At 37.7% G+C, this 72,089-nt stretch overlaps 2 protein-coding genes and 1 long non-coding RNA gene across 3 annotated transcripts; all 3 read left to right on the top strand.

Annotated features, from left to right (window-relative positions):
- Positions 1-14,575: 14,575 nt before the first annotated feature.
- On the top strand, positions 14,576-33,070 carry LOC139942768 (uncharacterized; the record flags this gene model as incomplete). Its single annotated transcript, XM_071939559.1, has 4 exons — positions 14,576-14,594; positions 26,872-26,979; positions 28,778-28,927; positions 32,926-33,070. Coding segments are annotated over exons 2-4 (399 nt in total), but the record flags the coding sequence as incomplete, so codon positions are not given.
- A 6-nt stretch (positions 33,071-33,076) lies between these two features.
- On the top strand, positions 33,077-53,532 carry LOC139943341 (uncharacterized). The gene is made up of 3 exons (XR_011786806.1): positions 33,077-33,123; positions 49,229-49,404; positions 53,424-53,532. It is a non-coding gene; the product is annotated as an uncharacterized lncRNA (long non-coding RNA).
- An 860-nt stretch (positions 53,533-54,392) lies between these two features.
- LOC139942767 (uncharacterized) lies at positions 54,393-62,839 on the top strand. Its single transcript, XM_071939558.1, has 10 exons — positions 54,393-54,723; positions 55,357-55,670; positions 55,975-56,113; positions 57,057-57,379; positions 57,796-57,937; positions 59,246-59,580; positions 60,193-60,331; positions 61,021-61,232; positions 61,628-61,763; positions 62,170-62,839. Exons 1-10 carry the CDS (start codon positions 54,393-54,395, stop codon positions 62,451-62,453), a joined length of 2,355 nt encoding a protein of 784 aa, XP_071795659.1. The 3' UTR covers positions 62,454-62,839.
- Positions 62,840-72,089: the final 9,250 nt, after the last annotated feature.

Below are 72,089 nucleotides of genomic sequence, written 5' to 3'. Positions count from 1 at the left end.
TGGCTGCCAAAACACAAAGGTTTTGCCCGGCGGTATGCGCGCGAATCATGTTGTGGTTTTCGTGTGACGTCAGAGGTCACATCGTCTATACATTCCACACTTGTATTTTACATGTTTTTATCAATGAATATAATCTTTCACTGCAAAAAAAAAACTCAGTTTGAGCAAAAAATATCGGCTCCTCTGTTCACAATAATGGCCAAAAACTTTTGACAAAAAGACATTGAGCCACTGGCCCAGTTTTGACTGGGAGCCATTCCTGGCTAAATGTGAGTTAAACAATAGTCATGGCTCATTTTGGTTTTTGTTGTTGTTGACAATTTTTTTTTTTATATTAGCCATTGCATTTGTGAACAGTAGATACACGGACAGAGTCGGCGTTGAACAAAGTGTTGGCTCCAAACCAGAAAGAAAATATTTCCTTCATGCTCCATCAGTACCGCCATGAACGAACTGAGGCATTCTTCTTCCCAGTGTTTTGTCCTGTACATTCTTATGTAAACAGTTATTAATAATATTCAAGAGTGAAGAATTTCAGAAATGACATGGTCCACATTTGTCACTGTATCGTTTAAACTTGTTCACAGTCGCCGACTGACTCAGCATGAGTTCGGTGAGTTCAGTCAGTATCATAACAAACTTTTCACATGCATACAACTTTAACGTACAAGATCCTGGGTGGAAGGTTAAACGATTTTATATCACTACCTGAATGGCAGAACATTGTTTCCCTGCTGATCTGCTCAAAACTAAAGAAGAATCTCTGTTTTTACTCGATACAAAACGATGGATTTTGTTCGTGTGCGCGAGTAGTCGGGACGTCGCATCCTACATGTGTAGTCTACGGTGTAGTCCACATTATAGTCTGGTCCCGCGCGTTTGTTTTGGACACAAAATGGCTTCTAATCGCAAGTTGTCGCAACTCTCCCAATATACGGCTCTGTGCAGGACAGTGAAACAGCGCCCTCAAGAGTCCGGAGGAGACGGCGAAGGCGACGGCGACGCGAAGTGTCGTCTTTGGAACACCATGCAGAACATCAACACCGGCTGTTGGAACCCTTAATTGATAATACTCCAAACATGAATAATTCACCAATACAAACTAAAGTGCAAATTTTAGCATGTGAACTGTTAGTGCAGCCCAGTTTAAATATAGAGACAAAGGCTTGCAATGTATGGATTGGTTGTTCAAACTATTTGGGGTTTCCCTAATATCAGGGTTGCCTACCATATTTTAAAGGCAGTAGACACTATTGGTAACTTCTCAAAATAATTATTAGCATAAAACCTTACCTGGTGACGAGTAATGGGGAGAGGTTGATATTATAGAACATTGTGAGAAACGGCTCCCCAGAAGTGACATAGTTTTCGAGAAAGAAGTCATTTTCCACGAATTTTATTTCGATACCTCAGATTTAGAATTTAAGGTCTCGAAATCAACCATCTCAAGGCACACAACATCGTGTGAAAAAGGTGTTTTTTCTTTCATTATTATTTCGCAGGTTCGACGACCAATTGAGCTTAAATTTTAAAAGGTTTGTGATTTTATGCATATGCTGAGATAAACCAGGTGAGAACACTTGTCTTGGACAATTACCAATAGTGTCCAGTGTGGACACTACGCTTGTCGGAACGATCTTTAAACAAGATGTCAGTCTCCTCTGACGATAAAAAGAGCAAGCTAGTCGAAACGTTGAGACCAGTTCAGAACTGACTCCGCGGCAGTACAGTTAATACGATCCTATAAGCTAAAGTCCAGGTCTATTTTCTATACCATCCGCCATGGTGATAGATAAAAAGCAGGACAGCTCTTTTCAGAACTGAGAAGTCTCACGAAACCGATTATCTACTCCGCGGCAGTAGAATAAATGCAAGACAGGTCTCCAAGAACAAACTGTACCTGGCAAGTATGATACACACGTACATGGTGTTACCGCAAACCAAATATGTCAGAAAACGTAAGGAATGTTAAAAGAAATAGGTTTGCTCTTGGCCCATAATATCGTATAGCAACTTGTTTTAACAGAAACAGCATTTTTTCACATCCAGGGGAAGCGTCCGATGAGATTTACAAAAGAAACAATGTTGCAACTCGATGACACGTGGTGCAGGAGGTATATTTTTGTTCACCTATAAACTATAAGCATTGAATTCGCGTGACCTGACATCTAATGATGTCATGATGAAAACAACGAACGAAAACTATAGTAATGTCTCCGTTCTACAAACTGGAGTTAAATCAAACTTCATCTTGCACTGCTGTTCAACATATCTAGCCAATTTAATGCAAGTACTGATTTGTACTTTTTAGGTTGATATTCTTGTTGTTTTCTCTTGACAAACTTGACCGACGCCTTTGAATGTTTCTCTTTTTCAGTAAATGAAAGTGCGCCTTATTAATGTTGTAGTTTATTATTTATTGTATATGCTTGCGAAGGTAACAATGTTTTTTGATGGCTTTTATATTTTAGAAAACAGATGCGGAAAGCTAACGTTGTTTGTAAAGTCAAAAGTTGCACTAATAGTTGCTAGCTCATAAATGACAATAACACAACATCCACACCGGCTGTTGGAACCCTTAATTGATAATACTCCAAACATGAATAATTCACCAATACAAACTAAAGTGCATATTTTAGCATGTGAACTGTTAGTGCAGCCCAGTTTAAATCTAGGGACGAAGCCTTGCAATGTGTGGATTGGTTGTTCAGACTCTATGTAATTGTTTGGGGTTTCCCTACTATCACATCAGGGTTGCCTACCACACCTTAAAGGCAGTGGACACTATTGGTAATTACTCAAAATAATTATTAGCATAAAACCTTACCTGGTGACGAATAATTCACCAATACAAACTAAAGTGCAAATTTTAGCATGTGAACTGTTAGTGCAGCCCAGTTTAAATCTAGGGACGAAGCCTCGCAAAGTGTGGATTGGTTTGTTTAGACTAACGTGATTGATTGAGGTTTCCTTACTATCAGGGTTGCCTACACCACATATTAAAGCCATTGGACCCTTTCGGTAAACAGTGTTGTCCAAGGCCCACACTTTGTGTACCACAACTTCTATATCAAATAACAAACCTGTGAAAATTTAGGCTCAATCAGTCATCGGAGTCGGGAGAAAACAACGAAAAAACCCACCCTTGTTTCCGCGCGTTTCGCCGTGTCATGACATGTGCTTAAAATAAATCCGTCATTCTCGTTAACGAGAATTTATATTGTTTTGCTGTTTTCTCAAAAAGTAAAGCATTTCATTGAATAATATTTCAAGAGAAGTCTTTCACCATTGCCTTCTGTAAACCCTGTAAGTTATTTGTAAATTTGGGAACCCTTAATTGATAATACACTAAACATGAATAATTCACCAATACAAACTAAAGTGCAAATTTTAGCATGTGAACTGTTAGTGCAGCCCAGTTTAAATCTAGGGACGAAGCCTTGCAATGTGTGGATTGGTTGTTCAGACTCTACGTAATTGTTTGGGGTTTCCCTACTATCACATCAGGGTTGCCTACCACATCTTGAAGGCAGTGGACACTATTGGTAATTACTCAAAATAATTATTAGCATAAAACCTTACCTGGTGACGAGTAATAGGGAGAGGTTGATAGTAGAGAACATTATATGAAACGGCTCTCTCAGACGTGACATAGGTTTTGAAAAAGAAGTCATTTTCCATGAATTTGATTTTGAGACCTCAGATTTAGAATTTGAGGTCTCGAAATCAACCATCTAAACGCACACAACTTCGTGTGACAAGGGTATTCGTTTCTTCTTCAATTATTATCTCGCAACTTCGACGACCAATTGAGCTTATTTTTACAGGTTTGTTATGTTATGCATATGTTGAGATAAACCAAGTGTAAACACTGATCTATGCCAATTACCAGTAGTGTCCAGTGAGGACAGTACGCCTGTCGGAATGATTTTTGAACAAGATGTCAGAAAACGTATGGAATATTACATTAAATGGGTTTGGTTTTTGCCCTTAATATCGTATAGCAACTTTTTGCTTTTACAGAAACTGCACATTTCGCACATCCAAGGGGAATTGTCCGATGAGCTACAATAAAAAAAATAACATGGCGACTCGATGACACGTGGTACATGAGGTATATTTTTGTTCACCTATAAACTATAAGCCTTGAATTCGCGTGACCTGACATCTAATGATGTCATAATGAAAACAACGAACGAAAACTATAATAATGTCTCCGTTCTACAAACTGGAGTTATATCAAACTTCATCTTGCACTGCTGTTCAACATAATTAGCCAATTTAATGCAAGTACTGATTTGTACTTTTTAGGTTGATATTCTTGTTGTTTTCTCTTGACAAACTTGACCGACGCCTTTGAATGTTTCTCTTTTTCAGTAATTGAAAGTGCGCCTTATTAATGTTGTAGTTTATTATTTATTGTATATGCTTGCGAAGGTAACAATGTTTTTGATGGCTTTGATATTTTAGAAAACAGATGCGGAAAGCTAACGTTGTTTGTAAAGTCAAAAGTTGCACCAATAGTTGCTAGCTCATAAATGACAATAACACATCAACACCGGCTGTTGGAACCCTTAATTGATAATACACTAAACATGAATAATTCACAAATACAAACTAAAGTGCAAATTTTAGCATGTGAACTGTTAGTGCAGCCCAGTTTAAATCTAGGGACGAAGCCTTGCAATGTGTGGATTGGTTGTTCAGACTCTACGTAATTGTTTGGGGTTTCCCTACTATCACATCAGGGTTGCCTACCACATCTTGAAGGCAGTGGACACTATTGGTAATTACTCAAAATAATTATTAGCATAAAACCTTACCTGGTGACGAGTAATAGGGAGAGGTTGATAGTAGAGAACATTATATGAAACGGCTCTCTCAGACGTGACATAGGTTTTGAAAAAGAAGTCATTTTCCATGAATTTGATTTCGAGACCTCAGATTTAGAATTTGAGGTCTCGAAATCAACCATCTAAACGCACACAACTTCGTGTGACAAGGGTATTCGTTTCTTCTTTAATTATTATCTCGCAACTTCGACGACCAATTGAGCTTATTTTTACAGGTTTGTTATGTTATGCATATGTTGAGATAAACCAAGTGTAAACACTGATCTATGCCAATTACCAGTAGTGTCCAGTGAGGACAGTACGCCTGTCGGAATGATTTTTGAACAAGATGTCAGAAAACGTATGGAATATTAAAATAAATGGGTTTGGTTTTGGCCCTTAATATCGTATAGCAACTTTTTGCTTTTACAGAAACTGCACATTTCGCACATCCAAGGGGAATTGTCCGATGAGCTACAATAAAGAAATAACATGGGGACTCGATGACACGTGGTACATGAGGTATATTTTTGTTCACCTATAAACTATAAGCCTTGAATTCGCGTGACCTGACATCTAATGATGTCATAATGAAAACAACGAACGAAAACTATAATAATGTCTCCGTTCTACAAACTGGAGTTAAATCAAACTTCATCTTGCACTGCTGTTCAACATAATTAGCCAATTTAATGCAAGTACTGATTGGTGTTTTTCAGGTTGATATTCTTGCTTGCTTCCCTCTTTACCGACGCCCTTGAAGGTTTCTCTTTTTCAGTAATTGAAAGTGCGCCTTGGTTGTAGTTTGTTATTTATTGTATAATGCTTGTGAAGATTGCAATGTTTTTTGATGGCCTTTATATTTATGAAAACAGATGTGGAAAGCTAACGTTGTTTGTAAAGTCAAAAGTTGCACCAATAGTTGCTAGCTCATAAATGACAATAACACATCAACACCGGCTGTTGGAACCCTTAATTGATAATACACTAAACATGAATAATTCACAAATACAAACTAAAGTGCAAATTTTAGCATGTGAACTGTTAGTGCAGCCCAGTTTAAATCTAGGGACGAAGCCTTGCAATGTGTGGATTGGTTGTTCAGACTCTACGTAATTGTTTGGGGTTTCCCTACTATCACATCAGGGTTGCCTACCACATCTTGAAGGCAGTGGACACTATTGGTAATTACTCAAAATAATTATTAGCATAAAACCTTACCTGGTGACGAGTAATAGGGAGAGGTTGATAGTAGAGAACATTGTATGAAACTGCTCTCTCAGACGTGACATAGGTTTTGAAAAAGAAGTCATTTTCCATGAATTTGATTTCGAGACCTCAGATTTAGAATTTGAGGTATCGAAATCAACCATCTAAACGCACACAACTTCGTGTGACAAGGGTATTCGTTTCTTCTTTAACTATTATCTCGCAACTTCGACGACCAATTGAGCTTATTTTTACAGGTTTGTTATGTTATGCATATGTTGAGATAAACCAAGTGTAAACACTGATCTATGCCTATTACCAGTAGTGTCCAGTGAGGACAGTACGCCTGTCGGAATGATTTTTGAACAAGATGTCAGAAAACGTATGGAATATTAAAATAAATGGGTTTGGTTTTGGCCCTTAATATCGTATAGCAACTTTTTGCTTTTACAGAAACTGCACATTTCGCACATCCAAGGGGAATTGTCCGATGAGCTACAAGAAAGAAAAAAACATGGCGACTCGATGACACGTGGTACATGAGGTATATTTTTGTTCACCTATAAACTATAAGCCTTGAATTCGCGTGACCTGACATCTAATCATGTAATGATGAAAACAACGAACGAAAACTATCCGTTCTACAAACTGGAGTTAAGTCAAACTTCAACATAATTAGCCAATTTAATGCAAGTACTGTTTCGTACTTTTTAGGTAGATATTCTTGCTTGTTTTCCACTTGACAAACTTGACCGACGCCTTTGAATGTTTCTCTTTTTTCAGTAATTGAAAGTGCGCCTTATTAATGTTGTAGTTTATTATTTATTGTATATGTTTGCGAAGGTAACAATGTTTTTTGATGGCTTTTATATTTAAGAAAACAGATGCGGAAAGCTAACGTTGTTTGTAAAGTCAAAAGTTGCACTAACACTTGCTAGCTCATCAATGACAATAACACAACATCAAGACCGGCCGTTGGAACCCTTAGTTGATAATACACTAAACATGAATAATTCACCAATACAAACTGGAGTGCAAATTTTAGCATGTGAACTGTTAGTGCAGCCCAGTTTAAATCTAGGGACGAAGCCTTGCAATGTGTGGATTGGTTGTTCAGACTCTACGTAATTGTTTGGGGTTTCCCTACTATCACATCAGGGTTCCTACCACATCTTAAAGGCAGTGGACACTATTGGTTATTACTCAAAATAATTATTAGCATAAAACCTTACCTGGTGACGAATATTTCACCAATACAAACTAAAGTGCAAATTTAGCATGTGAACTGTTAGTGCAGCCCAGTTTTAATCTAGGGACGAAGCCTCGCAAAGTGTGTATTGGTTTGTTCAGACTAACGTGGTTGTTTGGGGTTTACTTACTATCAGGGTTGCCTACACCACATATTAAAGCCATTGGACCCTTTCGGTGAACAGTGTTGTCCAAGGCCCTCACTTTGTGTACCACAACTTCTATATCAAATAACAAACCTGTGAAAATTTAGGCTTAATCGGTCATCGGAGTAGGGAGAAAACAACGGAAAAACCCATCCCTGTTTCCGCGCGTTTCGCCGTGTCATGACATGTGCTTAAAATAAATCCGTCATTCTCGTTAACGAGAATTTATATTGTTTTGCTGTTTTCTCAAAAAGTAAAGAATTTCATGGAATATTATTTCAAGAGAAGTCTTTCACCACTGCCTTCTGTAAATCTTGGAAGTTATTTGTAAATCTGTGATTTATTTATTTATTATTATTATTTTTTTCTGAACCGATAGTGTCCAATGGCTTTAAAGGCAGCGGACACTATTGGTAATTACTCAAAATAATTATTAGCATAAAACCTTACCTGGTGACGAGTAATAGGGAGAGTTTGATAGTCAAGAACTTTGTGAAAAAGAAGTCGAGAAAGAAGTCATTTTCCATGAATTTGATTTCGAGACATCAGATATTTGAATAAGATGTCAGTCTCCTGACGATAACTAGAGCAAGCTAGTCGAATTGTTGAGACCAGTTCAGAACTGACTCCTCGGCAGTCAGTTAATACGATCCTATAAGCTAAAGTCCAGGTCTATTTTCTACACCATCCGCCCTGGTTATAGTTAAAAAGCAGGACAGCTGTTTTCAGAACTGAGAAGTCTCACGAAACCGATTATCTACTCAGCGGCAGTAGAATAAATGCAAGACAGGGCTCTAAGAACAAACTCTACCTGGCAAGTATGATACACACGTACATGGTGTTACCGCAAACCAAATATGTCAGAAAACGTAAGGAATATTAAAAGAAATAGGTTTGCTCTTGGCCCATAATATCGTATAGTAACTTGTTTTAACAGAAACAGCATTTTTTGTTCACATCCAGGGGAAGCGTCCGATGAGCTTTAAGAAAGAAACAAGGTTGCAACTCGATGACACGTGGTGCAGGAGGTATATTTTTGTTCACCTATAAACTGTAAGCCTTGAATTCGCGTGACCTGACATCTAATGATGTCATGATGAAAACAACGAACGGAAACTATAATAATGTCTCCGTTCTACAAACTGGAGTTGAATCAAACTGTATCTTGCTCTGCTGTTCAACATAATTAGCCAATTTAATGCAAGTACTGATTTGTACTTTTCAAGTTTGTATTCTTGCTTGCTTTCCTCTTGACAACCTTGACCGACGCCTTTGAATGTTTCTCTTTTTCAGTAATTGAAAGTGCGCCTTGGTTGTAGTTTATTATTTATTGTATATGCTTGCGAAGATAGCAATGTTTTTTGTTGGCTTTTACATTTATGAAAACAGATGTGGAAAGCTAACGTTGTTTGTAAAGTCAAAAGTTGCACTAATAGTTGCTAGCTCATAAATGACAATAACACAACATCCACACCGGCTGTTGGAACCCTTAATTGATAATACTCCAAACATGAATAATTCACCAATACAGTTTAAATCTAGGGACGAAGCCTCGCAAAGTGTGGATTGGTTTGTTCAGACTAACGTGATTGTTTGGGGTTTCCTTACTATCAGGGTTGCCTACACCACATCTTAAAGTCATTGGACCCTTTCGGTAAACAGTGTTGTCCAGGGCCCACACTTTGTGTACCACACCTTTCATATCAAATAACAAACCTGTGAAAATTTAGGCTCAATCGGTCATCGGAGTCGGGAGAAAACAACGGAAAAAACCCACTCCTGCTTCCGCGCGTTTCGCCGTGTCATGACATGTGTTTAAAATAAATCCGTCATTCTCGTTAACGAGAATTTATATTGTTTTGCTGTTTTCTCATAAAGTAAAGCATTTCATGGAATACTATTTCAAGAGAAGTCTTTCACCATTGCCTTCTGTAAACCCTGTAAGTTATTTGTAAATCTGTGATTTTTATTTTTTTTTTTCTGAACCGAAAGGGTCCAATGGCTTTAAAGGCAGCGGACACTATTGGTAATTACTCAAAATATTTATAAGCATAAAACCTTACCTGGTGACGAGTTATAGGGAGAGGTTGATAGTAGAGAACTGTGTGAGAAACGGCTCCGTCAGAAATGACATAGTTTTCGAGAAAAAAGTCATTTTCCATGAATTTGATTTCGAGACCTCAGATTTAGAATTTGAGGTCTCGAAATCAACATCTAAACGCACACAACTTCGTGTGACAAGGGCGTTTTGTTTCTTTCAATATTATCTCGCAACTTTGACGACCAATTGAGCTTACATTTTTTACAGGTTTGTTATTTTATGCATATGTTGAGATAAACCAAGTGAAAACACTGATCTTTGACAATAACCAATAGTGTCAAGTGTGGACAATACGCTTGTCGGAACGATTTTTGAACAAGATAGAAAACGTATGGTATTCCATACGTTTTCTTACATCTTGTTCAAAAAAAGGGTTTGCTCTTGGTCCGTAAAATCGTATAGCAACTTTTTTTGCACATCTAGGGGAAGTGTCCGATGAGCTACAAGAAAGAAAACAAAACATGGCGACTCGATGACACGTGGAACAGGAGGTATATTTTTGTTTATCTGTACTAAGCATTGAATTCGCGTGACCTGACATCTAATGGTGTCATGGTGAAAAAAATGAACGAAAACTTAATAATAAGGTCTCCTTTCTACAAACTGGACTTAAATCCAACTTCATCTTGCACTGCTGTTCAACATAATTAGCTATCTTAATACAAGTACTGATTTGTACTTTTCAAGTTGATATGCTTGCGAAGCTAACAATGGTTTTTGGTGGCTTTTATATTCATGAAAACATATGTGGAAAGCTTACAGTGTTTGTAAAGTCAAAAGTTGCACTAATAGTTGTTAGCTCATAAATGACAATAACACAACATCCACACCGGCTGTTGGAACCCTTAATTGATAATACTCCAAACATGAATAATTCACCAATACAAACTAAAGTGCAAATTTTAGCATGTGAACTTTTAGTGCACCCCAGTTTAAACCTAGGGACGATGGCTTGAATCGTGTGGATTGATTGTTCAGACCCTATACGTCATTGTTTGGGGTTTTCTATATAATAGTTGCCTATACCAAATCTAAAACTGACATTTCTTAAGCACTACACGAGTATCTTCAGGTATATGGTTCTTTCGGAAAAACAAAAAACATTATAAAGAAAAACTTTACATGTAGTGGTTGTATTTGACAAACACTAATTGTTCGGTGTACAAACACATCAAATTTATTATAAAAACTTAACCTCTTTAATCCCAACCCAAGGTGTTTTATAAAATGGGTGGGATTCGAACCTACAAGGTTTGCAATGCTGTGCAGATCTCTCACCACTTCTAGAGCAGATATCTTACCATTAGACCACCGAACTCATGTGTCTTTGTTGTGCTCACCATACGAATATACTAACAAAGCCCCCTGCCAAATTAGGTCTTGAGGACTTTCTGGTCAATGAACCGTCGGCTGATCAATGGAGCGGAACAGCCAAATACAATGCTTTGTGCAATATACACAAAACTTGGGTCTGTTTATTGGTAGTTTTTAAATGTTATCAAAATGGGTATAAAAGGGGTATCTCTATAAGCAAACATTTGAGAACAAACATTTGAGTTTCAATTTCATATGAGCTTCGGAAGAGGCTTTTGTCAGGGGACAATGGACGCTGAGAAGAAGATTTGTTAAGCAAACAAACATAACACTACACTAGACTTAACAAAAACAAGGTGTTCAGAATGTCGTTAAATTTTTGGTCGTAACACATCCCAGGTGAATACATGTAAGCTTCATTTTACCTTTGTGAAGTACGTAAAGCCCTTTCATATGATGTATAGATTGTAAAAAAATAGCTTATTTTGTTGAATAATATGAACTTGTGAAATATTGACGACTGTGGAAGAGACTAATTAGCCGAAAGGGAAAGGTATGTTGAAAACGCCTCGAACACAGACTATACATGTACATACAACTACATTAAGAATGATTAATACATACCTTGGACGGTTTCAAGTCTCTGATTGGTAAAAACCCGGTCACGTGTGAGAGTGTTAACGGTGGTATAAAGACCGGCTTTGGAAAATAGCGAATAAGTGGCCCCTAACTCAGCATACATTGTGTAAACCTTGCGCGTTGCACTGTATCGCATGCTTATTTAAGTCCATGTTAGTTTAATTGCAACTTCGCGCACTTGCGCGTACGCGCGCTGAAAATGTATAAATTTTGAGTGCGCGCGTATTACATGTGCGCGCGTATAAACTGACGCTGAGCTCATGCATGCGCGCGTTTTAATGGACAATTTGGACAGTTTTAGCCGTTTAATTTAGCCGGTTGGTGGCTGGCGCTGTTAACGGACTCCCTCGCCTCCGGCTCGGTCCGTTAACAGCGCCAGCCACCAACTCGGTCATTACCACGCAGTGAAGACCGGGTTTTTGCACTGTTATACCCTAGTTTTTGACCTACACCCTGTTGTGGAGCGTGACTCGTCACCGCAGCACTACGTGTTGCACGTGTAAAACCGTTATGCACGACCAATGTGGAAAGTACGTCGTCCTTTAAACATTATTTTTTTAATTTAATTTTCAACTTCCGACTTGAACCGGAAGACAAAAGGTGCTTTTGCTAGCGGACGAAGAGAAGAACTAGCCTTAAGTTTTTGTCGTAACAAAAACTAGGTGTTCGAATAGGCGATACATTTCTGGTCGTAACACATCCCAGTTTAAATACATGTAAGCTTCATTTCACCTTGACCAAGCCTAAATTGTAATACTTAGTATATAGATCATGAACCTGCACCTTTATGGTGACGTCATGAGACGCTTGATGACGTCATCGTAACAAAAACAAGGTGTTCGAAATGTCGATAAGTTTCTGGTCGTAACACATCTCAGTTTAAATACATGTAAGCTTCATTTCACCTTGACCAAGCCTGAATTGTATTACTTAGCATATAGATCATATAGATCATGTATCTTTAAGGTGACGTCATGTGCCGCTTGATGACGTCATCGTGGTGTGAACTATTTTTTTTTCGGAAGTAACAAATCCCAGTTTGGATATATGCACAGCTTGATTACCAAAGTTGCATTTTATAGGCAATTCCGATTAAGACAGGTCAAAAGATCAAGAAAAGGTCACCAACATATCCGTTTGTGAAGTTAAGCTCTTTCATATTATGATGTATAAATTGTCAAAATATTATTATTATTTTTTTTTAAAGATGAAATTGATTGATATTGACATGAAATAAATGTATCTTAAAATGACCCCCCACAAATATGTACGACTGTAGAAGAGACTAACAAACCGAAAGGGAAATGTATGTCGAAAACGCCTTGATCACAGACAATACGAAGCCACATGTAAGTACCGACCGGGCCCGACTTTGCTTAACTTCAGTTATCGGACCAGAACCGGTACCTTCAACGTAGTATGGTCGTAGTTCCTGAGATATGAATTTTTTAAATTTCAACTTCCGATTTTAACCGGAAAGAAGAAAGGGTCAAAATGGGGTCAATACGAAGCGTGTGAAAGACGTCTTATATCAAAACAGAATATCAGGGAAATACGTCTTACCAAGATAGACTATCAGGGAAACACGTTTTCCCAGAATAAGATATCGGGGAAAGACGTCTTACCAAGATAGTATCAGGAAATGAGTCTTACCAAGAAAGAGTATCAGGGAAAGACGTTTTTCCAGAATAAAATATCGGGGAAAGAGGTCTTACCAAGAAAGAATATCAGGGAAAAAAGTTTTCCCAGAAAAAAATATCAGGAAAGACGTCTTACCCGGATACAATATTAGGGAAAGACGTTTTCCCAGAAATAAGATTTTGGGGAAAGACGTCTTACTTGGATATAATATCAGGGAAAGACATCCCAATATTTCACATTTCCGAGATTATTATCTCGGAAATTTGTTAGCGCGGATTGTCACTTTAAGCTTCCGTAAGTTACAACGTGTCAACACACAGCATTTTGGTTTTGTGCCAATATTAAAGTCACCTGGAAGCTTTTGTCACTAAAACATGTGTTTTGATGAGTGGAATATCAATAAACGATTAACTAAGGTTTACAAAACTTAGTTTCCATGTTATTTACAAATTTGAAGAAAACAAACCGACCGAGAGGACGCTGTTCGTCACGTCAATCGAGGCGCGATGAATCGCATGCAGTGCCAACACAAGATAGTGACGCTTGGCGCAAGCTAAAAACATGCCCTCAACGTTGAAACAATACCTGCTTTTGTTCACGTTAGGCAAATGCTATTTTAGGTTCGTTACGTCTTTCAGGTACCTTTTTCGACGTCCCCACTAGCTGGAAAACTGTTGGAATGGCGTCATGTTTTAAAACAGAACTTTTTTCTTCATGTGAAAATGTGTAGTCTATTCCGGATTCTCGAAGCAGGACGGCTCGAATGTTTGCTGCACAGCGCTGGAAATTACGTCGGACCGGACCACTTTGCAAACTGACCCCATCTTTAGTTGTTTTGCTTCATCCAGCAGCAATACACCTGGGGCGACACTGCCGGAAAAATGCAAGATAACAACTTTTTCGAAACGTACAAACTCACGACCAATACTTGAATGTACCGTTGCACGTACGTGTGTTCGATGTTCGATCGAGGCAAAGTCTGCCTCGATTGACGTCACCTAAATGGTAGGCGGAGTCACCCCCACCCAACTTTATTTGTTTGTTTAAACATATAAATCGTTAAAAACAACCACATAATGATACTCTTATGTTTGAAAAGAAAATATATTTCCAGGTGGCTTTAAGGTTCATGCTAAATACCATAAACAGCGGGGGGGGGGGGAGGGGAAACAAATTTATGAAATTAAATCAGAGTGGGAAGCGGCACTTATGGTAACAGAAAGTAGCCCTTTAACACAGTTTGCTAAAATGTCCGACCACTGGTTCCAAATAAAAAGCGCTCTGACGTCACTTTGTTTTTGACCAATCACGCTGAGAATCCGAAAGGACGGTGATGTCTTTTGGGCGTGGTCTGAGCCAGTACTGTACACACTTTTGCGGCGTGATTGTTATAAAAGGTGTACACGTACCACTAAAATCATCAAATTCAGCATTTATCTCGGAGAGCAAGACAGCTTACACAAGGTAAGTTATTATTATATGCATATGAAACACTGGTTGAATGATTGAACAGTTTAAAGTAGGCCATCATAAATATAGGTTTTCTCGGTCAAATTCGGCAAATGAGCAGCCAATTTCATTTTCAGGCGCTCGAATTAAAGCTATTTTGCCTCACCGGTTTTTACTGCGCTTCAAATTCAGAATTCGGTCATTCAATTTCGTTTTGAGACATTCAAGTTCCTAGCACACTCATTCTTTTTCATGACACACAATCATCATTCAATTTAGCAAAGCTGGTTCGACTAGAGATTTTGCTGATTTAATTATTTTCAATTTCGTAAAGAGGCATCAATTTCGCTCACCGAGAATTCAAACAAGTACGACTAAAGAAATACGAATAAATAGATAAACTGTATAAGGCAAACCGTTTCGTACCATCACATGTTCAAGATGGAATGCTTCCTTCAAAAAGGCGAAGTCGAGCTGAAGAATCGATCTTTCAATAAATGAAAATTTGTTTCCAGTAGACTTTACATTGGGCCCAATAAGGGTTGTTTTATTTTTTTATTTCTTTATTTTTGGGGGAGACCTTCAATGGTTAACTGACCAAGACCTGACATTTGAATGTGTGTGAATGTTGTTTTTTTTTTTTTTATTTTTTTTTTTTAAGTTTTTCCAGTTGTTGTTTTTTGTAAATATTCACCAACTATCTGTTGGCGTGCCAAACATCTTGGCATTTATGTTCAGGAGTGCCAAAACATTAACCGCATGCCTTTAACATTCGTATAAGGAAACAAAAAGTTAACCAAGCGTTTTTAAGACTGCACAACTATTAGAATTGACTGCCTCAAACTGAAATTGAATGACTAAACACACGCCTCAAAAACACTCCTGCTAATTTGAATGCAGCTTCGGTGAGTTGTTAAATTGAATGATTAATTTGTTAAATCGAATGACGTAAAAGTAGATTTTACTAGTTTTAAAATGAAATAGAATGACCCTTTTTTAGTAACATTCGATTTCGTGCGAAAAAGAATAGGCTGGTGGTTAAATTGGCTGCTCATTTTCCGAAATTTACCGAGAACACCTATACAAAAGACTTTAAATCAAAGACTCAGGCCGGTGTTTACTGTACCTGCACCCCCAATAAATACGTTAGGGTTTGGGTACTTTTTGTACGACACAAACACAAACATCCACAGAGATTTACATTCAACTTACGCTTTTATAAAACTGAACGTTTCCCTTGTATAGGTGTTCCCGGCCAATTTCAGCAAAAAGTCATGCAATTTCATTGACATGCATTCGAATTCACGAAGTTTCCCGTAATCCTCTCAAACTAGGGTTTCTTTTTAGCTCTTAATGCATTCAATTTCGTTTTCGTGCACACATGATCTGCAATTTTCTCGTTCAGATTCGCTTCAGTGATTCTATTTCATTTTTTAGGTATTCGAGACTACACTTTGACCATAATTAAGTTGAATTTCTACCACCTATTTACAATTGATGCATTCGAACTAAGACTCACCGAAGCAAACGTGATTTTGCTGCTAGTTTGAGTTTTCTTTTTTATTTATGTGCAACGAATTTCAACTTCTTTGCATTCAAATTAAAGATGACTTGTAATGGCTTTGTGACACGAGTAAACTGAAAATTAGAGCTCACTAACACAGATGTTTATCTATAGGTGTTTCCATGTACATTTGTCACACCATGGGGCTGTATTTCCCCTGGCTGACTATACAGTGGACCGCTAAACCGAGACGATGACACACAAAAATGATTCTTAGTGAAACATTGTCTGCATTAACCAAAAATTTACTTAATTTATTAACAACGAAAATATTAATCCCCTACAAAGTCAATGAAACCCTAGTCATACACAATACAAATCAATGAGCTAGTTCCGTTCTTTGTTCCACAAAATTCTTCCTCCACTGAGGTGCACTTTTGTCCTCGCTACACCACAAATCTGTCAATAAAGCAAAGTCACTCTAAGACAATGCAATCTTAATTACCCGCCACCAATTGTCTCTCAATGCATGATTGTTCAATGCAGGCAAATGTTCAATCTCGTAGTTTTCTCCGATTATATGGGGGGGGGGTGTGTGTTTACTTGCCCATCTCCTTTGAGTGGCGATACTGCAGTCTTCCCTATAGACGGCTGGAGCTCTTTATAGCTTCTCCTCAGCAGTTTTTACGTCTGCCCCATGAGTTGTTGGCCTTCGAGTTCTCATACATAGGTAGTTACAGCCAACTCAAACCGGTTGATATTTTGCTGGTTGAATTCGTTGGTCTCGTCTTCTCAGCCAAAACCCACTCAGGATTCTTTGGCAAGGGTCCACTCAGGACAGTTCTGACAAATCCACACAGGATTTGATGATAAAGTCCACACAGGACAAGCTCTGAGAAGTTTGTTTTCATCCACTCAGGATATTAAACTTCTGATGAATCCACACAGGATAAAGTCCACCCCGGACAGAGATGTTGCGAGCCTTGTGTCAGAACATTATTCATACGGACTGCTCTCATCCAAATTCAACTCAAGACTGGCTAGAAACTACTGCACAACCCACCAGAACAATACATAACAAAGGGAACCCATTCCCTAGGACAATACAAGTAAATACCAACATTCCTTAAAAGCCCCACCCCAAATACTGCCCTCTCTGACACCCTGAAGCCCTAATTTAAATATAATTGGCGCCCTCTTGGGACCCTCTTGGCCTGCCTCCAAACTTTTGACAGCCTTAAAGGAGCTAAATTAAAGAGGTAACCTCGCACATATAAAACACAGCACAACATATAAGTTAAACATACTCTAAACTAATTAACTGGGCATTGCATAAAATAAACATGGCACTTGTGACACACTATTTACATCATTTTGTTTTCTTAATTGTAATAATTGTTCCCATTGCTTGCCTTATTACCTTTAAAGTTAAAGCCTATGTCCGATAACATTGAAATGATTTTTTTTATTTTTTATTTGGCTTAAGCCTTAGGGTTCGTTCTCAAATTTACAAATAAGTTAAACTCAATGTTAACCTGTTATTTTTTTCACAGGTTCTTTCTTTGTTTGTTATACATTTGTTATATTTGTGTTATTGTTCTGGGTTATGTTTTGTCTCCATCTTCTTCTTCTTTAACCTTCAATGATCTGACGTGCAAGATACCTTGGCATGTAGGTCTGGCTATGGTTATACCATCTGACGCATTTTTCATGAGTTATCTGTCCAACATAGGCAGCAACGAATGAGTATAAGTACATAGGCATAACGAAAAATCTTAACTTGAATACAAAAATTTGGAAAATGTTTGCCCAGTAGTGAAAATGAATGGTTGACCAGCTCTAGCTGCCTGGCTTTAATGAAATTGAATGAGTCTTGCGGCCTGATAAAATTGAATGATGTTAGTTGACCAGTGAATGCTAACTAGGAGTTAAAATGACTGGATTTTTGCTGAAGTTGGCCGGGAAAACCTATAATAATTTTGTTGGACCCTCTTAATGTAAATAAGTGAAAAACCACTCTTATAATATCGAAGTCTTATACAGCGCACGTATCTACCAATTAACAAGGTACTCAATGCGCTGAGTATCTATATAGGGTGCGTTCGTTAAGCTTCCCCGGGTCGACCCCGGGGTGCGTATTTGTTTTCCTAGGACGAACGTGGGCAATTTACATAAATGGGCGTAGTTAGAAACTGTACATTTTTCCATGCACATGCGTACTTCGACGTAATAACTCACGCATATTAAACATGTACACATACACCCATACACGCACACATGTTACATGTACCATGTAAAACTGCGTATTTTGTACAACTCTACCTTTTGTTTATAAATGCGTCGCGCTTGCTTTCATTGCCAAGTCTTGATTGCCCGATAAAATATGTTTGGATATGGTTGGGAGGGGGTGGGGGGTGTGGGGGGAGGTCAATTATGAAAATAGGCTGACGGTCATAATGAACGGCTGTGGTCCCTAATGTTTTTTGATGAAATTTAATAGTACACTGCATTACAAACGTCACCAATATGCATCTGACCACATAAAATTATGCAACAAAAATAATGTGTTTTTTTTCTCCCAGAGGTTGGTTATCTAATGCATATTGGAAATCAACTGAAAATACTGGTCTTCGACAATAATTACCAAATGTGCCTAGTTTAAAAATAGACCATGGGTGGTATATCTCCATGGTTAGACCATGGAGGAAGAAATATAGGAGGTAGACTGGTTCATCACAACCTATATACACCATTGTGTGAAGCGATAGTAGAAGAAGTGCAGGTTGTGTTGTCCCCATTTATTTACCGCGACTATTTTCATTTCACATACCACCACCAGTGGCCCAAGGTCCCTTGCGGTCATCACTAACGCTCGTGCGTGCGCGAGAGGGTTTTTCGGACAAAAACACGCCCATTTTATGTTATATGCCCACGTTCGTCCTAGGAAAAAAAAAATACGCACCCGGGGTCGACCAAGGGAAGCCAAACGAAAGCACCCATTATTACAGTTGAGACAAACTTCCGACCCACGGCGCTGCGATATCTGCGATATCCAATTATCCGCTGGCGCACGGTATACCTCGCCCCCTCGAGGACGAGGTTGCGCCGGGCGCCGCCATGTTTTGTTTTAGGTGCCGCAATGTTGTTTTCACTTCAAGTGGTGCCCGCACCCTGCTAAAATGATGCGTCCTGGCCAGGGGTCAATTTCGGGGTACGCGTGGGTTGGGGATATGTGTTGTTTGTGACGTCACAATCAAAGTGCGAGCGTGTAGTAACTTCGGGGTTGGTTATCATGGGGTTGGTTATCCTAGGGTTGTCAGGGGGTCTGCGTTGTTTATACCCGTCAGGATGTCAGAGTCATAGCGCGAGCGTCCAGTAACCTCGCGCGTACAGTAAAAGCAAAGAACAGTGCACGGGATCACAACCAAAGCACGACGGAGTTGGGGGTTATTATATACTTGATTCAAGTCCCATTCTCGTGTGAGAGGTCCCTCAGTCATTACCTCAACTTATTATGAAACAACCCGTAGCATAAAGTACAGTGCGCGCTCGCCGTCAAAAATGTGGTCTCGGAAATGGGACTTGACGAGGTCGTTTCTTACTCTGCACGTTGCTATTGGAAAATCTCCCCAAAGTGGGAGATGTAGAAAACCAATGGGAGCGTAGAAGCGCTGCCCCCTGCCGGTAAAAATATTCATTATACTCTGTGACATCACAGTAGCAGACATTGTAATGCACGCGTCTATACGCGGCACGCGCGTGGGGGGGGGGGGGGGTAAACTCATTAGCAGGCAAAGGGGTGTCGGTGTCATAAGTAGTTTTATTGCACTTCCCAAAATTCAAATTTTGCAAACAAAACCGACCCCAATGTATGTAACAAGGTATTATTTATATTCAAATGAACATTAAGGGATTTTTTTTATAATTATTGGTTATTAGAAAATGTATTTCAGTCATCAACTAAGTACTTAACCCACAAGTGACAAGTGAACTAGTCTTCTTTTTGGGTGCGTTTGATTGGTCAAAACGTATCACGTAACAATATTACATATTCATAAGTGAATACATTTACATACTCGGCGACTGCGACATCGTCAAGTCCCTGTCCCGCATGCGGAACAGGTTTTGGAATGCAGGGCATCACAAAACAGTAGTGTCCTGGGGATGGCACGAGATTGGGACTTGAGTCAAGTCTGGGGTTATAAAAGCACGTGGGACAGGGAGAGTGAAGGGGCACACAGTGGTACGTCTGTGGGAAGGGGCCGGGGAACGGCCAGGACGGGAACAAATTAAAAGGGGGAAATAATACGGAAAAGGGCAAAGGAAAAGGGGACCAATGATGACATGGGTAACTGAAAAAAAAAATCAACAGGGAAAATTATACGAAACAGAGAAAGAACCACTAGCGCGGAACGGAACAACTTGAGTTTATGGGCCGGTAAACAGTGCATGCAAAGAACAAACACGCACGGAATCACGGGGAGGGGGGCACGAGTTAGACTGATGTGGGACGGTTCAGGAAGGGGAACACAGTGGTATTCCTGTGAAATGGGGGACGGGGGAACGGCCAAACAATGACGGAGAGAATGAGCAGGGCTGGGGTAAGGACATGAAAAAATAACAGGGACTATGACGATATGGGATATGGGAAACTGAACTGGGAAAAATCAAACCGTAAAAACAGGGATAGAGCCACTATAAGTGGGACCCGCGCAAAACTGGAAAACATGAGTTATGGGCAAACACTGACATGCAAAGAACAATGCCAACGCACCGGACCGCGGGGAAGGGAGGCAGGAGGCGCGGGATTATGGAACGGGGAAAGGGAAGGAACACACGATGGAACAGGGAGTGGAGGAAGGGCAAAATAATTTATGGGAAAATAAACGGGCTGGGAATATATATAGGGAAAGGGAAAACAAAGGGACTTGAAAACGGTACAGGACCGGAAAATAATAAACTGCTCGGGAACAATAGTAATCAAACGGTTCGTCGTTACTCAGAGTGTCCCTCCACTTACCCCTCCCCCTTTTCACCACGCTACTTGCAGAATTGAATACGCAATGATGTCTAGCGGTTGTCGCAACGGGGTATAACGGGACAAGTGGCAAGGGAAGCACAATGCAAACACACGGGATTGCGGGGGAACGAAGGCAAACGGAGCGCGGGTTCTATGGCCTGGGACGGGAGAGGGAAGGGGCTCAAGGGGACGGGGGACGGTGGAAGGGGCCGGGATACAATAGGCCTACGGAAAGGGAAAAAACACTTATGAGTCAGTTCAGGTAAATAATTGACATAGTTGCTCACGGTCAAAAAATGTTTTTTTTTTATACTTTGTTGGTGGAAGGGCCTTGGGGTGCAAGTAAACAAAATTGCATTTTCAATTCTATATATAGCCCGTTGCCATGGTTACGGCTCATTTTGTTTTTTGGCCATTTTAGGCCGATTTTGGGGTCTGAAAAACTGGTTTTTAGCTCATATTTACAACTCCACCCCACCAAAATGCAACATTATTTCAAAAAACCTTTTATATCACTACAAAGTATCATCCTTGGCCTTCCTTGAGAAAAAAAATTATTGCTTTAAATATCACTCTTGTGCTATTTTTGCATCATGCATTACAGTATGTTTTTAGAACTTGCAAAATCGACATTTTTACCCTATTTTTGGACCCCAAAATGTCGACTTGCCAGGGGTCTCAGAAAATTTTCCTTTCGGCTGTGATTAGGGCCAACATGGGTCTTTCCATATCTGGTGTCAAAAACTTGGGCAATTGTATCCTGTTGTGACAGTGCTGCCTCAAAACTAGACTTCAAAATCGGCCTAAAATGGCCAAAAAAACAAAATGAGCCGTAACCATGGCAACGGGCTATATATAAAATTGAAAATGCAATTTTGTTTACTTGCACCCCAAGGCCCTTCCACCCACAAAGTATAAAAAAAATTATTTATTGACCGTGAGCAACTATGTCAATTATTTACCTGAACTGATTCTTATAAACAATACGGGATATGAAAGTAATAAACTAAACGTGAAAAAAAAAATAAAAAAATCCGAAACGGGACTGGGAAAGAACCACTAGCAGGACCTGCGCGGCTGGATGGGAGGTCAACAAATAAGGAGAAACGGCAAAAAAAAAAAAAAAAAAAAAAAAAACATCAGCAAGTGTCCCGTGCACAACGCTACATTTGCGGCATTTTAAACATTATTGATTCAGAAATTCAAAATAGTTAACCAATAAACGAAAAGCCAAACAAATAACAACAACAAGGAATCAGCTGTAATCTTGCGTTTGGTTCATTGTGAAACAGTAACATTGTAGTAACTTAACTTCATAGTAATAATGTTACTCTCAAGTTAAGTTATTACAATAACAATCGACTTTTTTTACGAAATTGATTGAGCGAGATGTTTCAGAAAAAAAAAACAAGTTTGAACACAAATTCAGAAACTCATAAAATATAAAGTCTTCCGTCTGAACTACTAAATGAGTTGAACATAAATAACGGGTCATTCCATGTCAGACCAACGCACGTTTTTACCTTAATAGAAATTGCTTGTAGTTCCTAGTGAGCAATTATGCACACAATTTTTAGCCCGATCCGACTTTCCATGTTGTCAGGGCATAAACTGCTAAAATGTATAGATTTTAAAGTAAAGTAAAGTATTTTTAGTAAACATATGTCATAACATGTTAATTTTCATCACAAAGTAATGAGAATTGCATCATCAAACCAAATCTTTTATGATTTTTTTTTCGTTGAAAGTCGATAACCGTGATCTTTAATAATTATGTTATCGTAACCTTTGACCTATTGTTTTTGTATTAAAAAAAAAAGTAACTTCAAAATGTACAACTTCATGAATATTTCTGTACAGTTCGTAGGTTAAAAAATAGTCAATATATAAACTACCATTCTCAAATACCTCAGACAGTTTCGCTATTCCTATTGGTGGAGAGCACGTCACTTGGGTGTGTATAAACCTTTGTTTATGACCAGTAAAAAAGTGTTGAAACATGGGCGTAACACGTGAACTTGCACCTGTGCTCATAAGACAGTTTCTTCATTCATATTGGTCGAGAGCGACAGCTGGAACAGTTGTTCCAAATCACGCGATACGCGCGACGCGCACAGCATTCCCTTATAGGGAGTTGTTTACCCGAGGGCCTTACCATTTCATAGCTGGAGGGGTGTTGTGTTGAAAGAAACCATTGAACAATATTATATTTCTTGCATTATTTTACTTTTTGACCAAAAAGTGTGGATGTTTTTTTGACCGAAAATGTATTTATGAATGGAAATCAACGTGTGTTAAATCGGTTTTCAACTACAGTGGTTTAAACCCGCCGAGGCCTGGTTCTTGTTAATTTACCTTGACTTCGTCTCGGTAAAGTTATCAAGAACCAGGCCTCGTTGGGTTTAAACCACTAGTTGAAAACCTATTCACCACGCATTGATCCCCTTATTTAAAATCCACGAGCAAAACCCATTATTCTGTTTATAATATGACTGAAACTGTTCACGATTGTTTGTATTCATGTTGAGGGCTAATGTGGTCCCACCGAATCATTCTTCACATTATCAGCAGTGACGTACCCGTGTTGTTTTTTCGTTGTAACGAGAGCTCGGCGATTTGTCTTGTTTTTACCACGTGGATATAACCCAAGTATTGAACGTACGTTACACCTGCCTCATTTGTCTTTTGTTTATAACTTAAAGCCATTGACACTTTCGGTAAACAGTGTTGTTCAAAGGCCCACACTTCGTGTATCACAACTTATATAAAAAAATAGCAAACCTGTGAAAATTTAGGCTGAATCGGTCATCGGAGTCGGGAGAAAATAACGGGAAAACCCACCCTTGTTTCCGCTTGTTTCGCCGTGTCATGACACGTGTTTAAAATAAATCTGTAATTCTCACCATTACCTTTTTAGTCAGGTGGCTTAGCGAAATTACCGTTACACGGCGGACAAAAGCACCATTTTTGGCACAGGGCTTCCTAAGGGTCTATTAAATAAATTAGCCGAGGAGCCCTCCATAATTGTTGTTATTTTTATGTAAATCGCAAAATTTCAAAATGGCCGCCAAATATGACAAAATAGCATTTTTATTGAGTCCTGGGGGTCATACAAACCTAAGGGTGGATGCTAAATAAGTGACTTACAGGTAGTTTGACAACATATGAGTACAACATCTTTTTTTTTTTTTGCTTTTTAAACATCGCAGATACTCAACTAGGGGGCGGATCCAAATATTCTGAAGACAGGGGGTTTCTGGCAACAGTTTTTAGTTTCACATAATCATAATGCTCACCATACACATAGTAACCCCCATTTACAGAATATAATATAAATATTTGTTAAAAATAATAATAATAACAACAACTGTTTGTAAAGCGCCAAATTACAAACTATGTAGTTGTAACTATGTTTTGTTTTATTTATCTATTGTTTTCTTCTGGTTTTGTGGTGGAGTTGGAGGTCGATCATCCTCCGATCTGTGTCTCTGTTAAGGTTTCCGAAATACTACTGCTTAGAATTCCTTTGGGTCATGGACATTAGTGGTTGCGCATATCATGTATTTTTGACAAAGTTATCTTTCTCTGTATCCGAGCCCACAAGGTGCACGATTCGGTTACAATTGATTCATCTATGCACATGCGACCTGAAAAATAATCCAAGGAGAATTGCCCATTCATCTGATTGCATTTGAGAGGCTGACAATCTGTGGCTGGGAGATCTCCTTTGTTGGGAGGCCCTGATCATTCTGCTGGAAGTTCTCCAGGATATCTCTCACATTTTCGAGAAGTCATTCTTCTTGAAGTTGCTTCAGCAGGAAGTATCTGTTCCCGAGAGCATCCATAACTAATAAAAACAACAGGTTTTCTTTGAGCCAAAAAGCTCCACCTGAATCTTTCACACTGTTCTTATGCTCATGAGCTTGATTATAGCGATCACATAGAACTAACTGAAAGGACCAAGTGCACACAAAACTTCCCCAACTCATCATTAACAGGGCAAGGAGCTCATCACTGATGCGGACAGCAGGCATCCTCCATGAGTAGTTTACACGGTTCATGACAAAGAACAGCAGTGTAAGTTCCTGCAAGAAAATCAACATACAGAAAGAGGGGAGGATTCTCTCTGTGAGCCCGATGAAGATGAGAATGAGGTTTTTTGTCTAATGGGTCCAAGTATATGAAAGTAGGATTTCTCATCTGTTTCTTTTCTTCAAGCTGTGGCAGACTCTTTATCTTTGGGGCCCTCAATGAGCATGACACCCTAACTCATGGAGATGTGCACAGACAAGAGAGTGATCTTGTCGGCTTGCCTATCGAGTTTCTGTGTGGGATGCCTTCAGATACATGTCAGCCACACAAGATAATGCTTCCTCTTAGAAAAATGTCGTCCGGTCCGGCCAGAAACTTCAAGCAGAGACATCCCCAAGCTTATTCCAGAGTGCCTTTTGTGTTAGCATACCACCTACATGTAGCACATGCTTACTCTCGCAGTGAGAATCTGGTCATTTCTTCTGTACCGACTTTGCCAGGGTGAACACAGGTTGGTCGAAGTAATGTCTGGGATTATTCATTGACTAAGACATTTTACAGTGTCTCTCAACATCCATTGCATGCTTGATTATAGCAGGAGTGGGGACTTCTCAAAGAATAGGAGAGTTTGTTGTTAATGTTAATGCTCTACCGATCTAAGCACCTCTCGACTTAAAACATAACACGTATACAATCTGGCATTACTTTAAAGCCATAACACTTTCGGAACAGAAACAAAAGTTCACAGATTTACAAATACCTTACAGGGCTTACAAAGGGTAATGGTAAAAGACTTCTCTTGAAATATTATTCCATGAAATGCTTTACTTTTTGAGAAAACATTAAAACAATTATCAATTCTCGACTACGAAAATTACGGATTTACAGTAAACAAATGTCATGACACGGCGAAACGTGCGAAAAAAAGGTAGGGTTTTCCCGTTTTTTTCTCTCGACTACGATGACCGATTAAGCCTAATTTTTTACAGGTTTGTTATTTTACATATAAGTTGTGATACATGAAGGGTGGGCCTTTGACAACACTGTTTACCGAAAGTGTCCAATGGCTTTAAAGAAATGGCTGGTATATAATAGGCTTAGTAGCTGTCGGGAAAGAGTGTGCTTTTCCTTTCCTGTGTACACCGATTGTTTTTTATAAGCGTAACAATCCCCTATATATACTTCGAAAAAAATGAGAACTCATTGAAAGTGTCTTTTACACTGGTCTAAAGTAGTTATACAAAAAAGGAAGAAAAAAAGTGATATTCTGTTATGTAGGCCGCCATTTTGAATTTTTGCGATTTACATAAAAAGAAATTACAAATTCTGGAGGGCTCCTCGACTAGTATTGATTAATATACCCTTAGGAAGCCCTGTGGGAAAAAAGTGTGCTTTTGTCCGCCGTGTAATGGTAACCTTTATATTTTACGCTTAGCAACCTGACTATATGTAAACCCTGTAAGTTATTGGCAAATCTCTGAACTTAATTTTTTTTTCTCTGTTCCGACGTACGATATCCAACAGTTTGTATGATGCATTTCATTTTGAAGATCAAACTGATTTATATCCAATAAGAGGTAATTTAATCCATACTTTACAAACTGTTTTTTCTGTGTGTGGGTTTGGTCCTTAGCAAGTGGAAGGTTTCTGTTGGTGTCAGTACAACTTAAACTTATATGAAAATAAGAGATTCATTGTATTTTCAATTCTTTGTTTTTATTCCTTTAACAATATAGTAAAATGGCCGAGCTTTCTTACTCAGTGCTCGTCGTATGCATGCTTGGTTTGGTGCAGATCATTGCAAGTACTGATCAAGAAACATGTGACAAGGAGCTTCCCGAGTCGTAAGTTTTTCAATATTTTCTCAAGCAGTAGACCGATTGCGCTGTCAATACTAACATGTGATCATGTGATTGGTATATAAAAACACAGCTACACCAGTACAGACATAATATATGAGCAGGCGCGTACTGATGGACCATAATTGGTTGTATTTCCATAATAAAACACATTTTACTAAAAACGAAGCCCTTTCAATAAAAGTAAAAATGTTGTGACATTGATTTAAATCAGATGTTGTGTTTGATAAATCCAGAATTCTACTACTTAAGAGGTGTCTTTTGAGAGTATGGTTAGATTATACGTAACTAAATTGCCGAGGTTTGAGCGAGCTCATGCGCCGTGGTTAGTGCGGTATGCACGGCGTGAAGTCGGGCTATGCCGAAAGAGACCTCAAAGTTGTCCGACTCTTGCTGACAGCTACCCCTTCTTATTAAATAAGTTAAGGTTGACAATAAAAGAATGCGCAGCTTTTCAAGGAGATTTGTTTTTGCTTTATATCGGCAGTAAAATCATTACAACAAAACCACACTTTCCGTGCACAAACACAATTATGACTTCGTGTGAGCATTCTTGTAGAATTTCCTCGGTTTCTTTTTTTTCAGCAACCGCTTAAGTCCCAAGGTACAAACTCAAGACTATTCTTCAGTGATTTCGAGAATAAAAGCCTCTATTAAAACAAACAAACAAACGCAACAATAATCATAAGTCTTTTTTATGCACGTTGATATGCAGATGCCGTGTTTGTTGATGTGTAATACCCATCTCAGGTCACGTGACGTTCGCAGCACAATCGGTCTAAAAGACCTGCTTGAACGAAAATGTCAAGTCGTGAACTTTGCTGAATTCCACTTAAAATGTTTTCGATGAATAAGGAAATCGAGTCATAAGATTATAAATAGGTTTCAATTGTGTAAAAAAAAACAATCATTTTGTATGCCCTTATCCAGAGCTTTTCTGCGAGATTTGCGAAAAGCCCCGTTACGTAATCACTCTCAAAACGTCATAAGTAGATAAAGCCGCTTTGTTGCGGCGTGGATGTATAACAAAGCAAACTCCCACAAATGACGTCAGCGGCATTGTCCTTTGACGCCTGCTCTCAACGGCAGAAGTGTTTTTAGTTTAAAAAAAACCTTTAGGTAGGGGCCTAATTTTTTAATCGATGATACAAAAAGTTCAGAAGTGTACACATATCAAAATTACATTAAAATTGTGAACAAGTGCATTATAAACAGGTAAAAATACCATTTCTGTTGAAAACATTTCGCTCAGATAGCTGTTTCTGGACACTATCAGTAATTGTCAAAGACCAGGCTTCTCACTTGATTTAACACAATATATGCAGACAAACGAACCTGTACAAATTTAAGCTCAATTGGTCGTCGAACGTGCGAGATGATAATGAACAAACAAAAACACCCTTGTCACTCGAAGTTGTGTTCTCTGAGACGCTTGATTTTGAGACATCAAAATCTAATTTCTGAGGTCTCGAAATAAAATAATACTCGTGACCAAGTAAGGTTCTATGCTAATGATTATTTTGAGTGTAATTATCAATGGCGTCGACTGCCTTTAAAGGGCCTTTTGAGCTTTGTTAGGCATTTTGTTACTCCGGCTCTAAAAACAAAATTCCCTCATTTGACCATCCATTGATTTGTAATGACATAGCTAGCAGGGTTTAATAATGCAACAGACTAGGTTGGATTGTTTTTCTCATCCTCTGGTTATCTCGAATATCAGGAACAACTAGATCCAAACATTATAATCTGTTCCTTGATGTGTTATATTTTACCTTCTCCACAGTTGTTGTGCTGGAAAGGAAGTTCCTACAGCATCCCCACCTGAGTGGCCATCGAGCCAGAGTCCAGCAGGTGGATCTGAAGCAAACATTAATGCTACGCTCTGTGTCCTCTACAGACAAGTCAATTGTTTGGTGTGTAACCACCCGTATCAGTAAGTTTTGATATCCGTCTTTGACTGACGCACGTGATACGCAATAGTTATCAAAAGTAAAAATTCATTTTCTTTTTGTAAAACTTATAGGCCTACATGAGCATGTTTTGAGTTATTAATAACACAATGCAATTTATTTGTCATAACTGATACGTGTGTATGACGTGTAATATATTTTATGTTTAAATACCGATCTTTACTGTTATCATTACTAATTCGGCCTTTCCTTGGCTTCATTGAATTATGAACATTGCACAAATTAATATACAAATATTGTTCACTCCAATGTTGGTCCAAATATGCACGATTTGTGCCCCAAATCACATAACACCAACGTTAACAAATATTTACTCAGACATTGACGTACAAAAAAAATCATATACACTAGCGCTGGCTATGGGCTGGGTCATGAGTCTGGGCTGAATAATAATGTGTGAAAACTTGATGAGTAAATGTGTTGGGAACGCAAGTTGAGTACCTTCTTACGCAATGTTGGGCTACGTGGCGATTTGGCTAGTACCCTCGAGAGTTGTGTCAGAAATGTTACGCATAGTTGGGTAACTGTTTAACACAGAAATTTAGTAAATTGCGACGCAACCCCTACTGCGTAAACCCTCCAAACGACTACATGTGATCACGTGACCAATAGTGGGTATAGAAAAACACAGCTACACACAGTCATGGTCAAATAAAGTGATCAACAGGGGAGTGCAGTTTTGGTCAAAATTATTCGTCAGAAATGATTTGATCAAGTATTGGTTTTGTCGTTCTATCTTACTGAATAAAATTCCCATCCAACATTTGCAGTGAAATATGTGTTCCACAGAATTAAAAAGCAAATGCACCACTTTATAACTTGAGCAACTATACACCATCGTGGAATCGCTCAGGAATCAAACCAGATCGCTCAGTGTTTGAGTGTATAAAACATCCCCTTTCGATACGATATTTGTTTATAAATTCATGCAACTCGAGAACATAGGGCCTTTTTGGATTGAAGAACTGCTTAAAACGCTCAAAATTGTAATTAATACTTATGGAGGTCAACTCAGTTTTCCCGGGGTTTGCTCACTAAATTGAACAGCACCGCCGTTCCATTCATCTTACACAACTGGATCGCATGTCTAAATAAACTAAATAAAATGCTTTTTGCAGTGATGTAATAATAATTTTGATTGGTCTTGAGGAATATAGGGCCTTTTTCGATCCAATTGTTGAACTCCTTTCATATCTGAAGACGTGACCCGTAATGGGTATGTAGTAGTTAGTAAAGTCTGGCTCCATTGGTTTCCCGTATGCAGGCAACGAACACACTTGTTGTACTGGGCACTAGCCCAATACACTCATGCTTCCGTCCACGTGAAAGACGAAGCGAGTGACTCTGTTTTTTTTTTCGTCGGCGAAATCGCGAAATATACTGCTTCAATCTCAGATTTGTGTACAAGTAAAGGGATTTTATATTTAATCACTGCCATAAGTTAAATCTGTCTAAATATCCAGCAATTAAGTGTAAGAATTAACATCCTCGCGATGGATCACCTCGTTATTTTTGAGAGGGGTAAACTGTGTGTGATGATGTATGTTTGCATTATCGACTGTATGATCCCGATTCCAATGAAGAGATCTAGATCTGGAGATGGATTGGAAGAACGGTTAACAGGTTCACAATTAACAATTATTTTTTATTTTTGCTTTTTTCGGTAATATATAGCAAATTTTCTTGAAGATGTTTTCAAAGTGTTGAAATTATGCTGTTTTTTTTCTATAAAATATTTTTGGGAGAACAAAGTCAGTATCGGGTGCAAAAATTAGCAAGAAAAGGGAGGGCTAGATTGGTTTATCCTTTGTTGCTCAATGTCACAACCAACGCATCGGGGTTGTTGTTGCAACCGAGGAAGAACCAAACACTGCAGATATAAATTTGCACTCAAGCCAATCAAGATTATATTTACAAAATATTACCAATTTATTTACAACACAATTCTGCTCTCTGAGTTCCTTTCTGTGGCCACCGCTTAAACAACGAAATTCACGCCTCAAACTACAATAAATCCAACCCTCAAAATTCACTACTTCCAATCCACGAAGTCAGTCACCTCAACTCTTAGCTTTTGGAGTTACAGACTCCGAGTAATCTTAACTAGTTTCTCAGCTTCCTTCTTCTCGCTAAATTCAACAATATTATATATCAAGTACTTTGCAAATTCTCAATGCTTCAACAATCTATCTCCAGTACTTTGCAAATTCTCCATAATTCGACAACATATCACAGAACTTTTCAATAATTCGACCCCAATATGTCACAGTACTTGGTAACCTCTCAATAATCCAACAAGTGTTCAACAACTGTCTATTCTAAGGGTTAACCTCACTCCTTAGGCTCGTCAACTCTCTCGTTGAATCTACACTATCATAGTTCATCAATGTTCGTACAAGTGTTCATTGGATGTTCATCTTGGCATTCTTTCCCAGTTCCAGATTATCCAGTTCAATTGATGCAAAGGTTTCGCCTCTCCGGCTTTCTCATTCACCACCATAGCTCAGTGTATGTTGGCCGACATTCCCATGTGCTTTCTCATGTTACAGAAGCGTCAAATCCTCCACTCTCGGAAATTACTAGCCGGGTGGATAAGGGATATCTATAATAACTAAAAATGAACCAAAACTGTACAAGAACAAGGTCGCTAACATTATGGGATGGTATCGGCACGCTTTCCAATAAAACAATGACAAATTATCAAACTTGCAATTCTCCGCTTTTGGACCAACAATTCCTTTCAACAAAAATGATTTTACAACACAGTTAGCTGTAGCCGCTGCACAGTAGCCAGTAGCGCTTGCCCCAGTAGTTGCACAGTAGCAGCTCGCGTTAGCACTATTTACAACAGCAAATCATGGCCCTATATTTTAGTGTACCACAAAATTTACAAAACAACTATTTGCAACTGCTTCCATTAGTCAATCTGTGACACTCAAATCGTTATCGTTATCGTTATCGTTACCGTTATCGTTATCGTTATAGTTATCGTTATCGTCATCGTTGTCGTTATCGTTATCGTTATCGTTATCGGTATCGTTATCGTTATCGTTTTCGTTATCGCTATCGTTATCGTTATCGCTATCGTTATCGTTATCGTTATTGTTATTGTCATTGTTATTGTTCAGTCTACTACAACAAGCATGACAATTATAACACTCTTTATTGTTTTCAGTTTGGAAATAATTATCAGGCTACATGCACTGTATTCATGGCTGTATGCGAGAACATTATCCGCTCTAGTTTTATTTACCCCCTTTATCTGGAATGGCTGTGACCGCACTGCATATTCATGAATATGTGTGTTTGTGCACGCAAGTGTTGTGAGAAAGAGCAGGGGCTTATTTTCTGTCCGAAATGGGTTAGATTATTAACATTAAAAATGGTTTCAGACACGTGATGATTTTTTTTATCGTGATGTTTCTGAAGAAAAACAAATCCATCACAGCTGTACTTGAAGCAAAAAATGTATTAGTTATGGCTGCATGAATGTGTCAACAGGAACTGAAAAGAAAAATAGATCGAACATTAATTTTTTGTTTGTCGAAACAAAACAATTTACGATAGGTTGGATTGGTGGAATTTCTCCCGATTGTTTCTCTAGGCCGAGCCCGGTCATCTGTACCGAGCATAAACATTATGAAATCTTCCACGGAACAAATAATCTTCTCTGTAAATCACGAACAAGTAAGAGGTCAAGCTGTCATGTTGGCGTCTTGTAACACTTCAAGCAATTGCTCAAAAACGCAATCAAAAAGTTGTTGTTGTATGAATTCGGCCCAATGATCTTGCCCGTATCGTAAAAATTTGATATATATAATTCACGATTTGTAACCCAAGTCGCAAACCTTGACAAAATATTGGTTTGCTAAAAATGACTTTCACAAGCTTACCATGGCATGACAAGCTTTTGACAGCAATACCTTTTATAATCCTTTTTTTTTTTTTTTTTTTTTTGAAGGCCTAAGGCATCGAAATGTTGTATCACCGCTACCGACGAGACGAATGACACGATGATCGGTGGGCCCTTACCCTTCAACGAGTACCTCATTGGGAAATACAGAGCCTTTGATAGAGGCACAAATGGCTTTTACCTCTATCCCAAGAACGAGGAACAATCTAGCTATTACGACGACAGAACACCAACGGCAAACGGAAGGTATCAATTATTGATGTGCAACATAACTGATTTCTTATACGTATAAATAGTGCGGCCGTCGATTTCACCAACCCCTTCTTAACTTAGGATTAAACTTTTGGACTTCAGTATCCATAAACGTTAGGACGCATTGAACATACCATAAGTTAGAACAAGTTACTTGTCCTAACTCAAAACAGAATTAATCCCTAGCGTTTCGTGAAATCGGTTGGTCCTCTAAAACGCAACGCAACATTTTAAAAGTGTTTACAATAATTGAATGAAATGTTTCGCTCAGTGAATCAGAGTTCGAGTTAGACTTTTTGAAATTCAATCAGTCTTTGAAACTAAACCAATTCAAAATTAAAAATAAGAAGTAGTTTTATATCAAGTTATAAACCAAAACGGAAACTTACTGGGTAAATGTTAACTAGTTTTGTATTCCAACCCAAAATGTATTGAGATGTAGGCATAATAATGGGGCTGGTTTTAAAATACATTTGTTCACTAGATCGTTCATTATAAAGTCCCTAAATCAGGAGACTTTCCCGTCAGGTATTGATTAAGAACATGTTTATTACGCTCCTTTATCACAACATTTATATTCAATATTTCGGACAAAGATTAATAATTGGTCAATATACTTATCCCTCTTGGTGATTATGAAAATTGACAAACTCAATGGTGGTAACTAGACATTAGGTGTTTGTGAACAAACACAAAGCTGTTTCGTGTTCTTTTGCTTGGATTAAGTGCTACAATGATCCAGGAGTCTGTAACTGAAAACAAGTTTGAAAATTGGTTGTGTAATTCTTGAGATATGGTCCCACTTCCGGTTGACCCGGAAGAAGAGGTCAACTTGGGGTCACGGCTTTTCAAAGTTTATTTTAAATGCCTAAGAAGTCTATAAAAGTAACAAGATTGAAAATCGGTTGTGTAGTTCTTAAGATATGGTCCCACTTCCGGTTGAGCTGGAAATAGAACGAAGCGCCCCCTTCGACGAATAATGGCCAGGCCGCACAGTGCGCCCTCTTCGTTCTATATATTTTTGTTTCGTTCTATATATTTCTGATTCGATCTATATATTTATGTTTCGTCCCATATATTTCTGTTTTGTTCTATATTACTTTTATATTATTATTTCGTTATATATCAATTATTATTTCGTTGTATAGATATATATTTCATTCTATATATATTTTATTTCGTTCAATATAGTTTGGTTACGTTCTATATATTTTTCTTTTCGTTAGAAAGGAAACTTTTCGGTCAATCCGGTATATTTGTTATTATTAATTACTCTTTTTGTATATGGTATGTATTATTGCAAAGCTGAACTCTTCCTCTTTAAAATGATACCACAATTGCAATGATTACATGTTGCTGGACTTGACCACGTTAATGAGAATGAGACAAAGTCACAAATCAAATGTGCCAAAATTAGCAATATTTTTGTGTTACTGTATGAATTGACACTGTAATTCAAACAAGCAAGACAACTTACTGATCTTAATCCACTTGATTGAGACTAGAAATTGGGTATAGAGCAAGACAACTTACTGATCTTAATACACTTTATTGATACAAAAAGTTCAGTAACGAGTGGATGATCCGAAGGCGTTGATGACAGCATGGCACCTTCTTCTCATGCTGCACACAAGTCTTGTGATGCGCTGATGATGAGGAATTGGCGTTCCATTCTTCATTAAGGAACCTGGTTAGGTCAGCCACAGTTGATGTGTTGGTGGTTCTGGCGCGGACAGCGAGGCCAAGCTGGTCCCACAGATGTTCCATAGGATCCAGGTCTGGACTGTAAGCGGGCCAATCCATCCGGTGCACCCCAACATTTTTCAGGTAGTCAATCACCAGTCGGGCTCGAGGGGGGCGAGCGTTGTCATCTTGAAAGATGGCGTTTGGTCCAAAGTCTGCAAGTATGGGACTGCATCCGGCTGTAGAATATCTTCTTGCAAATACCCATCAAACAAGGTGTTTTTCATGAGATGAGGGTAAATCGTGTCCGATGAGCTCACTGGTGAAAATCACTGTGTAATAGTTCTGAAAAGCTTGATCGGTTTGATTAATGACCATTACCTATTGACCATTCACAGACAACGGTAATTTTGGCACATTTGATTTGTGACTTTGCCTCATTGTTATTCATGTAGACAAGTCCAGCAACATGTAATCATTGCAAATGTGGCATCATTTTAAAGAGGAACAGTTCAGCTTTGCATTGATATAAACCATATACAAAGAGAGTATTTTCAGTTCAGGTAAATAATTGACATAGTTGCTCACGGTCAAAAAATGAATAGTTTTTATACTTTGTTGGTGGAAGGGCCTTGGGGTGCAAGTAAACAAAATTGCATTTTCAATTCTATATATAGCCCGTTGCCATGGTTACGGCTCATTTTGTTTTTTGGCCATTTTAGGCCGATTTTGGGGTCTGAAAAACTGTTTTTTAGCTCATATTTACAACTCCACCCCACCTAAATGCAAAATTATTTCAAAAAACCTTTTATATCACTACAAAGTATCATCCTTGGCCTTCCTTGAGAACATTTTTTATTGCTTTAAGTATCACCCTTGTGCTATTTTTGCATCATGCATTACAGTATGTTTTTAGAACTTGCAAATGCGACATTTTTACCCTATTTTTGGACCCCAAAATGTCAACTTGCCAGGGGTCTCAGAAAATTTTCCTTTCGGCTGTGATTAGGGCCAACATTGGTCTTTCCATATCTGGTGTCAAAAACTTGGGCAATTGTATCCTGTTGTGACAGTACTCCCACAAAACTAGACTTTTTTCCCCAAAACGTAAAAAAAACGCCTTTTTAAGGGTCTTTTCACATAATATCGATAACGTGTCCACGGTAAAAAAAAGGGATATTTTTCTTATACTTTGTGGATGGTAGGGACTTGGGGTCGAAATAAACAACATTTACATTTCAAATCATAATATAACACGTTGCCATGGTAACAGTTCATTTGTGTTTAGGCCACTTTAGGCCGATTTTTGGGTATGAAAAACTGTTTTTTTTTTTTTTTTAATATTTACAACTCCACCCCACCAAAAAACAAAAATATTTCATAAAACCTTTTACATTACTACAAAGTATTATCCTTGGCTTTACTTGAGACAAAAAAATAATGCTATAAATTTCACCCTTGTGCTATTTGTAGAACGTGCATTAGAGTATGGTTTTAGAACTTGCAAAATCAACATTTTTACCATATTTTTTGCCTTCAAAATTTCATTTTTTCAGGGGTCTCAGAATATTTTCCTTTCGGTTTTGATCAGGGCTAAAATTGTTCTTTTTATTTCTGGTAAGTAAAACTTGGGCAAGTGTATCCTAATGTTAACAGTACTGTCTCAAAAATAGACTTTTTTTCCCCAAGCAGAAAAATGCATTTTGAATTGTTTTTTCTTCATATTGAATTTCTAACATTAAAAAGTAATAATTCTATCAATCTGGCAGCTTTTCCTAAGCACTAGTGGATTACCCAACATTGATCAGGAACTGTTGATGACCTTAATTTTAGAATTTGCCTGGCCCAGCCCCAATCATATTTCTTGACATTGCATTAAACAATGTTTTGTGAACAGCGCCTCTTTTTTTGAAAGTGTTCCCTTTCTGTTGTTATTGGTATTTTCATGTCTTCTGGGTAGAAACACTGTGTTTATTGTATCCTGTTGTGACTGATCATGCCTTAAGTATAGTAATTTTTCCAAAAACAATGCATGCTTGTTAAAAATCTGGCACTGTTTCCATGCCCTTTGAGTAATGAATACAAAGTTTTTATTTAAACATAATGGTATCCAACCAAACCATAACCAATGCTTTGCCACTGAGAGTTCTTGATTTGGCTACTTTACCTATTGTAAAGGTATGATTCCCATTGCAAGTAGAGTGCGATGAGCATTCTTTACAAGTTGTCTTCAATACAGGGCCTACTCTCCTTGGTCCCTGCCTGCTACCAAATGTAAAACTTTTCATAGAGATAGATATCATAAACAATGTAGTTTCTGTGCTTGAGGCAGATGGTTTGGAGCATCCAATCATGTCCAACACAAATGTGGGAAATTAAAAAGCCCACTTAAAAGTATTGGAAAAGTTTGCCAAGGTCTTATTGAAAACAATGATACTAACGATTTGCAAGATGAGCGTAAGAGATCATTTAAAAGGAACACGTTGCCTAGGATCGGTCAAGTTGGTCTTTGAAATGCGTTTGTAACCTTTTGTTATAAAATGCATGGTTAGAAAGATGTTTTTGAGTGATACTTGTGTGGATCATTATATTCTACTTTTAAAATATCTTTCTAATCATATGCATTTTGTAATGCACGTTTACAAACGCTTTTCAAAGACCAACTCGACCGATCCAAGGCAACGTGTTCCTTTAATGAAACAACATTGAAAGAAGTTGTAAATACTTGCACCTGCTCAACATAAATAAGTAAGATGCATTTGCAGTGACAAAAGTTTCTTCAGGCTAGTTTGATTATTTTTTCCATTCACTATCTTACTAATTCATAATTATTATATATGTCTCTGAGAACGATCAACACAAAACATTGTCAAACATTACCTGCTGAATTGTTTATCACGTTAAATAAACCAACTCTTTTATTGTTTGCAACTGTACAATTGAAAGGAACCCCACCGTGGATGGGGGAACTGCTTACAGAAGGCCAAAGCAGGTGAATGGCCATTTAGATACTTTGGATACAGTACTTGCTCACTTTTAGAGCCTCTTTGTTCTGATTTTAGTTTGGTAGCGGGCAGGAGACCAAGAAGACTGTTATAAGGCCATGTATAGACAAGAATAGTAAAGAATGCTCATCGCACTACTTCTCTTCTTGCAATGTGAATCATACCTGTACAACTAGGTAAAGTAGTCATGACAAAACAAGAACTCTCAGTGGCAAAGCATGGTTATAAACTTTTTATTTGTTACTTAAAGAGCATGGAAACAGTGCCATATTTTTTTAACAAGCATGCTCGTTTTTGTTTTTTATCAATTCAAACTAAGGGATAACTTCAAAATGCATTTTTATTGTTTTTGGAAAAAATAGTTACCATGTTTGAGGCAGAAGTGTCACAACAGGATACAATAAACCAAAGTGTTTCTCCCCAGCAGACATGCAAACCATAATGATAGCCCAATCACAACCAAAAGGGAAACATTCTGAGAACCAATAAAACATTAAGACAGTACAAACTTTCTTGATGTGCAAGGGGAATTAAAAAATGTGACTTTCAAAAAAGAGGCGCTGTTCACAAAACTTTGTTTTGTTTATGCAATGTCAAGAAATATGATTGGGCCGGGCCGGGCCGGGGCGGGGCAAATTCTAAGATTTAGGTCATCAACAAGTCCTGATCAATGTTTGGTAATGCACTAAGCCTACAGAGTGCTTATGAAAAGCTGCCAGATTGATGGAATTATTACTAACTTCTTAATGTTATAAATTCAAAATGAAGCAAATATTTCAAAATGCATTTCTCTATGTTTTCAGGGGAAAAGGGTCTTTTTTTGAGACAGTTCTGTTACATCAGGATACAATTGCCCAAGTTTTTCTTACCAGAAATAAAAAGACAAATTTTGGCCCTGATCAAAACCGAAAGGAAAATATTCTGAGACCCCTGAAAAAATGAAACTTTGAGGGCAAAAAATATGGTAAAAATGTTGATTTTGCAAGTACTAAAAACAAACTCTAATGCACGTTCTTAAAATAGCACAAGGGTGAAATTTATAGCAATATTTTTTTGTCTCAAGTAAAGCCAAGGATTATAATTTGTAGTGATGGAAAAGGTTTTATGAAATATTTTTGTTTTTTGGTGGGGTGGAGTTGTAAATATTAACTAAAAAAAACAGTTTTTCAGACACCCAAATCGGCCTAAAGTGGCCTAAACACAAATGAACTGTTACCATGGCAACGTGTTATATTATGATTTGAAATGTAAATATTGTTTATTTGGACCCCAAGTCCCTACCATCCACAAAGTATAAGAAAAATATTATTTTTTTTTTTACCGTGGACACGTATGTCGATATTATGTGAAAAAACCCTTAAAAAGGCATTTTTCACGTTTTGGGGAAAAAAGTCTAGTTTTGAGGCAGTACTGTCACAACAGGATAAACCTGCCCAAGTTTTAGACACCAGATATGGAAAGACCAATGTTAGACCCTAATCACAGCCGAAAGGAAAATTTTCTGAGACCCCTGGCAAGTTGACATTTTGGGGTCCAAAAATAGGGTAAAAATGTTGATTTTGCAAATTCTAAAAACATACTGTAATGCATGATGCAAAAATAGCACAAGGGTGATATTTAAAGCAATACAATTTTTTCTCAAGGAAGGCCAAGGATGATACTTTGTAGTGATATAAAAGGTTTTTTGAAATAATGTTGCATTTTGGTGGGGTGGAGGTGTAAATATGAGCTAAAAACCAGTTTTTCAGACCCCAAAATCGGCCTAAAATGGCCAAAAAACAAAATGAGCCGTAACCATGGCAACGGGCTATATATGGAATTGAAAATGCAATTTTGTTTACTTGCACCCCAAGGCCCTTCCACCCACAAAGTATAAAAAAAAATCATTTTTTGACCGTAAACAAATATGTCAATTATTTACCTGAACTGACTCTTAAATAATAACAAATATACTGGATTGAAAAAAGTTTCCTTACTTTTTGTGAGTAGTTTATATATGTTGGTTCCATTCTATATATATTGGTTCCATTCTATATATATTGGTTCCATTCTATATATATTGGTTCCATTCTATATATATTGGTTCCATTCTATATATATTGGTTCCATTCTATATATATTGGTTCCATTCTATATATATTGGTTCCATTCTATATATATTGGTTTCGTAGTAAAGTCATAAACGGCGCCCCATAGACTTATGATTATTTGATTTGGTTGGTTTCTTGAGTTCATGACAGTATTTTAAGAGTCCATTGTCATGTGACAAACTACTCAAGGATAAAAATCCTTGTATTTGGTTGGTGGTTTGATGTTTGGTCTAGCACGAGTGGATTTTACTGAACTCGTAACCACCACACTCTGCACCTACGATCACGATTTTCCGCTTAATGTGCGAGCGCGGATTATAATGTGCGAGCTTGGAAGCACACAAACAAAATAAATCCCTGCTAAGCAGTGTATATCGCTTGAAGTAAGCGCATAATGCACTGCTTCTGCTAAGCACTGAATCTTTGCTTCCAGAGCAGAGAATGACATGGGCCCATTCGCACAAGATTTTTCATTAAGCAAGTTCCCATCATGATAGGCCTGGTGGGCGACTAAATTACTACTCGACTAGTCGCACCTCAAGCCCAACTATGACACTTGTCGAGATAAATTACGGATTCTCAAGACTTTTGCCGCAATGTGTTGCAAGCGCAACATTATATATGTTGCGAATAGTAAGAAGCAACACAACTGTTTCACCAGAGAGGTATTCGGGAAAATTTTTGTAGTCAACATTTGAGCACGATTATAACGGAGTAGAGAAAAATAGTAGTCGCGACTCAAATAATAATTTTGTAGTTGCGACTTTAACACTAAAGCACACTAGTCGCCCCTGCCTACTTTTGCACAAGTAAAGCACGGGTATTCTCATGCGAATGCAAATCAATTTTTTAAGTCACTGTTGTTTTCGCAGTGAAAGTTTCGCAGGAGTTGAGCACGTAAGCGCTGCGATTCTTTCCTTTAAAAGCCATTCGCCCAGGACCAACTTTTTAAACACAAAAAGCAGCTAAACACAACAAATACATGTACAAGTTGTGAATCAAGGTATTCTGCTCATCTGCAATTGAAACGTCAGCATAACAATATCTCTGCTTTTGTATTCCTGTCAAAGAGTTTGTGTTTGTCATGGTCTAATTTAAGAAAGTAAAGCAAAATACTGGAATAAGTTTAGGCAAATGGTCCCCGGCGCAAACAAGGTGAGTCACCGTTTATTTTCGTCATCCACGTTCGTCGCCTGAAACGAACTCGGTCCTCGTCGGGTACCGGTCAACTCGGTCCCAAATCAACTCGGTCCAAGTGAAGAGCTTAATACGTTGACACTTTTTTCACTCATTTCTCAAAAACTACAACACCACAGCAGGTAATATTTTAAGGAAAGGTTTCAACTACCATTATCTTCAAACTGGTTAAGTTTAGTGTACATCTTTGGACACGATGGTGTATCGTCGTCGTCGAAAACCCCTATTTAATTACGCACGTTCATTTGAACGAAAACCCTATACCTTTGTACTTTGTACAAGCACAAAGTAATGTGTACGGAAGCCGGTTAGAAAGTAATGGTTCCTGAACAGTGGTAGTAAAACAGAATGAGTAGACTCCTCTCAAGAAGTCACAACTCATGAGCATAGCATAATAACAACAACAACAACAACAACAACAACAACAACAACAACAACAACAACAACAACAACAACAACAACAACAACAACAACAACAACAACAACAACAACAACAACAACAACAACAACAACAACAACAACAACAACAACAACAACAACAACAACAACAACAACAACAACAACAACAACAACAACAACAACAACAACAACAACAACAACAACAACAACAACAACAACAACAACAACAACAACAACAACAACAACAACAACAACAACAACAACAACAACAACAACAACAACAACAACAACAACAACAACAACAACAACAACAACAACAACAACAACAACAACAACAACAACAACAACAACAACAACAACAACAACAACAACAACAACAACAACAACAACAACAACAACAACAACAACAACAACAACAACAACAACAACAACAACAACAACAACAACAACAACAACAACAACAACAACAACAACAACAACAACAACAACAACAACAACAACAACAACAACAACAACAACAACAACAACAACAACAACAACAACAACAACAACAACAACAACAACAATAACAATAATAATAATAATAATAATAATAATAATAATAATAATAATAATAATAATAATAATAATAATACTAATAATAATAATAATAATAATAATAATACTAATAATAATAACAATAACAATAACAATAACAATAACAATAACAATAACAATAACAATAACAATAACAATAACAATAACAATAACAATAACAATAACAATAACAATAACAATAACAATAACAATAACAATAACAATAACAATAACAATAACAATAACAATAACAATAACAATAATAATAATAATAATAATAATAATAATAATAATAATAATAATAATAATAATAATAATAATAATAATAATAATAATAATAATAATAATAATAATAATAATAATAATAATAATAATAATAATAATAATAATAATAATAATAATAATAATAATAATAATAATAATAATAATAATAATAATAATAATAATAATAATAATAATAATAATAATAATAATAATAATAATAATAATAATAATAATAATAATAATAATAATAATAATAATAATAATAATAATAATAATAATAATAATAATAATAATAATAATAATAATAATAATAATAATAATAATAATAATAATAATAATAATAATAATAATAATAATAATAATAATAATTATTATTATTATTATTACAATTAACCGACTCTTTGGATCGACTCTTTGGACTCTCTGTCTCCGCTGCTGTTTGTTCTTGCACTGATGCCCCTGTCGATGATTCTAAGGAAGGTGAGTGCAGGTTATGTAATGAAGAAGGACGGATGCAAGATCAACCATCTGCTTTTTATGGACGATTTGAAGTTGTTTGCGAAGAATGAGGCCGAGATCGACTCTTTGGTGCAAACCGTCAGGATTTTCAGTGATGACATTGGGATGCAGTTCGGTCTGGAGAAATGTGCGTCAATGACCATGAAGAGGGGGAAGAGGGTACATTCCGATGGCATTGCTCTGGCTGAAGGTGCACAGTTGAGGGCTTTGGGTGAGGAGGAGAGTTATCGGTATCTTGGTGTTCTTGAATCGGACCATGTCCTTCACGAGGAATCAAAGGTAAGGCTGAAGGCAGAATACATCAGGCGTGTAAAAAAATGTTTGAAGTCTAAACTAAACGGGGGGAACATGATTAAGGCGATTAACACATGGGCCGTGTCTTTGATGAGGTACAGTGCGGGTATTGTCGAGTGGACTAAGGAAGATCTAGATGTCACTGACAGGAGGACAAGAAAACTAATGACCATGCATGGTATGCTACACCCGCGGTCAAATGTTAGTAGACTCTATCTTCCGAGGTCAGAGGGCGGAAGGGGGTTGTTGAGCGTGGCGGACAGTGTTAACATCGAGCGCAGAAGCTTGCATTGTCATGTCAGGAGGACCGAGGAGAGCCTGTTGAAAGTTGGACAAAGGTACACGAGGGCAGACGAAGTTGGGCCGAAGGAATACAAGAGGGAAAGAAAGGAGGAAAGACATAAAGATTGGAGGAACAAACCACTTCATGGCCGGTTCTTGAGGTGTACTGAGGAAGTGGCCAGCAGCAAGTCATGGAATTGGTTAAAGAGTGGAGAACTAAAGAAGGAAACAGAGGGCTTGATTACTGCGGCGCAAGACCAGTCTCTAAGGACAAATGTAATGAAGGCAAGGATAGAGAAAGCAAACGTCTCTCCTATGTGTAGAATGTGCAATAAAGCAGAGGAGACTGTATTTCATATTGTTAGCGAATGCAGTAAGATGGCCCAAACGGAGTACAAAGGAAGACATGACAAGCTGGCCAAGGTGATTCACTGGGATCTGTGTAAGAAGTATGGTGTCAAAGTGCTTGCGAAATGGTACGAACATGTTCCGGAAAAAGTTGTAGAGACCGACCAGGTCAAGATCCTTTGGGACTTTAACATTCAGACCGATCATGTTATACCACATAGGCGTCCGGATGTTGTGCTATTAGATAAGACCAAGAAGATGTGTCATCTCATTGACATAGCTGTGCCAGGTGATATAAGGGTAGCTTCGAAGGAGATGGAAAAGATCGAGAAGTACCAGGACCTGGCTAGGGAACTTCGTAAGATTTGGCAGGAAAAGGTAAAAGTAGTCCCCGTGGTGGTTGGAGCACTTGGCACCATTCCCAAAGCACTGGGGAAACATCTAGATGAAATAGGGACAAATGTGAGGGTAGATCTGTTACAGAAGGCAGCGCTTTTGGGAACAGCGAGGATCCTGAGAAAGACTCTTGAGATCTAAGGCTACGGGACGTAGCCCGACTCGAGGAGTTACCGGCACAAAGGAATATGACATCTTTCTTTTGCATGCTGTGATAAAATGAAATAATAATAATAGTAATAATAATAATAATAATAATAATAATAATAATAATAATAATAATAATAATAATAATAATAATAATAATAATAATAATAATAATAATAATAATAATAATAATAATAATAATAATAATAATAATAATAATAATAATAATAATAATAAGAACAACAACAACAACAACAACAACAACAACAACAACAACAACAACAACAACAACAACAACAACAACAACAACAACAACAACAACAACAACAACAACAACAACAACAACAACAACAGCAACAGCAACAGCAACAGCAACAGCAACAGCAACAGCAACAGCAACAGCAACAGCAACAGCAACAGCAACAGCAACAGCAACAGCAACAGCAACAGCAACAGCAACAGCAACAGCAACAGCAACAGCAACAGCAACAGCAACAGCAACAGCAACAGCAACAGCAACAGCAACAGCAACAGCAACAGCAACAGCAACAGCAACAGCAACAGCAACAGCAACAGCAACAGCAACAGCAACAGCAACAGCAACAGCAACAGCAACAGCAACAGCAACAGCAACAGCAACAGCAACAGCAACAGCAACAGCAACAGCAACAGCAACAGCAACAGCAACAGCAACAGCAACAGCAACAGCAACAGCAACAGCAACAGCAACAGCAACAGCAACAGCAACAGCAACAGCAACAGCAACAGCAACAGCAACAGCAACAGCAACAGCAACAGCAACAGCAACAGCAACACTAACACTAACACTAACACTAACACTAACACTAACACTAACACTAACACTAACACTAACACTAACACTAACACTAACACTAACACTAACACTAACACTAACACTACCAATAACAATAACAATAACAATAACAATAACAATAACAATAACAATAACAATAACAATAACAATAACAATAACAATAACAATAACAATAACAATAACAATAACAATAACAATAACAATAACAATAACAATAACAATACCAATACCAATACCAATACCAATACCAATAACACTAACACTAACACTAACACTAACACTAACACTAACACTAACACTAACACTAACACTAACACTAACACTAACACTAACACTAACACTAACACTAACACTAACACTAACACTAACAATAACAATAACAATAACAATAACAATAACAATAACAATAACAATAACAATAACAATAACAATAACAATAACAATAACAATAACAATAACAATAACAATAACAATAACAATAACAATAATAATAATATGAAGGGGTTGTTTAGCGTGGCGGACAGTGTTAACATCGAGCGCAGAAGCTTGCATTGTCATGTCAGGAGGACCGAGGAGAGCCTGTTGAAAGTTGGACAAAGGTACACGAGGGCAGACGAAGTTGGGCCGAAGGAATACAAGAGGGAAAGGAAGGAGGAAAGACATAAAGATTGGAGGAACAAACCACTTCATGGCCGGTTCTTGAGGTGTACTGAGGAAGTGGCCAGCAGCAAGTCATGGAATTGGTTAAAGAGTGGAGAACTAAAGAAGGAAACAGAGGGCTTGATTACTGCGGCGCAAGACCAGTCTCTAAGGACAAATGTAATGAAGGCAAGGATAGAGAAAGCAAACGTCTCTCCTATGTGTAGAATGTGCAATAAAGCAGAGGAGACTGTATTTCATATTGTTAGCGAATGCAGTAAGATGGCCCAAACGGAATACAAAGGAAGACATGACAAGCTGGCCAAGGTGATTCACTGGGATCTGTGTAAGAAGTATGGTGTCAAAGTGCTTGCGAAATGGTACGAACATGTTCCGGAAAAAGTTGTAGAGACCGACCAGGTCAAGTTCCTTTGGGACTTTAACATTCAGACCGATCATGTTATACCACATAGGCGTCCGGATGTTGTGCTATTAGATAAGACGAAGAAGATGTGTCATCTCATTGACATAGCTGTGCCAGGTGATATAAGGGTAGCTTCGAAGGAGATGGAAAAGATCGAGAAGTACCAGGACCTGGCTAGGGAACTTCGTAAGATTTGGCAGGAAAAGGTAAAAGTAGTCCCCGTGGTGGTTGGAGCACTTGGCACCATTCCCAAAACACTGGGGAAACATCTAGATGAAATAGGGACAAATGTGAGGGTAGATCTGTTACAGAAGGCAGCGCTTTTGGGAACAGCGAGGATCCTGAGAAAAACTCTTGAGATCTAAGGCTACGGGACGTAGCCCGACTCGAGGAGTTACCGGCACAAAGGAATATGACATCTTTATACGTCATATTATAGGTTAAAGAATATTAATTTCGTTTTGTACCCATACACCGATGTGTATACTCAGTACTTCCCGAGTCCTGTGAAAAAATATCACAGGCATGTTACTCGGGTGGGATTCGAACCCACGACCCTTGCAATTCTAGAGCAGTGTCTTACCAACTAGACTACCGAGGTTGCCCGGCAGCTAGAGGCAGTTCGAATCCTATGTTTTGGCAGCGGGTACCGCAAAAATCAGCATTGTTTGTTTTGAGTCTAAATGCAGAGTGTTGTAACCCTGAGACAACATACGAGTAGACCTTAATGTAGCCATCCACACTGTTAGAGTGTTGGGCATCATGCAGGACATTACTATCGTTAGCCCATTATGGGCTATGCACTTTCTGTAGGACAAAAAACACAATGTCCACAGATTAGCATTAAACTTTTACAGTTTGAAGATAATGATGGTAGAAAGCTTCCCTAAAAATATTACTTGCTGATGATGTGCTAAATTGTTTGAGAAATGAGTAAAACAACATGTCATGAACATAATTTTCGTCTCAGTGATCATGAGACGAAATTTATTTTAGCATGTTACACGTATTTTCATTACATTGTTTTACTCATTTCTCAAAACCGTCAGCACCCCAGCAACTAAAATGTTAAGGCCGGCTACGCTTTATACTAGCAATGTCTTAAAACGGTGTAAATTAAATGTAAATCTGTGGTCATTGTGTTTTGTGTCACAAAAAGTACCCAAATTATTTTATAAAGATAAATGCCTGATCATTTGATCAACCCCTAGGTTGGTTCAAATGAAATTGAATGATCATTGTGATAGTTATAATAATAATAATAATATTTATTCGGGTAATCACATTTACAAGCACATATACATACATTAAAAAATATTTAAGAAAACAAAGTAAAACAACAGTGGGGTGCCCAGGAGAGCATAAAAGTATAAAAAAATAACTGTCGCCAAAAGGCGTATGTCTCCTAAAACCCTAAAAATACATTAAGGCAAGAGGAGGCATATAAAAAAGCACAGAAGATAATACAAAACACAAAACAATTTAAAAAGGCAAACAAGCAAAGACAAACACAGAAAAACACACCAAAAATGATATACGTAAAAAAAGCAAGTCTATACATCAAAACGGTTTAAGAGCAATACAACAAAATTCCGATGAGGGGACACAAATTAAATGACATTGTGAATTGAATCATAGAATGATTTTCTTCTTTAGATCGGTCTCTATACACGATGTGACCTTTACATTCAAAATCGCCCTCTGTTGACAAAACACTGTACACGTCATATTTCGCCGGGCAAAAAGACGTGTACAGTCTACCCGCAACCCATGCGTTAATAGGCCTATTTGCCCGGTTTTATATGCAGTGTAGATTGTGGTTTTTCATGCGTGACCTCGGTTTGAATGAATAATAAGGACAAAGGGCTTCTGAAATTCAGTCTTTTTTGGCCTTATCTGAAAAGTATTGACAAAAATAATGTAGCAGTACATTCAAATGGAGATTATATCTGTCGTTCTGTATGAAAACAAATCAGTGCAACTTAAAAAAAAAAAATGCTTCAAAAAGAAAGAAAATAAGTCACAAAAACACGGCAAACTTTCCCGTTATGATTGTCGGCAACAGTCCCCATTTGGTATATATGGATAGAATATTTCATATTCTTCCCGGAAATGTTAAAAGCGAGAACACGTCGTAGCTAGTCCAGTCAGGATACAACGAAAAAACAGCATGATGCCATATCAGTCGATGATGTCATCATCAGCCAATCACCGTGCAGGAAAACCACGCTGTCTAATAGTTGATTTTTTTGTAAAGGGAGTTTTGGATTAACGGTGGAAAGCGTTGTATCCTGACTGGACGAGCTACGATCCGGTCTCGTTTTTGACATTTTCGGGAAGAATATGAAATACTCTATCCATAAATACTATTTGGGGAATGTTGCTGACATTCATAAAGGGAAAATTTGCTGTGTTTTTGTGACTTGTTTTCTGTCTTTTTGAAGCAATTTTTTTTTACATACAATTTTATCTTTTTGAAATTTGAGTTGCATCGATTTTTTTCATACATAACGACAGATATGGCCTTCGTTTCAATTTTTACGTCTACTTTAGCTGGCTGTCAAAACAAAAGGTCTTGCCCGGCGGTATATTCGCGAATCGTGTACTTTCTAGGTGGCTGCCAAAACAAAAAGGTTTTGCCCGGTGGTATACGCGCGAATCATGGTTTCGAGTGACGTCAAAGGCCACATCGTCTGAAGGGGCCGGCTCCGTATGTGTGTCGTCACTGACTGAAAACGAATAAACCAAAAGTATCAACTTTATTAGATAAAAATATGTCACTTGTCAATTTATTGACCATTGCTCATTTTCAGTATGTGATAATGTATCCAGGTGATTTAACAATAGCATGGCGTCACAGGTGTTGGGTTAAAAGTAAATAATATCGACATCATTTTGGCCATTCACTTAATACGCAGTTATTGACACATTAATTGAATAAATATCAGAACATAAAACGGAGGGTGCACTTTATTTTGTTACGTTTTTGTTTGCTTGATAGGTCGGGTTTGGCTCTCCAAGCTGGTAAAAGACTTGATGGATGTGAAGCTGCATCGTTTAATGATGATAAAGACTGCTGGACACAAACCGTTAACGTCATTGCACTTGGTCATGTGCTATATGAAAAACATCCTTACGCTGGTTTCCTGTATGTTGTAGGTCACAAGTTCCCGGCAGGTAAATAATGTATACTGGTGTATGGGTAACATTTTAATAGTGGTATTTAAATATAGTTGGAGAATAATTCATTTTATCACTCACAGAATACATTATTCAGTGGACCCACACAACTGTTGTGGTGCCACCTTGGCTAGTTCAGTAATGCTATGTGGGCTTGCTAAGCCCAGTACAGTTGGTCTTTTCATGACCTTGCACATTTTTCCAGGGTTTTCCCGAGACGTCTTTTTGCAATGGGCGGAGCTCAACAGGTCGCCCTATGCTGCTTATGTGCGGGAACTTCACTTCGGTTCAACTTCCAACCAAGTCAACACCCAAATGTTGTACTTGTACTTCGAAAATTTGTAGGAGGGGTGATGTAAATTGATGCAGCCCCGTAAATTACACCGAAATAGCTCATCCCAACCTAAGACAGATGAATGCCATCAAAACGAAATAGAGTGAGATTAGACCAAATAAATTGTGGGTGCTGCACAGAACAGCTGTCCCAATGCGGCGACTAAATGAAGTGGCATACCTACTAATGGAACGCCGTTTCATTTCCATCTTCTTTGGGTTAAATGCTCCAAAATATTAGGCTCGAGGATAATCTGTACAATTGTACAATACTATGCTTTATGTTGTTGTGTGTTGTTCACCCAGCCTGCTGGGGAAATCCAGTTATTTCACCTTTGTAAAGGTCAATCCAGGACCTACTTAGAAATTGACAAAATTGTTCTTGTTCTTAAAATAATTGCTCCCATCAATACATTGCCCTGTAAACTCATTTTCGGGTCATGTCACGAAGGGCAATAATTGTACATGCAGCCAATATAAGACAACTTTCACGAAGGAACAAACATTGACTTGTCAATTTCCGTAAAATAGAGTTGCAAGAAAATCTTTTTTTTTTTGCTGCTGAGGTGTTCCTTCCTGTTGTATTATGTAGTGCATATGGTTGCCTCCAAATTTACATTTGTAACTAATGTACAAGATAACGTAGTTTTTAAGAAAGAGGTAATTTCTCACTTAAATATTTGAATTGAGTCCAAGACCTAAGCTGAGGTCCCAAATTTAAGCATCTGAAAACACACACTGTGCGAAAACGGTGTTTTATCTTCGATTCATAAATACCTCAGACAATTTCGCTATTCATATTGGTGGAGAGCGCGTCACGTGGTTGTGTATAAACCTTTGTTTATGGCCGGTAAAAAGTGTTAATTTATGGGCGTGACACGCGACCTTGCACCTGTTCATATAAGACAGTTTCTTCATTCATATCGGTCGAGAGCAATGGCTGAAACCGTTGTGTCACATCACGCGATACGCGCGAGGCGCATAACATTCCCTTATAAGGAGTTGTTTACCAGAGGGCGGTGGAGGGCTTTATCATTTTATAGCTGGAGGGGTGTTGTGATGAAATAAATCATTTAACAATTAACAGTTTTGCATTTAATTTACTTTTTGACCAAAAAGTGATGATGTTTTAGGCCGAAAAGGTATTTATGAATAAGGGAATCAATGTGTGGTGGATAGGTTTCAACTAGTGGTTTTATCCCAACGAGGCCTGGTTCTTGATCATTTTATACCGAGACGAAGTCGAGGTAAATTAAAAAGAACCAGGCCTCGGGAGAATTAAACCACTAGTTGAAAACCGATTCAACACACTTTGGGTCCCTTTCAAATACCTTTTCGGTCAAAAATATCATCACTTTTTGGTCAAAAAGTAAAATAAATAAAAACAAAAAATTTAAACCTCATGGGCCCGATCAAGGAATTACCACCATCCATCCTCTTTAAATTCAATGTAGTTGTGCCAGGCCCATGTTGTCTGAATTTGTAGATTAGACCCTTCAAAATTTGGTTAAAAAAAATATGTAAAACTGTCCATATTTGTGAGCAGTAAAGTACGGATTTTGTTTGTTAAATTTATTGACTTTTTAAATAATCTTTAAAAAGTAAAACCTCATGGGCCGGGTGTGTTCCTTAAATTTGACCCTCCCGCCGGCGAAATGAGTCTGATGTCAAACGAGTAAATGGTCCTAGTTTGACAGTCGATATTCGAATGTCAAACTTAACTAGTTCCTCCTATGAATGCCAAACAACAGTTACTGGTTTGACATCAAACCCCAATGGTCGGTCTCGGTGAGTCACATGGGTGTTTCACTTGTGTGATAATGGCGGCGTTGCGAAGAGACGGGCTGCTTCCTGAATCCAGATTTATGTCGTGCGCACGAAAGAGAATTCGTGTGCACAAAATATATAAAATTTTTATTTTTGTAAATGTCCCTTTTAGGCTCCGTACAAAAACGATCACTGTTTACAGTATTATTTTATGACACCCCAAAGTATTGTTTCAAATGTTAAACTTGCATCGGAGAGAAAGAATATTGGTTTTTATCCATACACCCTATATTTGCCTGACACTGCTCTAGAATTGCAAAAGTCGTTGGTCCGAATCCAACCCGAGTAAAATGTCCGTGATTTGTTTTCACAGAACACTAGAAAATACTGAGTATATACAGGGCTAACACACATCGACATTTTAATAGTTGTGTGAGAATAATCTGTACAACTGTACCGGACTACGTTTTATGTTGCTGCGTGTGTTGTTCACTCAGCCTCAACGTCCTTGGTTAAAGCAATGGGGATGAACATGTAGGCTGGTTTGCAAAATAGGAAAGGAATAAAACAAATGTTGAGCGGTTTAACTGGTTTGGGTTTATTGAACAACATGTGGCATACACTCAAGTTACAAGGATCTATGTGTCTTACATAATTATTATGTTAGTTTTTGAGCGATCTATAATCAACGCTTTATTGTAGTTTTTGTTTTTTCAAATTCAAGGGATAACAAGTTTTTTTTTTGCATGACAATTTATAATATACTACTTTTTGAGAAAGATCCCTATAGGGATAGGCCCTTGTACCGGGTGAGTGAAAAAAAATGCAATTATTAGTTTGGAGTGTATACTTTATGAACAAGAGCAATGTTGAACAATAATGTACATTTCTAAGTATAGTAGACCAGCCAAACTTTAAAAAGTGCTCTAGAAAAAAAAAAAATAAAAAAAAAAACGGCATAGTTTGTTATTGGCTGGCATCCATGCTAGAAGTATGGATCATGGGCTCGGGAAGACGATTAGGGTGGATGCCCAGCTTGATTTTGTATTTTAAGGTAATTTGGGGGTAAAAAGGTCAACAAAGGTCAAAACTCAATATTTTCAAAATTGGTGTCAAATTTATTCACATTTTGATAGATCTATCCATAAAATGTATTTTTAACTTTATGTTGATACTACAAACCTATGTAATTAACGTATAAATATTGACCTTATGCACAAATGTATAGCAAAACGAAGTGTAAAAGTATGATTATCTTGAAAAGGGTACATTTTGAGTACACCAATTGTTTTTGCACTCCCTATCCTCATTGGTGCATATATTGGTTCCAAACAACATTTTTTGAAAGGTAAATATACCCAGGCAGTTTTTGAGAAAAAAACAAATTTCAAATACCACCTTCATGTGGGGGTCTTAACGACTCATTTTAAGGTCAAAATTTCAAATAAGGCAAAACAAACTACGATGGATCCAACCATTTGAGGATATGTGTATATGTACCTCAACCCGACCAGGAGGGCTGTTTAAAATAGCTCCAAAAAGACAAACTAAACCAATCTACACTAACAAACCAATCTTCACTGATGACCAAGAAGAGATACATGATTATTATGAATGCCATGTTCAGGGTAAGATTCATTGAATATAAAAGACTCGGGTGGGATTACCATCCACGACCTTGCTCGGCTATAGCAGGTGCATTACCACTAGGCTACCGAGCTAGCCCACGTCGGGGAAAACAAAAACAAAAACGTTTTAATGGGAAACATCTTTCTCTCTACATTTTAATAAAAGACGAAAAAGGTAGCAAAGCCGGGTACTAAGACTTTAAATAAAAATAATCACAGTTCGTGTTTTCTATGAAAGATGTTTCGATTATTTTAAACTTTTTCAAATCGCTCTGTTTATTCCCCCAGACTGTCAGGCTTTGTTGGATGCTGGTAACAAAGACAATGGTATATACACTATCCATCCCTTCCAGAATAACGAAGGAATCAAGGTGCTTTGTGATATGACGAACCATACTGGCTGGATTGTAAGTCAGCACTCATTTGGGAATGCATCTCACTCATGTAGATTCAAAGACATCTTAAACAGTCCGCCAACTCCGAAGCAAAATCTTATTTAACTTTAGTTGTATCCAAGCATGCTTGATGCTCTCAAGGTTACATTACGCCAATAAACACACTTGGGTAAACCGTTCCTTTGAACATTCTGATCATCTAATTGGAATGCTCTTCTACCGCACCTCAGACTAAAAAGAACTCTCTCCAGCTTCAAACCATCCTAAGAACTGACTTGTATGATGTTGTATAGCACGACAAATCATTATTTTTTTCAGAACTGTTAACAAATGAAATAATGTGCTTAACCCTCCGAGCCGGCCTGATAAAAAGAATTGTACATGCTGGATCCACATAGTGTTTGAATTGTGCACACATAATGTTTTAATGGTATGACCAATTCTCTGTAACCACACCTTAACTATTTAAGCGTTTGTTGAAAACAAAATCACACGTAAAAATTAAAATTTTACGTATTCAAATGATTAAGTGTTTGCGAAAACAGTATTTAATTGTGTGTATTATAATGAGAAAATATAGACTAATGGCGTCCCCTTAATATTTGTTTACATTTGACTTAATTCAACCAGAAACCAGCTGCATTACCAGAAATCGGTTCTTAAAAAACAAAATTGATCCACACTTGTTGTAATAACTTTAAGAAAAAAAGGATCGCCCTTTCGCCCACGCCTCCCTAAATATAATTTTTACTATTATATCTTTTTCGAATAGTTTAAATTAGCTTCATTTTATCAGGAAAAGAAAAGAACAGTTTACCGATTTTTTTTTTACATTTTGAAGTTACCTGGTCAAAATAGCTAAATGAAGATCAATCTGACTGTCGATGAAAAAAATTATCTTAACAAAACAAAATGTTACGTTTGTTTCAAGGTGGTCCAGCGACGCTATGACGGATCGGTCAGTTTCAACCGCAGTTGGGCAGAATACAAGAAAGGCTTTGGGTCAATGGATGGTGAGTTCTGGCTTGGTAATGAGATTCTACATGAGCTGACTGATGCTGAAGGGAACTGGACAATCAGTCTGGACCTAACCAATGAAGATAACATGACCGGTCATTTGCTGAAGAAACAGTTTCACGTCGGACCTGGCGATTACACCCTGCTTCTGGAGCACTCCGGGATACAACAAAGTGGTATGTGTAACGTGTGATTTGTATTCACCATAACCAAGGCTCCACTTATTATATTAGGATTAAGGCTATATTCAAGGCTCAATTTAATGTAGTGTTGAACAAAATCTTAAACATTTGTCTTTAACTTTATAGGCAATGTTTTGAAGGGCATGTTCTCTAATTATTATGTTGCATTAAATGCTAACATTTCAAAACCGCCATTCAATTTAAAATTAAATTTTGCTAAATATATTTACCGTTTGTCGACCACTGAGAAAAGTTCAAACGAAAACTATTATAGTTTCATCAACAGTTTCTAGTTAGCAGATATTGTGGATACTATTACCAGGGCTCCACTGATTATATTGATAGTCTATCAAGGTTATTTTAAAGGCTCCATTTATTGTAATTTTTTTAAAGAACAAATTGTAAAATATTTGTTTGTAAAACACAAACGACGTTTTGACGGGCCTGTTCTTAATTACTATGTTGCTTTATGTTAACGTTTTAAAACCGCCATTCAATTTAACACTAAAATTGATACAATTAAATCTGTTAGTTGACTCCGGGAAAAAATCTAAACGAAGCTATTATTAATTCAACAGTTACTTAAAATAACTAAAGGCTGACTTGTTTTTGTTGTTTTCTTTCCAGTTGGTAGATATTGTGGACACAAATTAGGAATGGAAGACGGGAGCATCTCTGATGATAGGATTACAGCATCTAGTCAGTGGAATTCATATTATCCGCCAAGCAATGCACGACTGAATATGAACGGTTGTTGGGGACCAGCTGAAAAACAAGGTTCATGGCTTCAAATAATGTATATGGGTTTAGAGCCTGTGCATATTGAGGGCGTCATCACACAGGGCAGTCCATCCGGTTATTCCTGGATGACACACTACCAAGTACAATACAGCATTGATGGCACTGCATGGCTGTATGTGAATGAGGCCTCTACTCCACAGGTAAGAGTACTCGGCAAAGACACCTTCCATCCAGACATGTAATCATGTATTGACACTCCAATTAAGCTATACAACTATTATTCATGACCAAAAGCTTAATTATCATTTTTATTTCTTTATTTGTTTCCACCCCTGTTTTTTACAGACATTCGTTGGCAACACTGATACAAACACCCCTTACCAATATTCATTAAAAACACAAACACTCCAATATTGCAGTACAGCCGTTAGTTGTAACCAAAGTGTTAATAATCATTTTGTATTTATTTGTGTCTCCACCTCTGGTTTGAATTTATTTTTACAGACATTCATTGGCAACACTGATGGAAACACCCCAGTTACCAACATATTCCAGCAGCCTATTCAAGCACGGTACATCCGCATCAGACCAACAGCCTGGGTAAAATACCCAGTCCTACGTATTGAACTCCTTGGATGCAGAGGTATTGTTTCAATCAATCACCACGGTTTCAAATGTCAGGCTTATTGTACATAATCTCACTATAAAAGGATTGGGGTACTTTTTGTAACACAAAACTCAAAGTCTACCGATTTACATTTACATTTAACTTACACAGATTGATGATAATGTCAGTAGAAAGCTTATATAAAAGATATTACTTGCTGATGTGCTGTAATTTTTAAGAAATGAGTAAAACAATGTCATGAAAATACGTTGTACATGCTAAAACAACACCAAGGGAAGCTTTCTACAATTTTTGTTTTCAAACTGTGTAAATCTGATGACATTTGGTGTCGTCCTAAAAAACAGTACACAGACCCTTAAAACGAGACACGCCTAACTGATTTCGAACGTAAGTCTATAAATCTCATCTATAAAGCAACTAGAAAACAATTTATTGCCAGACTTGCACAGAACACTGAACATAACAAATTCGGTGCATCAGCTGCAAACCAACAGCCTAGAATACTTAAGATATTGAGCTCAGTGGCTGCAAAGGTAAAGGATATAATTTAATGATATATGCTGTTGGCCACTCACCACGTTCTCCAAGAACACGAAGTCATAAGATTGAGACATTCAAAACTGTACTCGAGTATGAGTTGAGCACAGTATAAATCAAGTACATTGCAAAAATATAGAAATGGTAAAAAGTCGTAAAGTCAGAATATGTTTGCACTCAACCTCACTCCTCTTCAAAGTTATTGTAAACAATTATTAGACTACACATTAGCTAATATTATGAACATGTACTATAAAGCCAAATTAAAACGTGTTTCTAAAGTAAACCATGGTCTTAATAAGAATTAATTAAAATTAAACAATTCTTAAGTTCACAAGACCATCTTAAAAATTCGCATAAACTGAATGTTTTCAATAAAGGCTGGCTTGATGGAACACTATGAATTTGTTCATTTTCTCAGTCCATGAAGTTTGTCAGCAGAAGCTTGGAATGGAAGATGGTACCATCCCTGATGGAAGCATAACGACATCGTCTACTGATGACCAGAAATGCATATGGAACACTTACGGACGGCTAGATGTGTACGCTGGCTGGTGTCCCACATTGGATGACAGAGACAGTGCATGGTTCCAAGTGGATCTAAAGCAACCGGTATTGATTCAAGGTGTTGTTACACAGGGTAACAATTACAACAGGTTCTGGGTTACAGAGTTCATCGTATCTTACGGTGACACTGAGCAAGACATGCGCTTTATAGGAGGTGCAGAAAAGGACAATGCACAGGTATGACGTTATAAATACATGGCAGAAAACCGTTCAATGCAGAATATTGAATAAGTATTAACGACACCATATGTAATTGATTACGAAAATATATTATTTATTGACCATCGATTCACTAAAACGGCAATTTTACTGTTTCTCCACAATCAATAATTCTTTTGTTTTACATATGGAAACGGAATGAACTTTTAAACCAGATTTTGTAAAAAAAACAATTGTTTATAACACTGTTTATCAGCATGTTTTACCAAAAAAGACACTGCTGTAGTAAGCGTCTGCATATTTAACAATCTCAACTTAAACAAAAACGATATTGTGTATGGAAGCTGCGATTCTAATGACATTGGCGGAACCAAACTGTTCTGTTCTGAGATAGCTGTTGTTATTGGGCATCACATAATTATTTTTTTACACAGAAATTCCCCGGAAATACAGATAGGAATACAAGAGTAACCAACATGTTTAGTGAGGAAATCAGAGCACGCTACATCCGCATAATACCAACTGGGTATCAAGGCGGTCGTCCTGGACTGCGTATTGAACTCATTGGATGTAATGGTAAAGTCGTAAACACATTATTTTATTTATTTGTCAATCCCTTTTGTTTTTAACCAACAAAAACAATAAAAAGATTTTTCTAATATTTGAATTGTTGAATTTTGGTTTATACTCAAGTCTCAAATTTAAAAGGAAACCTACTGCATTCCTTTTGATCTAGTTGACATAATTGAGACATTTCAAACTGTACTCAAATGTTGGTCGAGGACGGTATAAATAAAGCACATTACAAAATGAAGAAATACAAACAGAGAAGACGAAAAAAACATGTTTTGCACTTTGCACTACACCACTCCCCTTAAAGACACTGGACGCTATTGGCAATTGTCAAAGACCAGTCTTCTCACTTGGTGTAATCTAAACTTATGCACACAATAACAAACCTGTGAACATTTAAGCTTAATTGGTCGTCGAAGTTGCGAGATAATGATGGAAGAAAAAGCACCATCGTCACACGCAGTTGTTACTTTCAGATGCTTTCTTTCTCGAATACTTCGTTACTTCAGAAAGAAAGCTGTTTCTCGCAATGTTTTATACTACCATACAGCTCACCATTGCTTGTTACCAAGTAAGTTTGTATGCTAGCAATTGTTTGGGATGCGTTTTGAACTCCTGGAATGTAATGGTAAAATCATGCAAACAATTATTTTACTTATACCATAACCATAACCATAAATTCTTCTTCAATTTGGTTTGTTGAAACTTTGATTAATAATTTTAATGGGCTACGTCTCATATTTTAGCCAACACTGAATTCATCTTGATCCCATAATATGGCAGAATTTTAGCACTATTATAGACAATCGCTGCAAATACTTTTGATCTTTATCCAAACATGTATCATTAAACATGTATTACATGCACATGATCATTCTAATTTATATTTGTATAGTTAATTTTTATTAAGCAAATAACAATACATAGCAAAACTGAAGGGCTAAATACAACCTCTTCGGGGTGTGCCTGTTTTTGACTCACGCTAATAAGTTTGGCTTCTTGTAGTGAGCTCCCCCTGCAGTATCATAAATGTGTACTTATTTCCTCCTGGCTTAACTGTATTAATTGGAACATGTATATATTTTGCCTGTTTTACAACGTTACTGTGGAAACAATTAACCTTAAACATTTGACCTTAAACCTTAGCTCAATTTGAGAAAACATTTGTCATGTGAATGGCGGTAAAGTCACTTGCTTGTTTTTTTTTCCGAAACAGACCATACTGTGACCGGAATTCGAACAATACATTATAAAAAAAAAATGCACTTCGATTAACCTATTATTGTGTTGCTTTTATTTTAACTGATACAGAACGCTTCTTTTGTTTGGATCGTCTCGGAATGGGAGATGGCAGCGTTCCAGACTACAGAATCACAGCATCAAGTACACATCAGAGGGAAGATGGTAACTGTCAACCAAGCAATGCACGACTCACTCAATCAGCAAACAGTGATACTATTGGCTGGTGCCCTGATCCTAATGACATCAACCCATGGTTACAGATTGATCTCGAAAGTAATGTCATAGTAGAGGGAATTATGATGCTGCAGGGATCTGATCAGGTAATCAATGAAGATGTGAGTCATGGGTACAGGCTGGAGTACCGTGATGACCAGAACACTTGGCATACTTTGGGTTCAGCACAGGTAAGAACATACATGTTTAATGTAAACTGATTAGGTTATCGGAACCTAATTATGTCAACCTGTCAAGCTTCTTAAGTCTGCTTCAATTCGCATTCTCGCATTTTGCTCCTCACACCTGGAATGCACTCACCATCTCAATCAGAAGGGAGTCAGACTTTCCATGCAAATTCGAGAAGTGTATCAAACATTATTTTTACCCAATGTTCTTGATGAATTGGCGCTTTATTATGGTTTCACAAATCCATTAAGTCCGACTCTAAGAGCTGACAAGCAAAACTACTCAAACGGATTTGGTTGATCTTGTTCAACTTGTTTGTGGACAACCACAATGTCGCTGTGCCAAAGATAGTATAGTTAGCTTCTATGGCTACTTTTTAGCTACACATTTTGTATTTTGTTTAAATCAGACTTATGGTCTCGAAATCAATTCAACTGTTGTGATATGCATAGTTGAATTGATTTCGAGACCATAAGTCTGATTTGGACAAAATAGAAAAATGTGTATTGATAATTCTGCTTTGCTTAGTTAAATGGTTTTTGTTTTACTAGTGAGTGACATGCTATTTGATGGAGATAGCATGATCATAATTTGTAGTTTTTGTTTCTTCACAGATTATCCGAAGAAACACCGCAGCAGACTCGGAAGCTACCAGCATGTTCACTCCACCAATCACTGCTCGTTATATCCGCATCATACTAAACCAGACTGATGGCTCTCTGTGGATACGTGTTGAACTACTAGGGTGCAAAGGTTAGTTCTAACGAGATGTCTGAGACACATTGTCTTTAAAACAAGTTATATTCGTCTAAATATAACAGTGAACTGATCGTGAAAACTGTGTACATACATAAACAAACAAATCAAACACAGCAATATTTTAAACATTAAAAGGGTGATTGACAAAGTTACAATTTATAATTTTAAAGTGTACATATTTGAATGAGTTTTGCTCAGCTTTTAGAAGCAACTTACAACTCTAAAACCAAGATTGTTCTCGAATAGTTAAGGTAAATTCACGTTCTGTAATCTTTCTTTAAAGTTATGGCAATAACAACTTATTTGATTGATAAACAGAACTGTTTCCCCCCACAAACTTTCGATCTGAAAATTGGTTCTTACGCTAATGTCTCTCCGTTTTGTTCTCTTAGTATGGACAAGTGTTTTTGCTTTAATTGCTCTGGATGATCAGAAATTTATCAAAAGCTTGGTGATTTTTTTATTTATAATGTTCAAAAATTAGTTTTTTTGTTGATGAAGTATTTATAAACTCGATTGATGAACCAAAACCAAATTTGTTTATTTAACTCACGAACCAGAGCCCAGTTTGAGCCTATCGTGTTATAGAGAAGCCTTTTACAAAGACAGTCCAGAACTTTACAGAACTGGAGAACAACGCATTAAATTCAAATATTCAATCAATCAAATGTTTGTATTTACAGTACGCTGGGTATGTAGACAACGCCTTCTTAAGCAAGCCCATATCATTCCAGACGAGTCACCACGGCTTCAGATTGACCTGCTGTTAGTAACTCTAGTTGAGGGAGTCATAGCACAAGGGGAAAATGAAACGTCATTTCAAGTAGAATACAGCCTCGATAACGTTACCTGGGTCAACGTCAGCCACCAGGGAGCACCTGGAGGAGAACCTCAGGTAAATGGTTCTGTCATTGCACAAACAAAATTGGTTTTGTAAAGGGGCACATCGGCTGAATTGGGCTATTAGGGCTACAGCATAGACTAAGATAATGACTTCAAAGGTCTGCCAGGAATGGAGAAGAGCAGTCACTATAACAATATTATTTATGATCCTACACCGCTAAATTGCGTATACGGTGAGCCGGTGTGACTCTTTAAATTGACGAGTTTTGTTTCTGGCGGAGTTGTTACTCAACTTAGCTTTAAACAAGGACAATTGATAATCCCAGAAGCTCGTATGCACAAGGAACATTGCAACATTATGAACAATGTTTTACTTTGTGATTAGACAAAAGTAAAGGTATAAACCAAATTTGCCTTAATCATGCTGTTCTATCTCCTGTGCTACAGACATTCCATGGTAATACTCTGGAATCCGCACCACTAACCAACGTGTTTAAGCAGCCGATCCGAGCACGCTTCATCCGTGTGACTCAAACAGACGTCGGACATCCAGCCGTAAGCATTGAACTCGTTGGATGCGGAAGTAAGTTCCTTGAAAGTAATAACCCAACTGAATTGTAATTCCAGCTGCTGGTGTTGTTTTACTTGTTGGTTTGGCTTTAATCTTAATATAAAGAAATAAAAACGATCTGAAACGTGTGTAAAACAAGCCTTGTATTAAAGTGTTTTGAAACAGTATAGCCTGCTAATTTACACCTTTCAGTATAGCCTGCTAATTTACACCTTTCAGTATAGCCTGCTAATTTACACCTTTCAGTATAGCCTGCTAATTTACAACTTTTAGTATAACTTATATTCTAGAACACGCGTGCAGTAACTTAAAAAAATATATATATATATCAGACATTAAAAATTGCTTACTTAATTTTTGAAAAAGTACCTTTAAAAGAGCATCAAATGATATTTGTATTTTATTTTGTTTTTTCCAGATGATATTCTTGAGACTGCCAACAATCAAGCCTTCAGCATTCACCATCATACAGATAATAACCAAAACGGAACAAACTGCCCAGGTCTGAATAGTGAAGGAGGATGGTGGTTTAATAGATGCTCTGGTATACCTGGTGTAGATAATAACCTTAATGCTGAATATATCCAACCTGGTGATACTATGGGTCCATACAAACGAGTCATTAGAGCTAGTGAATGGAATGGGTCTCGTATTGTAAAGACTGGAATCAAAATACGCCGCCAATCTCCACCTCGTGGCTAAAAATATTTCAGGATGAAAATTTGCTAAGCCCATTGACAGTCAAATGATTAGGAAACGCACAATCGCATCTTGGTGCGTTTATTTGTCAAATTGAAAAGCTGTTCAGCCGAGTGTTAAACATGTGTTACAAAAATCCATTTAAAATTTGGTCTTTCACCGTCAAAAGATCAAGAAACGCAGACTAGTATGTTTGTGCATTATTTATCATACTCACATACGGTTTGCCATACAAGATGGCGACTTTTCATGGCAAAAAGGGTTATTCAATACGGTCTATCAGCTAAAACAAATCGAATGCAGCATGACTGGTAACCTGGTATTTTACTTGTCTCAAAAATGTTAAAGGAACACATTACCTTGGATCGGACGAGTTGATCTATAAAAAGCGTTTGTAACCGTTTGTTGTAAAATGCGTATGGTTAGAAAAATATTGTAAAAGTAGAATACAACGATCTACACAAATATGCCTCGAAAATGCGTGGTTTTCCTTTTACCTCGTCGACTAACAAGGTCGGCCATTTATGGGAGTCAAAATTTTGACTCCCATAAATGGTCGACTGTGTTAGTTCGCGCAGTAAAAGGAAAACCACGCAATTTCGAGACAAAATTGTGTGGATAATTGTATTCTACTTTTAAAACATCTTTCCAACCATATGCATTTTATTAAAAAAAAAGTTACAAACGCTCAGTTATAGACCAACTCGTCCGATCCAAGGCAACGTGTTCCTTTAAACAAAAGCAAGCTCACACACCAATGAGAGCGGACCACTTGCTCTATGACTTGTTTATTCTTTTAAGAGATGCAAAGCTTTACTACGATTGTAGAGTGTATCAACCGCAGCCTGAAGTTAAATTGACATTCACATTGAGTAAGAACCGATTGGCGGTTTGGAATTATACGGCGTATTCAGATCAAGCTCTTAGTGTTTTAACAAAAACTGCTTTCGGCTGAAAATATATTTTTAGATTACGTAATTTAATTTGCCAGGTTTGCCCTACAATCTTTATTTATTCATATTGTGCACTTATTAGGCATTGTTTCAATCAGAGTAATTTTGAATTGTATTTCGTAGATAGCTGCTGAAACCATTTTTTAAAATTCAGAAGAAGTTATCACATTAATGTTAAGTTAAATAAACTTTTCGTACACAAGGGATACCTAAAAACAAACTGCTAAATAAGTTACAGTTACTCTACGGTTTAGGGGAAACACAGGTGGAAATGAATTTATGGGCAATGAGTGGGGTTTAACTTAAGGAAAACAAAACCTTTGTAATTGATTTGAATTTTACAGAGTTCCAATTTTAAGAATGGTTTCTTGTAGAGGTTGATGTAAACAACAATATTTAAAAGGGTTTTATGAATATAGCGAACGGATTATTTAAAGTAAAGGAAGAAGTATTAAGTAGTTAGCAATGCCGCTTTAAAAAATTATAACTTTATACAAATGTTCAGTGACTTTATCAAAATCACGCAAATGTAATACTTTGACTGTTTTTTTTTCTACAAACAAAACGGCACAGCGTTTTGTCCCTTTTACCCAGCAAGTTAACTTGTCAAACAGCCATATCAAACAATGCGTACCGTGGTAAAATGAAACAGTTGCCATGGTAATACGTTAACCTTTTCAGTTTGTTCACCTGTATATGTAACATTAAAACAAGTCTCTTGAAACAAGTCACGAGCTTTGTGGTGATCAACATCCCCCTAACATACCATAACAACATTGAAGGAAAATTATTACATTGTGTTCCCATGCCTAATTATCGATGGTTTTGATGTCATTTCGTTAGAGATACTGTAAGGGCCTTGTCACACAAGGCCAATTTTACATGGCGGCAAACCAACTGCAGTGAATGTTACAGGACTACTTTGGAGGCAAATTTGTCAAACAATGCAGTTCCGTTCCCAGTTGGACAAACAACTTAGCCTTGCAAGGGAAAGATTTGTTCTTGAAATTTGAACAGAAACCTTCAAACATATCATTATGTATACAACTTTTAACAACGACTGCTGAATGATAAATGAACAGAGAAGTTGTACCTGTGCTTTGACATAGGTGGGAATACTTTTACAAAACTTTTGTTTTCCAATCTTAAGTATTACATTTCAGCTTGATTCAAGAACTTCTGTCACATGCAATTTTCACTAAATTTTAATATTAATTTTGGTTTTTACCCATACACCGATGTGTGTTAGCACTGTATACTCAGTACTTTCCCGAGTCCTGTGAAAAAATATCACAGGCATGTTACTCGGGTGGGATTCGAACCCACGACCCTTGCAATTCTAGAGCAGTGTCTTACCAACTAGACTACCGAGGTTGCCCGGCAGCTAGAGGCAGTTCGAATCCTATGTTTTGGCAGCGGGTACCGCAACGATATAACAGATGTTAAATTTGCATCGGGGATAAAGAATATTAATTTTGGTTTTTACCCATACACCGATGTGTGTTAGCACTGTATACTCAGTACTTTCCCGAGTCCTGTGAAAAAATATCACAGGCATGTTACTCGGGTGGGATTCGAACCCACGACCCTTGCAATTCTAGAGCAGTGTCTTACCAACTAGACTACCGAGGTTGCCCGGCAGCTAGAGGCAGTTCGAATCCTATGTTTTGGCAGCGGGTACCGCAACGATATAATAGATGTTAAATTTGCATCGGGGATAAAGAATATTAATTTTGGTTTTTACCCATACACCGATGTGTGTTAGCACTGTATACTCAGTACTTTCCCGAGTCCTGTGAAAAAATATCACAGGCATGTTACTCGGGTGGGATTCGAACCCACGACCCTTGCAATTCTAGAGCAGTGTCTTACCAACTAGACTACCGAGGTTGCCCGGCAGCTAGAGGCAGTTCGAATCCTATGTTTTGGCAGCGGGTACCGCAACGATATAATAGATGTTAAATTTGCATCGGGGATAAAGAATATTAATTTTGGTTTTTACCCATACACCGATGTGTGTTAGCACTGTATACTCAGTACTTTCCCGAGTCCTGTGAAAAAATATCACAGGCATGTTACTCGGGTGGGATTCGAACCCACGACCCTTGCAATTCTAGAGCAGTGTCTTACCAACTAGACTACCGAGGTTGCCCGGCAGCTAGAGGCAGTTCGAATCCTATGTTTTGGCAGCGGGTACCGCAACGATATAATAGATGTTAAATTTGCATCGGGGATAAAGAATATTAATTTTGGTTTTTACCCATACACCGATGTGTGTTAGCACTGTATACTCAGTACTTTCCCGAGTCCTGTGAAAAAATATCACAGGCATGTTACTCGGGTGGGATTCGAACCCACGACCCTTGCAATTCTAGAGCAGTGTCTTACCAACTAGACTACCGAGGTTGCCCGGCAGCTAGAGGCAGTTCGAATCCTATGTTTTGGCAGCGGGTACCGCAACGATATAATAGATGTTAAATTTGCATCGGGGATAAAGAATATTAATTTTGGTTTTTACCCATACACCGATGTGTGTTAGCACTGTATACTCAGTACTTTCCCGAGTCCTGTGAAAAAATATCACAGGCATGTTACTCGGGTGGGATTCGAACCCACGACCCTTGCAATTCTAGAGCAGTGTCTTACCAACTAGACTACCGAGGTTGCCCGGCAGCTAGAGGCAGTTCGAATCCTATGTTTTGGCAGCGGGTACCGCAACGATATAATAGATGTTAAATTTGCATCGGGGATAAAGAATATTAATTTTGGTTTTTACCCATACACCGATGTGTGTTAGCACTGTATACTCAGTACTTTCCCGAGTCCTGTGAAAAAATATCACAGGCATGTTACTCGGGTGGGATTCGAACCCACGACCCTTGCAATTCTAGAGCAGTGTCTTACCAACTAGACTACCGAGGTTGCCCGGCAGCTAGAGGCAGTTCGAATCCTATGTTTTGGCAGCGGGTACCGCAACGATATAATAGATGTTAAATTTGCATCGGGGATAAAGAATATTAATTTTGGTTTTTACCCATACACCGATGTGTGTTAGCACTGTATACTCAGTACTTTCCCGAGTCCTGTGAAAAAATATCACAGGCATGTTACTCGGGTGGGATTCGAACCCACGACCCTTGCAATTCTAGAGCAGTGTCTTACCAACTAGACTACCGAGGTTGCCCGGCAGCTAGAGGCAGTTCGAATCCTATGTTTTGGCAGCGGGTACCGCAACGATATAATAGATGTTAAATTTGCATCGGGGATAAAGAATATTAATTTTGGTTTTTACCCATACACCGATGTGTGTTAGCACTGTATACTCAGTACTTTCCCGAGTCCTGTGAAAAAATATCACAGGCATGTTACTCGGGTGGGATTCGAACCCACGACCCTTGCAATTCTAGAGCAGTGTCTTACCAACTAGACTACCGAGGTTGCCCGGCAGCTAGAGGCAGTTCGAATCCTATGTTTTGGCAGCGGGTACCGCAACGATATAATAGATGTTAAATTTGCATCGGGGATAAAGAATATTAATTTTGGTTTTTACCCATACACCGATGTGTGTTAGCACTGTATACTCAGTACTTTCCCGAGTCCTGTGAAAAAATATCACAGGCATGTTACTCGGGTGGGATTCGAACCCACGACCCTTGCAATTCTAGAGCAGTGTCTTACCAACTAGACTACCGAGGTTGCCCGGCAGCTAGAGGCAGTTCGAATCCTATGTTTTGGCAGCGGGTACCGCAACGATATAATAGATGTTAAATTTGCATCGGGGATAAAGAATATTAATTTTGGTTTTTACCCATACACCGATGTGTGTTAGCACTGTATACTCAGTACTTTCCCGAGTCCTGTGAAAAAATATCACAGGCATGTTACTCGGGTGGGATTCGAACCCACGACCCTTGCAATTCTAGAGCAGTGTCTTACCAACTAGACTACCGAGGTTGCCCGGCAGCTAGAGGCAGTTCGAATCCTATGTTTTGGCAGCGGGTACCGCAACGATATAATAGATGTTAAATTTGCATCGGGGATAAAGAATATTAATTTTGGTTTTTACCCATACACCGATGTGTGTTAGCACTGTATACTCAGTACTTTCCCGAGTCCTGTTAAAAAATATCACAGGCATGTTACTCGGGTGGGATTCGAACCCACGACCCTTGCAATTCTAGAGCAGTGTCTTACCAACTAGACTACCGAGGTTGCCCGGCAGCTAGAGGCAGTTCGAATCCTATGTTTTGGCAGCGGGTACCGCAACGATATAATAGATGTTAAATTTGCATCGGGGATAAAGAATATTAATTTTGGTTTTTACCCATACACCGATGTGTGTTAGCACTGTATACTCAGTACTTTCCCGAGTCCTGTGAAAAAATATCACAGGCATGTTACTCGGGTGGGATTCGAACCCACGACCCTTGCAATTCTAGAGCAGTGTCTTACCAACTAGACTACCGAGGTTGCCCGGCAGCTAGAGGCAGTTCGAATCCTATGTTTTGGCAGCGGGTACCGCAACGATATAATAGATGTTAAATTTGCATCGGGGATAAAGAATATTAATTTTGGTTTTTACCCATACACCGATGTGTGTTAGCACTGTATACTCAGTACTTTCCCGAGTCCTGTGAAAAAATATCACAGGCATGTTACTCGGGTGGGATTCGAACCCACGACCCTTGCAATTCTAGAGCAGTGTCTTACCAACTAGACTACCGAGGTTGCCCGGCAGCTAGAGGCAGTTCGAATCCTATGTTTTGGCAGCGGGTACCGCAACGATATAATAGATGTTAAATTTGCATCGGGGATAAAGAATATTAATTTTGGTTTTTACCCATACACCGATGTGTGTTAGCACTGTATACTCAGTACTTTCCCGAGTCCTGTGAAAAAATATCACAGGCATGTTACTCGGGTGGGATTCGAACCCACGACCCTTGCAATTCTAGAGCAGTGTCTTACCAACTAGACTACCGAGGTTGCCCGGCAGCTAGAGGCAGTTCGAATCCTATGTTTTGGCAGCGGGTACCGCAACGATATAATAGATGTTAAATTTGCATCGGGGATAAAGAATATTAATTTTGGTTTTTACCCATACACCGATGTGTGTTAGCACTGTATACTCAGTACTTTCCCGAGTCCTGTGAAAAAATATCACAGGCATGTTACTCGGGTGGGATTCGAACCCACGACCCTTGCAATTCTAGAGCAGTGTCTTACCAACTAGACTACCGAGGTTGCCCGGCAGCTAGAGGCAGTTCGAATCCTATGTTTTGGCAGCGGGTACCGCAACGATATAATAGATGTTAAATTTGCATCGGGGATAAAGAATATTAATTTTGGTTTTTACCCATACACCGATGTGTGTTAGCACTGTATACTCAGTACTTTCCCGAGTCCTGTGAAAAAATATCACAGGCATGTTACTCGGGTGGGATTCGAACCCACGACCCTTGCAATTCTAGAGCAGTGTCTTACCAACTAGACTACCGAGGTTGCCCGGCAGCTAGAGGCAGTTCGAATCCTATGTTTTGGCAGCGGGTACCGCAACGATATAATAGATGTTAAATTTGCATCGGGGATAAAGAATATTAATTTTGGTTTTTACCCATACACCGATGTGTGTTTGCACTGTATACTCAGTACTTTCCCGAGAACTAAATTTTAACTTATTTTAATTAATATCTGCACCTATCAATATTTGTGTGTTAAGGTAGTATTATATTGGTGTTGATTATTATGGTAAACTATTGGTAAAATTGTCATCTCATAAACCATTTTCAAGACTAGGTTTAAACAAAAATGTTTTTAAAATTAAATACATGAAAGCTGCGATTGAGTACAATAATAAAAACAGTTTCATATTTGTCAACAAAGCAAACATGGCAAAAAACCTTAAAAGAAACATAACGTTTTACCAAACTGTGGTAAAAAAAACAAAAAACTTTGTTTTAAGAATGGTTTCTGATTTTAAGTGTTGTAATACAATTGTAATTGTTTTGAAAAGTTCCTAAATTTAGGGGAAAAGTGTTTATTTTAGTGGTGGTATTTGCCGTTAATTGTTTAACAAATTCAGTAACTAGGGCAATGAGTTGGATTCAAATCCCGGTCGCTGGGTATGTATGGCTAGATGGAAGATATATAGTTATTGTGAGTGTTTGGATTAAGTTATAATGACTTATAAGTGACAACATGTCTGTCTACAGAGAGCTGAAATGGTTTAGGGGATAAAAGAATAATCCGCAAAACTAATGGAAATTGTAAACAGAACAACCAATGTTGGTGGTATGTGTCAATGTAATCAAATAAGAATTACAAGCAAGCAAACTCAAGACGAGACAAACACATGAACACACTTGATAGTTAGCGGTTAAAATAGGTCACAGCTACTTGTTAAAAACCATTCAACTAAATTTTAAGTAAGAAGTAGATCATTATTGAGCTCTCCTACTGCCAGTTTTCAAAGATTTACAAAGTCTCTTGGTTTTAGTGGAACAAAACATGATAAACTAGACTAAAATGGTACCAGAAAGATATCTTTTGAACAACGATAATATTATTATAATTGACATTTATTTCTGAACACTGACCTACAAAAGTTAAAGGCAAACGATGGTAACGAGCATCAACTGGTACTTGTTTTATAGTTCGCTATGGTAAGCAATGGAGTTCATAACATCTGGTGACCAAGCAGGTATTTTACACTATCACAGACGGTTTGTTAAAGTTTTGAATTCTGAACAATTCATAATCAAATGAGAAATCAATAATATTTATCTAAGATTATTATATAATCAGTCATGATAACTTTTAAACCTTTCAACATTTGTTGAGTTATTATGTATTATTATATCGATGTATGTATTAATGTTAATAGTTGAAATCATTGTTAAATGCTAGAATTCTCTTTTGATGAATTAAACAAACATCAAAATGCTAACGACCAGGAAAACGAGTTGGACGACTTAGGGATTTACTTGTTTCTGAGTAAACAAATAATGTATTGAAAATAATGAAAAACAACAATACAAAAAAACACAATTTGCAAAAAGCAAGGAACGTTTAGTGATACTCAAGAATTCGAGCTTTAAGAATGGTTTCTGATTTAAGAATGTCTGATTTACTCGTAACTTTATCAAGCTAAACAAATAGACTTAGATTTTACTTCAATTGCACGTTTTAATTGAATGTTTTTATTGCACCGGAATCAAAGTAAAGTTGCAAAGATAATCGGTTTGTGGGTTCGAATCTTTGTCGATTCAAAAATGTATCAGGCCAACACACAATGCCTCGATGAGTAGGGATGTAAAATTATTATGAATAATGGTACCACTTACCAATCAAAAAGGGGGCCAAACTGCTACGTTGTTGAATTATCAAAAACAAACCATTATCCTTGCCACTTTTAAAATCTTACATTTTGTTCCTCGATTGTGATTTGCAACGTAAAGTAAACTTGTTGGTAGTAACTAATAATAGACCGTGTAAGTCCAACGATGACCAATTTATCATTACTTTTTTGTTCTATTCAAAGGTTTGCGGTAACAACATGTAACGATAATCTGCAAATGAGTTGTGGTGGTTCTGAAAAGAACCTTTGCACCGCGCTGGTTTCCCTGTTTTAAAAGATCCTAAAATATGTTGTGGACTTAATACTTTAAAACTTAGAACCAAATATTTATTTATTTATTTATTTTTTACTATCATGTTTTTTTTTTTTTTTTTTTTTTTTACGCGATTCATTGGATGAAATTTAATATTACATCACCATACAAGTGCACAAAACGTTAACAATACACGATGTAAAGCTGCTTTTAAAAGTTTCAGGAAGTCCAGATTGTATCGAGGTCGACTTACACAGTCTATTGATTTTTTGTGGAAATGTACGTACAGTATGTGTTGGCGTGCCTAGTATAGTGTTGTAATTTAAATTCAGTTATTGTCCATGCGCAGTTGCTTGGGTTCATCACACATTTGTATACATGTTTTGTTAATTTCCCCTTAAGTGACCAAAACTCGTTACTAAACTGTGCGTTTTATAATTTATGAAGGAAATCCCTGTGTCGAAAACAAATGTGTACTCGCAGTAGAAAAATAAAGTTGACTTAAAAGGAAGAATTGCAATGGTCAATAAAGGTCGATAATAATTATAACGTCACTATTCAAGTGCGCAAAACCGCACGCTGTAGCTGTTTGTTTTTTCTAGGTTTAAAGACGTCCAGGTTCTCTAGAGGTCGACTTACACAGTCTATTGAAGTTGTGTGGTTATGTGATTACAGTATGTAGTATTTGTTCAAACTTAAAGTAATGTTTTGTCTTGTACAATGCTGGGGTCCATTACCATTATATAAAATCGTTGTTAATTTCCCCTTTGTTTACCATAACCCGTAATGTAATGTTTCAAATATAAGAAGACAACAAATATTACTTCTGGGTAGGGAAAATATAACATTTTAAAAGACAACTTTGTCAAACAAATTTCGGTGTAAAAAACAAAAAAAAAATGTATTTTAACTTAAACAAACTTTAAACTAAACCAGATACCCAATGTTTGTGTTGGTCACTAGACAAACCGATCATTTCAGTGAAATGTTTTAACAACAGGTTGTCAATTATCTACGATTTTTGTTTGTTTATCTTTTTGGCTATAAACAACAAATTTGCTTGAAGATGCCTTCAA

Source organism: Asterias amurensis, chromosome 10 (genome assembly GCF_032118995.1).
Source record: "Asterias amurensis chromosome 10, ASM3211899v1".
Taxonomy (NCBI): Eukaryota; Metazoa; Echinodermata; class Asteroidea; order Forcipulatida; family Asteriidae; genus Asterias; species Asterias amurensis.
Note: the sequence above shows the minus strand (reverse complement) of the source record. Positions and strands in the feature narration are given on the sequence as shown.

Bases quoted from the DNA above. Each gene is read 5' to 3' on its own strand.
- LOC139942767 (XM_071939558.1), top strand. From the start codon at position 54,393: ATGAAGATCAATCTGACTGTCGATGAAAAAAATTATCTTAACAAAACA. The intron at 55,671-55,974 runs GTAAGAGTACTC...TTATTTTTACAG, and splicing joins ATGAGGCCTCTACTCCACAG to ACATTCATTGGCAACACTGA. The intron at 61,233-61,627 runs GTAAATGGTTCT...CCTGTGCTACAG, and splicing joins CACCTGGAGGAGAACCTCAG to ACATTCCATGGTAATACTCT.